General features: G+C 35.3%; 7 protein-coding genes and 1 pseudogene across 11 annotated transcripts; 4 read left to right on the plus strand and 4 right to left on the minus strand.

Moving 5' to 3' along the window:
• Positions 1-5,267: 5,267 nt before the first annotated feature.
• LOC18102709 (tropinone reductase homolog At5g06060-like) lies at positions 5,268-8,857 on the minus strand (annotated as a pseudogene).
• Positions 8,858-11,437: 2,580 nt separating this feature from the next.
• Positions 11,438-12,738, minus strand: LOC7458126 (zinc finger protein 10). The gene has a single exon (XM_002316233.3). It carries the CDS (start codon positions 12,512-12,514, stop codon positions 11,642-11,644), a length of 873 nt encoding a protein of 290 aa, XP_002316269.1. The 5' UTR covers positions 12,515-12,738; the 3' UTR covers positions 11,438-11,641.
• Positions 12,739-19,520: 6,782 nt separating this feature from the next.
• On the plus strand, positions 19,521-24,249 carry LOC7458127 (uncharacterized). Of its 4 annotated transcripts, none has more exons than XM_052456467.1 (4): positions 19,521-21,172; positions 22,451-22,597; positions 23,367-23,912; positions 24,016-24,249. In XM_052456467.1, exons 1-4 carry the CDS (start codon positions 20,345-20,347, stop codon positions 24,130-24,132), a joined length of 1,638 nt encoding a protein of 545 aa, XP_052312427.1. In that variant the 5' UTR covers positions 19,521-20,344; the 3' UTR covers positions 24,133-24,249. The 4 variants fall into 4 exon arrangements, with proteins under 4 accessions (XP_052312427.1, XP_052312426.1, XP_002315207.1 ...); XM_052456466.1 differs by having other exon boundaries at positions 19,530-21,172; positions 24,004-24,249; XM_002315171.4 differs by lacking the exon at positions 22,451-22,597 and having other exon boundaries at positions 19,530-21,172.
• Positions 24,250-25,639: 1,390 nt separating this feature from the next.
• Positions 25,640-28,435, minus strand: LOC7490377 (thylakoid lumenal 15 kDa protein 1, chloroplastic). Of its 2 annotated transcripts, none has more exons than XM_002316234.4 (8): positions 28,168-28,432; positions 27,976-28,080; positions 27,718-27,813; positions 27,530-27,602; positions 26,738-26,799; positions 26,333-26,414; positions 25,991-26,051; positions 25,640-25,907 (listed from the first exon to the last, which is right to left on the minus strand). In XM_002316234.4, exons 1-8 carry the CDS (start codon positions 28,294-28,296, stop codon positions 25,856-25,858), a joined length of 660 nt encoding a protein of 219 aa, XP_002316270.2. In that variant the 5' UTR covers positions 28,297-28,432; the 3' UTR covers positions 25,640-25,855. The 2 variants fall into 2 exon arrangements, 1 of the variants encoding a protein (XP_002316270.2); XR_002984400.2 differs by lacking the exon at positions 25,640-25,907 and adding an exon at positions 26,532-26,617 and having other exon boundaries at positions 28,168-28,435.
• A 4,751-nt stretch (positions 28,436-33,186) lies between these two features.
• On the plus strand, positions 33,187-35,521 carry LOC7458128 (AT-hook motif nuclear-localized protein 15). Its single transcript, XM_002315172.4, has 2 exons — positions 33,187-33,549; positions 33,632-35,521. The coding sequence occupies exon 2, from the start codon at positions 34,189-34,191 to the stop codon at positions 35,197-35,199; it is 1,011 nt and encodes a 336-aa protein (XP_002315208.4). The 5' UTR covers positions 33,187-33,549; positions 33,632-34,188; the 3' UTR covers positions 35,200-35,521.
• A 6,366-nt stretch (positions 35,522-41,887) lies between these two features.
• LOC7490378 (probable phosphoribosylformylglycinamidine synthase, chloroplastic/mitochondrial) lies at positions 41,888-47,023 on the plus strand. The gene is made up of 4 exons (XM_002315173.4): positions 41,888-42,025; positions 42,155-42,214; positions 42,411-46,612; positions 46,688-47,023. The coding sequence occupies exons 2-3, from the start codon at positions 42,170-42,172 to the stop codon at positions 46,605-46,607; spliced, it is 4,242 nt and encodes a 1,413-aa protein (XP_002315209.4). The 5' UTR covers positions 41,888-42,025; positions 42,155-42,169; the 3' UTR covers positions 46,608-46,612; positions 46,688-47,023.
• A 2,561-nt stretch (positions 47,024-49,584) lies between these two features.
• Positions 49,585-51,218, minus strand: LOC7490379 (LOB domain-containing protein 29). Its single transcript, XM_002316235.3, has 2 exons — positions 50,239-51,218; positions 49,585-50,128 (listed from the first exon to the last, which is right to left on the minus strand). Exons 1-2 carry the CDS (start codon positions 50,629-50,631, stop codon positions 49,751-49,753), a joined length of 771 nt encoding a protein of 256 aa, XP_002316271.2. The 5' UTR covers positions 50,632-51,218; the 3' UTR covers positions 49,585-49,750.
• A 3,786-nt stretch (positions 51,219-55,004) lies between these two features.
• On the plus strand, positions 55,005-57,777 carry LOC7458129 (ribulose bisphosphate carboxylase/oxygenase activase, chloroplastic). Its single transcript, XM_002315174.4, has 7 exons — positions 55,005-55,173; positions 55,571-55,890; positions 56,031-56,136; positions 56,255-56,340; positions 56,467-56,942; positions 57,094-57,375; positions 57,497-57,777. The coding sequence occupies exons 1-7, from the start codon at positions 55,129-55,131 to the stop codon at positions 57,610-57,612; spliced, it is 1,431 nt and encodes a 476-aa protein (XP_002315210.2). The 5' UTR covers positions 55,005-55,128; the 3' UTR covers positions 57,613-57,777.
• The last annotated feature ends 3,682 nt before the right edge of the window (positions 57,778-61,459 follow it).

Consider the following 61,459-nt stretch of genomic DNA (forward strand, 5'->3'; position numbering starts at 1 on the left):
CAAAACCAGTTCAGCCACCGAGTCCCGAATCGACCCGCCAGACTGGTCCGGGTTTAATAACTATAGTCTATATATGATGTTAAAAAAAATCAATTTAATTTTTAATATCATTGTCAGTTCTTTATTTAATTATAACTTTGTTTGATTTTAAAATAAATTACAATACAACATTGTTAATTTTTCTTTAGAAAAATCGTTTTACTTAACTTACGACCTCTGCCCATCACAAAAGTAACCATGCTCTAATTTTTTAAGGCAGGTTTTTAAATAATTGTTATATAATCTATCAAAATAATTTTTACAATCAAGGTGAAGTTTCAAAAATAAAACTCTTATGAAGAAAATAAAAAACAATAACATCGGTTATCTTTGTGATCCTGATTGTAAGATCAAGATATCTTCATAAAAAATAAATCAAAATATATTATGAAACTTAATTCTCAATCATTCATGATAAAATTAAAAAAAATCAATTAAAAAACCTTTGAGTCAACTCAACTTAGCTCGTTAAACATTATTTGTAGGTCACAAGACCAAAATAACTTAATAAAAAGCAAATAAACAAATCATAAAGTTTAATTTCTAACTAACTCAATATTAAAGAATAAAACTATGACAAAAGGTTAAACAAGAAAAAAAAAACATAACCAACCAAATTAATCCTTAAAACCTGCAACATGTGTCAAGTGAGTGAGATAACCTAGTAAAAATTAAAATTAATATTAAGTAATAAAATTAAAAAATATTGATTGAAAATAAATTAAAGAATAAAAAAGACAAATGTTTTTTTGAGGGTCACACCAAAACATGCAAGGAAAATATTGTTAGTTGCTATAATACTTTCCCTGTATATTTTAATATATTGCTAGTAATTAAAAATCAACTAATAAAAAATAAATAAAACAAATAATTTTTTAATCAAATATTATCCAAGAAGCAAAACTTTAATAAATTCCTTTGCCTTTGCCGGCATGTTTTAAATAAATTTTGATCGAAAATATAAATTTTTATTTTGAAAACAAAATCACCCGTGAATATTTGTCGAATGCAGTAAAAAAATATTAATTTTATCTTACATTTCATGTTTCAAGTTCGTCACGTATCAATCTCAATAAAAAAATAACATTTTATAATTCATGAATAAAATGTTGAGTTTTGTTTTTGAACAACAGAGTGCCTGATACTGAAGAATAACAACTCATTATCTAAATATATAAATATAACTTTAATATATTAACTAGTAATAAGAAGATTTATTTTATCTCATGACCTTTTGGATCTAAACATTAGGATTGTCATAATTTTTTTATTAGATTTATATAAATGCATTAAGTTAGACATGGACGATGTACTCTTAAATTAAAAAAATAAAAATTGACTGAGAGATAAGTTGGTTTAAACGCACTCTTAATGATAAATAAATAATAAACAATTACGAGTACCATTTTACTTTTCCGTGGAACATATAATAATCACTGCTACCCTTGTCAGAATACAGAACAGGGAAAAACAGTGCGGTAGGTGAGAGGCTACGATAGGGTAGAGTGTATGTGAAGTATGATTATTTTTTAAAATGATTTTTATTTAAAAATATATTAAAATAATATATATTTTTATATTTTAAAAATTATTTTTAAGATTATTGCATCAAAATAATTTAAAAATACTAAAAAAATATTATTTTAAAAAAAAATTAAAAGTTTTTTTAGTAAAAATACTTTTAAAACACAAAAACAAATAGAATCTCTACATGATTCAGCGTAGCGTTGTGCCTAAGGTTTTTTTTGTAATTTAAAAATGATTTAAAATAATATATTATTTATTTATTTTTAATATAAGTATATTTAAATAATTTAAAATTATAAAAAAATAGTTAATTTAAATCTAATAAAAAATATAATATAATATAATATTTTAAAAATACAAAAACCAAATTACTCTTGCTTAAAGGAGCGTGACAAAACGCGCGACATGATGCATTGAGCAGTGATCAAATTTGTTTTACTTTTTATATTGTTATGAAATATTAATATAAAAAATAAAAAAATATTATTTTAATATATTTTAAAAGAACAATTTAAAAATTAAGAGAAATTCTGAAAGGTATGTAAACTCATGTCAACATCAAATGACGGTACATTCTGCAGAATATCTTATGTTTGGTAACTGTATGAGCAGACACGTGTCTATTAATGACGTGGAGCGGAAGGTGCAAAACCCTCTCGTTTCCTCGAGCTTAGACACGTGTCGAGCACTAACTCCTGCCCATTTTGCCGCCGTCTGCCCCGATTTTGGATAGGTATCCTCCCTCCAAGTTTTGTTCATTTTGCAATTGATGTTGACCCCAATTTATTAGTTTCGAAGGGGGGCATTGTGTCCCTTATTTCTGTTTAATCAATACCTTTTTTTTTAATCGAAGTGTTTTCGTCTTGGAGTTCAGATCAGAACACCTCATGTTGTGAAAGTAATTCATTAGCATTGACTGATGGGATACCCTCCGTCATGCTCCCCACGTGCCCAGTCTTGCTTTTAAAATTCTTGGGTTTTTTTTTTATATATATTTGTTATATTAATGACAAAAATAAATTTTAAAAAATATTATTTTAATATATTTTAAAAAATAATTGAGACTATCAAATACAAGATAAGGACTCGAGGCGATCGATGTAGACACTATTGATTATTCATGAAAATTAGTTAAAACATGAAATCCTGGTAAATTAAAGAAGGAGCCTTAGATGATAAAGATAGAAGATTTTTACTAGAAATCTCAAATTAAAAACCTTGGAGGAATTGAGTGAGATTTAGAAATGAAAGACAGTTATTATATAACTCAAGATAGTGATAAAAATAAAACAAAAATTTTATGTTCTTGTTAAATGATAAAAACACATATATAATAAGGAATTTTATGTGCGACGTGAGATGCAAGAATAAATTTTATTTTTAGTAAGGTGCATCCTGTAATTTACAGGGAGGAATGCATGGACCGGCAGCCGAGTATAACACATCAAATCATAACACCAAACGCAGTACAAGTTCATTCACGCGAGGAGATGGAATATGAGCCACGTGCATGTCGAATTCAAAATGCTGCAAGTATTTGTTACTTTTTACAGGTCTCAACAAAACCGTTGCGTTTTATTCATGAATTAATAATTTCTACCTGTTTCATACTAGGTTGAACAATTGTTACATGATGGTTGCTGGGACTGATCTTTGTGATCTCGGTAGTCATCACAATTGCTAGGTTGATCTTTGTGATCTTCATACAATGGTGGATTTGTTAATATTAAAACATCACACTTTTTAATTATAAATTTAGTGTTTGACAATTTAAATTTTGAGATGGACAGCTCAACACAATTGCTATTGTCATTAGCAATTGTACAGGCTACTGTCACTGGCGGTTTATGAATATAACTGCTAATGATAATAACGATTATTTATAAACGCTATTTTTATTAGTAGTTATTAAATAAAACCGCGTTATATAACGGTAGTTGAGTTAAAATCTGTTATTTCTCAATTATTTTTGTCTCCTGTGATTTATCTCAAAATATTTTATCTAAATGTGCTAGTTTGATATTAGACGCTGTTATTAAAGAACTAAAACTAAATAGACTAGTTAAATTAAGTTTATTAGCCGAACTTAGTACACGGACGGCAAACAATTACTTAATTAAACCTGTCCTGCAAACTGTTTTGATTTTAAGTCTCAGTCTGGTAGCTGATTGATGGAGACCTCCATGGAGATGGAAAGTGGGGTCCGGGGCCGTACAATCACCCACCATAAAAAATATGCCACGCGCAACATAAAAGCTGGCAAGCATAATGCTCATTTCTCACCTCCCTGTGAGGGGTGACGTAACACGAACCAGTTAACACGTGACTAAGAACTTGTTTGGCAGTGTAATTGCAGGTGATTTTTAAATATGTTAAAATACATGTCAATGATTTTTTTCATTTTTTAAAAATTATTTTTAAAATCAGCACATCAAAACGATCCAAAACATACAAACCATATCAAATTTTAGCAAAAAAAAAAAATTCAAATTTTTTGAGAACACGAGTTGAACCACATTCCCAAACGTTCCCTAATAAAGCTTGCATACAAACTGTTTAACTTGTGAGATTTTAGTTTTGCTTATTATAAATTACCAGTTCAAGTCTTATATATTTTAGAATCACTAGAGATTTATATAATTATTAATTTTAAAATTTCTAAAATTTATTAAAATATACCTAAGTTAATCCGAAAATTTATATTAATAATAATAATAAAAAAAATAAAAAAGAACTTGCATGCAAGCCTGTCAGTCGCTGACCTAACCTAAACTTTTTTTTCCTTCGCTTTATTACATTTATGAACCAGAAGCGGAGAAACAGAAACTGCCAAACTGGCATGCTCCTCTTTCTTGCTTGTGCCTTGTCTTTATCTCTTTCTTTCTCCTAGTAACATTAACGTAAGAAAGTACTCCATGCCCTAAAGCCTAAGAATGCTAAAAACAAAAGAACTGTGGTGTTTCATGACACGTATGTATAATGCGTGCTTGAATACTATATGGTATTTCAAACTTTAGGTCATGTGGTGACATTAATCAATTATTTATGGCTAGAGAATTTTTAAAGCTGGTTATGAAGAGACCGGGGATTATCCAATGTATCTGACTCATATGATGTAAGCCATAAAGGTTTCTGTGTCCGTTTTGCTATATATATATATTATTAGGTTCGGAAAATAGCAGAATCCATTTTTAATTGTAAAAATGCATGGATGAGTCGTTGGTTTTTGTTTTCTTTATTTTCACTAGTTTCTATGTTCTTTGCATCTCTGGGGCATGTGGGGAATTAAGTTCGTATAAAAAAAGAAGGGTCGAAATCATTGTCCCTGGATAAAGCCCGAGCCCGTTTGCTAACAATGGGCAGTGATGGAGAGTGGAGGTGGGTCATCGCATGAAAGCATGCCTACAGAAAGAGACTTGACGAGGGCAACAACGGTCCAAGAATATAAAAAAAAAGGACAGATACTTGATTGGCTGATTATTATATTTGCCGATGTAATTGGACGATAGGACGTCCAAATCATGATCCGAGAAGTTCAAGTTGAAAATCTTTGCTTATTCATGTTGATTTCAAACGGCAGCAAAGAACACCGAAAGTCTCCCAAGAGTAATAACAAAAGCTTAGAGGTTTTGGATTCAAATCCCAGAAAGGATAGAAGAACAGGTTACTCTGACTGTTAAGGGGAAAGAAAGAACGAGAAAAAACTTGAAACACCATATATCTTTAATAGCTAATGCTAAAAAATATAGAGATAAAAATTTGGAGCAAAATTAATCACAACCACTTACTAGAGAAGGCTGAGTGCTGCCAATATAACAGCGCTCCAAGCAGAAGGCCTTGGTTGATTAAACAGAAACGCTGGGAAATTACAAATGTGCAGAGCAATATAATGTTACGCCTGCAATCATTTCCGAGGAAAATAGTCGATTATCTCTCAATCTGGTCTCATATGGGGTTAAATCCATTCACAGTAAATCCTCCATCAGTGGAAATATCTTGTCCGGTTATGTAAGCAGCAGCAGCAGGTAGACAAAGAAATCCCACCAGGGACGAGACTTCCTTTGGATCTCCATCGCGCTGGAGAGGGGTTTGAGAGACAACTTTGTCCAAAGACACCTTGTCATCGAGCAACTGGAAAGAGTAGACCATATGACGGTTAGAAAAGTTGCTGTGGAATCAATTATTGGAATCTTATATGCAAATTCTTCTTAAAGCTAATATGTCATGCAACATCCGACACACTCCAATGATTCACCATGTTTCATGATATGTATATCACACACGCACTCCCATCTCAAGACTATATGCCAAATTAAGATTATGGCTTGTTTAGTAGACATGCCGTCACAAAAAGAATGTCGAGTGGGTAATGAAGCTAGAAAAACTGAATTGTTGTCAAAAGACCACAAAATTCAGTTTGATTACTGCTTGGTAAGTGTTGTCAGACTGATGAACTGTAGCTAACTAAGATGCTCTACCATAAAAGATCTGAACCGACCAAGACATGAATCTTGTGACTTGCATCTGCTGGAAATAAAATACACAAGTATTCGGATGAACCTCTCAAGCTTTATCGATTAATTTACACGCTCTTTAACAAACTTATAAATTCTGAATACATCGTCCCTTCTATTTATATGGAGATTAATCCTCTAACTATCATAATCTAAAGAATTCTAACTAACTAATTCAACAAGGATTCTAATAAACTAATCCAACACAAATCCTTTTTGACAAAGGAATCCTACATACACTAGGATTTTTATCCAACAACATCATATATTATATACATTTATTTAGCGATTGAGATATATGGGCTCTTTAGATAACTAACTGATCCTTGATAAAGATTAAGAGGTCTATAAGCAAGAGTTAATGCGAGGAAATTCAGTTTAGGAGGCATCTTCCTGACTTGACGAACCTCTATGTAGACCCTTGGGGTTCTTAAGAGCAATGACTGGTTTCTTGCAATAATGTGTTTCCATAGAATTTCACCAAAACGATAAAAGAGATTTGTCAAGCTTCCTAAAGCAAGAACCCATTTTAATGTTCCAAGGTTAATGGGTTAGGTTTAAAATCCTGATGGATACAAATGCTAGATATCAATTGCAACTTAACTTAGCTGGCAAAAACCATAAGTTTGACTAAACGTGAACAAAAGCATCCCTAAAATGGAATCAGATACCTGCCTGCCGCTTACCATTCTCCATGTTATTAATGGCTTTAACTTTTAAACCAATCCATGACCAGATTAAATAATTAATTCAAGATGATCTGGTGGCTTTCACTACTTAATACTTATAGCAGAAAACAATGCCAGTGGTCTAGATGAGAATTTTGACATCAATGATGACGTGGTAATACTTCAAAAGGATGCTAAAATACCATAAAGGAAAGACTGGGAGCATTGTTTCAAATGATTCATCTATATGCAAAAAAGAGTTTCCCAGAGTTTCTCAAAAGACAGATAAATAAATCATACTGTAAGAAGGTTAGAAAATCATACGTGTTCCACAAGCGAGGTTCTGATATACCAGGGTGCAACACAGTTCGTCCTGATGTTGTCTTTTGTCCACTCACAAGCCAAAGTTCTTGCAAGTTGATTCATTGCCCTGTGAATAGAAAACTGGAAGAAAGCCCTTTTGACTTTTTCACAACCACCAAGTTCTCACTCATACTTATTTGAAAAGGATACTAGATTTCAACAGCTACTCACCTTTACTTGCTCCATAAATCAATCCAATACCTAAATGCACAAGATCCGCAACAGAGGAAATGAATACAATGCTTCCTGCTCCAGATGCTTTTAGAAGAGGATGTACAATTTGAGACAAATGGTATGCGGATTCGAAATTAGTCGCCATGACTTTTGAAAATTCTTCAGCAGAATAAACAGTGGTAGGCTTCCTGATAATTTTGCCAACATTGTTTACCTAAATAACATATCATCCACATTAAATCTCGGGAAAGTGTAGAAAACAATAACTCTCTTTCCACGGATTCTTGCAAATGGGAGGGATAGGAGTGGATAATTATCTCTGGCGGCTGATATAAATGGGGTTCATAGGCACCCGAAAGCGCACAAAGAAGAATGAAAAAGATACTTGGTAGGAACGATGCAACATCACGGACAGAAATAAGAATTAGATCATCATTACAATATCATGGGTCATCTAAGCAGCATTTGTTTATCAAAAGTACAAGAACCATTTGGAACAGAACTTATCCAGTTGAACAGTCAAGCCTTTCTCCTTCAAGCACAAACCATAAAATTCCCAATTGAACTAACACGTCGTAATAGCATAAGAACTGAGCAGACATATGACACAAAATCAACCCTACGTCATCAAACCAAAGAAATTTATTCATAAAAATTAAAGATGCAAAGTCATGGCTTCCAATTAACTAGCCACCTTAAAGTCAACAAGGGTGAAATGTAAAGATCGCTTTTGTGGCAAAGAGCCGATGAATGCCTAAAAGAGATGAATCAATGGAACTGAATCAAAGCGCCACTTTTAGCAACCCCTTCAAACAAAATTGCTAATGCATACACAAGCTGTAAACCATACGCCTAAATGATGAGTAAAACAAATCACGAAAAAATCCAATTTCGGCAGAAACTGCAAGATGTTTCAAAGACCAAGTTTTTACAGGGTTACTTACAATAATGTTGAGTTAGCCATTAAAAACACAACCCACTTCCTCTATAAGCTTCTCCCTCTGGACACGACAAGATGCATCACAAACTGACCCAGTGACCACAAAACCTTTAGCCTCCTATTCTTTCAAGCACTTATTAAGCTCTTCTTCATTTCTAGAGCATGTATGCACTCTCGCTCCTAGCCCAGCAAGTTCCTCCACTGTTGCATTCCTAATAAAAAGCACAGATAACACGCTCAAGGATTAAAAAAGAAGTGATCCCAGATAATGGGTCATCTTTGAATTATAAAGAAATGTGCTTCTTAGAAGACTTCAAAATCCATGAAGAGAAAAAGAAAAGAGAGAGTTTTAAACTTTGGTATTAGAGACAGATGGATAGAGAACCCGATTCCACGAGTACCACCAGTGACAAGAGCAGTCATTCCATGAAGAGACCATCTGGAGTCTTTGAAACTGCTGCTCTCTGCCATTGCCAGCCATTGATTTTCTCTCTGATTTGACAGAGTATTGGTGTGTGTCTTTAGGAAACCTACGCTCGTCCAACGTAAATCAAATGAAGATGATTTTTGTAGCTTTGGACGACAAATGAAAAGGTGAACCACGGATTGTGTCGTTTCTCTCTTTCCTTTTTTTTTTTTTCTTTATATATATATTTTTCTTTTAAAAATCTTGTCAAGCTGATATTTCTACTCAACTACTAATATATTAAATAAGACTGGGCCAGCTGATGTCCAATCAAACCCAATTTGATGCATGTGTAAGCTTATCACATCGTCTAATGGGCCATGGAGTCATTGACAGAATGACAGCCCATTTCACTGACAACTATCTGTAGCCATAGTTCCCTATCTGTTCGTACAAAGAGATTATTAATTATTATTCACAATGGAATACTCCGTATATATACAAAAGTATAAAGCACTATTTTGTTTTCATATCAATTCATCATTTTAATATGAAAAACAAAACGCCAATTAACTGGAATGGAATTTACATATTTTCTCAAACATCTTGGGATGGAAATGTACAAGATATACACGAGACATGCAGCGAGACATTTCACGCATGCTAGTCTTTAGCATGGAACAAACAGATATTTTTTTCTTGATCTTGTTAAGGGACTAGTTTGTCTCAGAAACCGCTCCTGCCATTTCCGAACGCTCACCAGCCAACTCCATTGGCCTAAAATACAGCTCAAGTTCTAGGCCTCTTGGGAGGTTTGGTGTAGTGATGGACTTAAATAATTGAACAATTAATGTTTAATTTGCTTCTTGGGAGGCTGCATCACAATGTTACCGGAGATGCAGCATGTAGAATCCGAGGGAGACCGGAAAAGAGTCCTTCTCAGAACCGATTACTCTCAGGTCTCACTCTGCAGGCCAGCAGACTAGAAACTGCTATCCAATAGCGAATGCTGTCGTGGGACATAAAAGTACACTATGGCCAAAGGAGCAAGCCATGTATACTATTTTCGAGCACTCTACAATTTTACAAAGCATCCTCAATACAGTAAGTCCCTACCCACCCCACGCACAAATAAGCTAGAGAGGGAGAGAGAGAGAGAGATCAGCTTCTTCTCCACATTCCCATAGTAAAATCTATGAAAGCAACAGAGAAACAGACATATCATATTGTCCATGTGCACGTCTCTGAAGCCTAATCTGTCACTACAGCTGTATTTGATTCAGATTCATAAATATGCAGCTCCTTAACCTATACACAAGACAAAACTCGCAACCAATTCTCTTTAATCTCTCTCTTACACAAACCATAGAAACCCAAGTAACCAACCTCACTTTCCCTTTATGTTTGTCTTTGTATCTATCAAAGTCAAAACTCACGGGAAAAACCCACCTCAAGATTAACAACACAACAATCTTCAATAGTCTAGGATTTAAATATATCTAGAACAATACATCCTATATATATATATATATATATATATATATATATATATGATTTCTTTACTGGACACGTTAAATTCCCTGCATGTGCAGCAACGTGTCTCAATTTCTCTTCGTCTCGCACCATTTGTTTTTGCCGTGAAAAAACTTTTGAAATTTTTATATTTTTAAATTGTTTTAATACTACATGTAAAAAATAAAATTTAAAAAATCAAAAAAATATTATTTCTATGTATTTAATTATCTAGCTCCAAGTCAAATTAAAGCGCTGTTTCATCAATTTCCCTTGTTAAGAAACGCTGAAAAAACAAAAATGTACAATACTTAACTGGGCGTTTATTAAGGAAGAACAGTCTATATCAAAATGTGGCTAAATGGCAACTATTATTGTACTAGCATTACTTTACTGAATTCCTGTCCAATAACCACACAGGTCTAGCTGAGGGTCTCAAAAAATGTTAATTTCTTAGACATTTTTAGGCTTCTATAGGGTTTGGTCGTTGATAGTGAATAGATACAACAGTAACATGTACATACAAAAGAGCGCGTAAATAGTGTCGATGATGTGATCTAGACATGTAGCAGTAACTGTGCAAATATCTATATTTTACTCAATTTGATTCTAAAGAGCTGGTGCATGTTTGTGGACGATATGGAGATTTTAGAGAGGAAGGAATAAGAAAACAGGATGTGTGTGGATTTATTCTGGGTTGGATTCAAAGGAAAAGGTGCTGGTACTGTAATAGCTGGTTTTTTGGTGAAAGGTGATAATAAGAAGGTGAAAAGAGAAATGATGTTCCCTAATGTTAATCCACAAGCATGTAGCTGAAGTGACTCACTGTCAGTTCTTTCACCCCTTTTAAAACCCCACTCTCTCTATCTCTCTTCTGAAATTGCCTAGCTGACGTCTAATGGTGTTTAGTGTGCAAAGGAAGATTTACCCTGTTTCCCGTACAGTCTTGGCTAAACTTTTTCCGCCTGAACCACGCTGAGGGATTTGAATCCTAATGGCTATCCATCTTCACTAATTAACTATACAGGTATACCTCCGTTCTGAAAAGTAGGTTTCATAATGCAGAAACCTAGCTAATACATTTTTTTTTATGAATTAAGTACCCTAATACAATTAACGTCCCTCTACATGACATTCAAAACCTCCGATCATTTTCCATGAATTATAGAATAGATCGAAGTGCCAAAGTAAGAGAGGCTGTGTGATTCTATCGTTTTTCATAGGCAAAACTCCTTGCCATTAACTGGAACTGATAAACAACGAAGTGTAAACAGTATATATCAGAAATGAGATGTAGAGGAAAAGCTTTTTATTCTTTTAGTTTTGATATTAGTACAAGAGTTCTCTGCCTATCATCCATTAGATCATGAAATCTAGAGAAAGGGGAAAAAAGAGTAAGTGCCAAATCAAGAAAGACCATTTCCTTTCTTATCGTGCTAATTAAAACATGTGCTTCAACCCCATACAATTGCACTCTAAAGCTGCCGCTGCTACCACTTCACTTTTTTGGTGTCTCACCAAGCCTGAGTTCAAGATCTATGCCCTCCTTGGAGCTAGAAGTAGGTCCGGTTGCCTCTGATTGAAGAATGTATCTATCATTTGGACGTGGCTTAACCAACAGTGAGAGAACTGAAACATTGGTTCTAGGCCTTTTGCAACTGATTGCCTCATCACCACAAGAACCAGGTGATAATAAACCGTGGCTATTAATAACAGAACCCAGGTCCATAAATAAGTCAGTCGCAACAAACTTATCATGGTTCAAGCATGTAACCTTCACTTCACCTTGATTCCTTTCTGCTTCAGGTTTTGAATGAAGTCTAGCTGACAAAGAATGATCTGAGCCTGATAAATTATCATGGAGATAAGGATACCCTTTATGCTGTTCTTGAACGAAGGAAGAAGAAGGGGGAGAAACAAAGGCATGTTCACTTAAATTTTCTTGATTGGACAGAGTTGATGCAATATTAGTGGCTCTAGAGACAGAAAGTTTGGGGTCAAGATCATAATTATCTAAGGTACAAACCTGATCAGATGGGAAATGAGACCCTAATGGTTTAAGTGAACTTTGGATATGATTTTGATGTTGAAAAACATAATTATGAGGACTAAGAGATTGCTTAAGCCTAGCCCTATCCCTCCTATGAACATTCATGTGACCACCTAGGGCTTGAGCTGACCTGAATTCTCTGCTACAAAAACTGCAAGAATAAGATCTTGGCGGCCAGATGCATCCACCAAGATGCCCAGATGAATCTTCTGCAAAAGCTTTCTCTTCCCACGAACCACTGATGGATTTCATTGATGCTGGCAGCTGTGACTTCAAGAGTTGTTTCCTCTTCATCCACAGCCAGTATTGAGCTTGTTCCATGGTGATATATAACACAAGAAATGTTGAATTAATGGAGACTGGAAGGAAACTCAGAGGTAGGTTCTGAATGGAAGCTTTAATGCAAGGCAAGAGGTTAATATAGAAAAGGTACAACTAGAAGTGCAGTTCTGTATTCACTCACTATTGAATACGTGAAAGCTACTTGAGAATCTAGAAAAAGCTCAGCTGAAAAAGTCTTCGTTTCTAGTTTTATGATAGCGGGTTTAGTCTTCTTATTTGGCTCTTCCATTGAAGCTATGCAGTTGGTTTTTGGCTTGTTCGATACAGTCGCTGTTAGAGGGTATTATTTTGGCAATTTTTTGAAATGTGACATTTAAGTGTATATCTTCCGATCCACATGCGTGGAATTACTACCAGTCATTAATAATAGACATTGAGACATTGGATTATATAATACCACCCTTGTATACTATACTGCCTACCTAAGTAGCTATCTATTTATTTTCTAGTAACTGCTGGGACTTTTTTTTATTTTTTTTTATATATATATATATATACACGTACCTACTCAAGAATCTAAAAAAAAATATACGTTGAAGATGAAAATTACAGTAATGAGTGATTTTTAAAATATGTATTTTTAAAAAATATATTAAAATAATATTTTTTTTAACATTAACACATCAAAATGTTATGAAAATATAAAAAATAATTTAAATCAAATTATAATAAATAATTTAAAAAAAAACGGAAAAAAAACAGTACGAACCACAGAATCCAGACAATTAGATCAATTGAACGAGGGTTCACACGAGAAGAAAAGGGAGCGAATACTTTTGATGAAATAGTTAATATAATCATTGTATTGCTGTACTTCCTCGCGTGCTTTCTCAACTATACGTTCAATAATGAAAACCCATTCATGAAGTTGCCTGCTAGCTTCACTTAATTAACTTTGCGAGCGATTGTTTTAGATTGTCGTTAACAGGCAGATGTTGGAGTGTAGCGTAACGATGTATTTGTTTTTCCAAGGTTTATTTCTTATTTTGTTGTTGGGAATGATATTAGAAAAAATTATTAGTATTTTTTGGATCGATGGTTAGGTTTTTTTTGTACTATTTAAGATTTATTATATAAAAAATACCATGTAGCTCTATTTTTATATAGTAAACGTTAAATCTTATGTTTTTCTAATTTATCTTCTATTTTAATATTTATTGATAATTGCTCCGTGTTCCTGACAACAGAGAGATTGTGCAATTGCCTTGAAACGTAGTGATGTTCTACAATATTCGCATTTGCAACCAGTACTCTCCGATCCTCATTCGGCATCACAAGGGTACTGGCTTCTTGAGCGCTAGCTTTGTGTTGAGAAGTAACTGCGATGCTTTGCTAAAGATAGTGTTGAACCGAATATTCAAACATCCAGTCATGTTTCTCAAATCGAACATGTCTCGAAAAACTAATCATCATTCGTACCGGGTTTCTATTCGTATGTTTAAGATTTCGATCAGATCATTTCAACAATATTTTTGTTATTCCATTCCAAGTGACATACAAAATATCTCGAGAGAAGTGGTGTGCTCGGATTTCTTCAAAGACACCGGCGAAGTTTATTTACAAGATCATTTCGTTCTAATACTCTACTCGTCACTAGATATGACGGATGAAAGAATTAGAACCTATCCATGAAGGCTCGAGCAGACAAGGACAGGCACTTGTGAAAGATTGGTTATTAAATAATCACGCAGAGATCATTATAATATCACGATCATTATTTGATTTAATGACCAACTTTCCTCTGTAAACAAATTAATTAAACAAGCTTGATTGTGAAGCTCTCGATCTTTGATTTAACGACCAGCTCTCCTCTTGTACCTCTAGTGAATGTAATTAGAATCCTTCTGTTTTTTTCTTCAACGTCTCGTCTGGTTAACAAGTCAAAGAAAGCTCTCTCTCCATTAATTAGGACTAAATGGCATTGATCAGAGATCATATTTCTCAAATGAAAAATTGGGTTTAAATGGGACATTTGAGAGCTGACAAGCCACAGCATCAACGTATTAGGTGGAGTGTGTTTACTAATAGCCATAGGAGTCGATTACAAAAATACCAAGTGGATTGTTTTTTGGCATGGTTTAAATTATCCCAGGTAAATTAATTGAGTAGCCTTAATCGAATAGAAGGTTTATTACTATGACAAACTGTACTGTTCGAGGCAAATAAGGATGTTATTAGTTCATCAAGAAACGCAGATTTCTTAAAATTTGACTTGAGACAATTAGTAGCAACTTTTTACTCGACTTTTCGATCAGTTTGGAGCATTCTCAAAAGAAATGGGAATCCATTCTTTAATCTTCTTTGACTTCTCCATTCGAACTTGATGCGATTGGATTATGCATGTTTCTCCAATCTGTTCACGGATTGGCATAAATTCTTGTTGCTCTAGCTAGCTAGCTATTTATAGAGGTGACTTGACACATTGAGTACCATATATAGGAATACAATAAAATATAAATTAAGAGCTCTTAAATTTTTAATTTTCTTATTCATAAATTGATGCCGAGGAATCCTGGCTACTAAATTTTTTAATTGTTGATATGTTTCTTTCAGTCTCCTGAAACATTGCCTCGAGACAACTTGCATGAAAGAGGATTCCTTGTTATCGATATATAGCCATAACCCATAATTTCAAACATTTTTCTTTCTTTGTTTTTCGTCCAAGTCAAGACTGCAGAATTCAAATAGCTTAATCAGTGGGAGAATGAACACGCGTTAATGTATAATACTTTAATGATTGCGCAATCATTGACTACGAAAGACTATTTCTTCGATAAAAATACAAGATTGTCTTCACATGTAGCAGACAAGTGCTACCTAAACTGTCTGGTCTTGATTCTCAACTTGTGGAAAAATTAATTGTAATGAATTGAGCATGATTTGTCTAAAAAAAAAACACGACTTGATTGCAAAACAACAAACAAAGATGGCTTAAAATAGACTTTTTCGAGATAACTATAACTATAAAAAGGTGATGAAGCTTAAACCATTAGAATATATAATTTCTTGCCGTAATAATAATTAATTAGTTCAGTGGGTTTTACTTTGGGAATAAATCTCAAATCAAAGAATTCATTTCGGCCGAGATATGCAACGTAATCGACAAAAGTAAAGAAATACTTCCAAATACACCTTAATTTCAAAACCTATATCTTGAGTTTTGTATTGATAATGGTACTACTGATGGAAGAAGGACAAAGAAATCAAGGATTGTGTTTAGTATTAGTCTGAAAATGTTCTCCGTGGCCATCTCCTAAGCATAACTTTGTCAATTCAATAATCTAGCTGATCTCCTTTTTTTTAACTGCAGCCTTAAATATTGCCTTGTGTTAGGAGCCGAGGACTCATCAAGCACTGGCTGATGAGTTTTAAAGTCCTTTCTTGTGATGGGCTAGTCATTAATGAACACAACAAATATAGAGGACAGCTTGCTACTGCCGCTGATTTCTTAGCAAATCAAGGGATAGCCTTGTGATGCTAGGAACCTCATCAGCCATTACCTTTGCACCAGGCTATCCTCATTCTTGTGTAAGTTTTTAGGTCTTGCTTGTTTTGCCCTCGCTCTATGCCCGTAAGCTGAAAGTTTTTGTCTTGAAGTTTGGGAGGCCGAGCTTAATTTTGCACTGCAATTTTGCCATAGTTCCAGTTAAAATTAGCCCATGGGTCTCATGGCTAATTGGATTTCCTCGGGCCAGGATACATAGATCGTTGATAAGCATCTCCAGTTGCAAACAGTGTAGATAAATCCATGGTCATTCATTTTCCATGGCCCAACAAGGCATGCATCTGTCCCTGCCTGCAGCAATCTAATTTGTTTTCGAATGGTAGATTATTCAATCTATCGTTTTCAATGATCTATCCTCGTGGATGAATAATTATCGATGATATCACGTGAGTGTATTTTGGAGTGATCTGATTTTCATCAGCAAATGATGGTGAAGATGAACTGCCATGCCAATGGCTCCAGAGATGTTAAGCTGAGAATATTGCTGGACGATGACATGAATGGCGTTACGATGACAAATGCTGGTGTAAGAGAGAGAGCTGCCAAGGAAAATGATGCCGAGGAGCTCAGGCAACCACATACAGACTATTCTTTTTTTACTTTTCTACTACTACGATGTGAATGGAAAATTTCATTATTTGATTTTTTGAATAATACCAAATCCATCGTTGTATTTTCAAGTCATAGTCTTGGTGACTGATCTGTTATAAATTGATTGATGTCGTCAACCCAAGTCATTGTTTTTTTTCTGAATACCCGTATATTCTTTATGGGTTGGTTGCTAGCGGACTGAAGGCCTTTTTATGTGGGCCATGTTGGGCTTCTTTGTCTTGTACTGGCAGAAACGAAAGGACATGGTTCGGTGCCCTATACTCCTTTTTTCACGGAAGTTTAGGTGCCCTAATCCTATTTGACCGTTTACTGATTTCTTAGAGTGTGTTTGGTATTGCGGTAGTTGTTGTGGTTGTGGTTTAAAAAAAGTTGTTTTATAAAAAGTACTTTTAGTTGTGGTTGGTTTGAAAAAATAGGTGTTTGGTTAAAACTGTAGTTGAAATTGAGGTTGAAGAAAAAGTAGTTTAATGTGTTTGGTTAAAAATGTTTTTGAAATTGAGGTTATAAAATAATTTTAAAAAAAATAAATTAATATTGATGGTTTTTAATTTAAATATTGTGGATTTAACTATTGCGGTAACATTATGAAATAAATCATACTTTATCTAAATTAGTTTTTTTTTTAAAAATTAACAAAAAAAAAAATTAAAAATAAAAATCAATCCACGCAGTGCAAGTGAACAGTACAAGAAAAGTGCACTGTTCACTATTTTTAACATGAACAGTGCGCTTTTCGTGCACTGTTCATGTTAATTGCACTGTTCATTGAACAGTGAAATTACGTGAACAGTGCAAAAAAAGCATGTAATTCTTGCTTTGCAAATACTGCGTTTCCAATGCAGAAAACAGGTGGGACCCAGTGAACAGTAAACTGTTTGTTTTTGTAACCAAATGGCTACAACTGTGTTTTAAAAAAAATGCAACCGCAGCCGCAGAGCCAAACGGGCTCTTAGTTACTCCAAGGAGACCACTGTCTGATTTCTTAGTTCCCTTGCGCTGACTTTTCAACTACTGTTAGAGTTGTTAGTGGTTATGCGCTCTCGTTGCTCGAAGAGCGACCCCCAGCAAGGCGGGGCTTTTTCTGTCTAAGACAGTAATTTGTGATAATAATAATGGTTTGAATTTTTTTTTATTTAGAAATATATTAAATTAAATGTTTTTTTTATTTTTTTAATATTAACATATTAAAACATCATCTGAAAACATAAAATAAAATTTTTATTATAAATAAATTAAATTTTTTTAAGAACACAGTGTTTCCAAACACTGCCTTATTAACCACGTTCTCACAGCTGCTTGAATGAGAAGAAATATAATATCTAAATTCTTGAAAAACATTTTTGGCCGTTGGCATGAAACTCAGCAGAACTATTCAAAAACCCTTGAATGGATACATACAAAGAAAAAAATCAATCAATATTTAAAAAATTAAATCAATTAATACTAAAAAAATAAATTAAATAAAAACTCATATTATAATTTGAAATTAAAAAAATAAAGATAAAAGAGGGCAAAAAAACTTTTGTTATATAATTAAAAATACAAAAATTAATTCATCATCAACTCAATAATAAATAGTAAAACTAAATAAAATTATATATTAAAAGATAAAATTAAAAAAACATACTAAAAAACCCAAATAAAATAAAAAAAAATTGTATTAAACTATGAAATTAAAAAAATAAAATAAAAGAAATGAGGCAAAAAAATAAAAAAAAAAGCCACGTGGATATTGAAAAAAACCCAGGGGCGAGTGGGCTTGCATGCTTACTCCCTCTATTTTTTTCACATGTAGATTAAAATAGTTTATTTGCTTCTACGATTTCAAAGTCATGCTATACCCCGAGCTACAGCATGAAACTTTTTTTTTAACTAAAATGATTTATTAAACAGATTTATTATTTATAAAAATAGTTAAACTTTATTTTAGTTTTATTGATAATTAAATAATAAATGATTATGAGAGTTGTTTCACGCACGTGTGTATGACTTGTTTTTGTTTTTGAAGGACTTTGGCTCCTTTCTCCAAAAAAAAAAAAAAAAAGGAAAACCAAATCCCGGTTCCAAGATTTTAATGCTCTCACAATTCACAATTCCTGGAAAAGTTTTCCTCCGAGACTGGAAAAGTAGAGTCGTGCGTTCGAATTAGAAAGTCTCTGCGAACTTGAAAGGTTTCAATTTTTCAATTTTACAGTAATTAGTGGAAGATATCTCGAAGTCAAAGTCAGGGAGGTTCTCTAAGTTTTTTCCTTTTTAATGAAAATATCAACTTGAAATATCGAACGAGAGAAAAGGAAAATATTCAATTTAATAATCTTTTTTTGTCGATATTCCCATGAAAAACAAATATTACCATAAACAAAAATAAAAAAACAAATTTATTAAACACTTCAGTTTTTATTTTGAAATATCTAAATAAAAAATATTTAATTTATTAATGCACGTGATAAAAATATAGTATCAAGTGATCATCTGTAGCATGATAAAAGTTATTTTTAAAAATAAATTATTTAAAATATATTAAACTAATTTTAATTTTAATATTTAATATTTATTTTAGATATTAACACATTAAAATTAAGACAATAAATAACAAAAAAAAACATTAAATTTTTATAAAATTTTAAAATTCTTAAATTTAAAACTAGAAAAAAATTATAATTTTTTTAAAATAACATGTCACAAACAAACCTTACTATTTATAAAATTTAAATTTTGAAAATGAAACTGCTAACGTTACCCTTAACTTGAGAGTCGAGACCACACAGTATATCACAAGATAACTCTAAAAATCTTTACCGTTATATTTCCCTAGCTGAAAAAACAAATCAGATGTCAAAACACAAGAAGAAGAACTAAGAAGAAGAGGGCCCTTGGTTCCTCTGACAATCATGAAACCTAACCAAAGTATTTGCCACGTTCAAAATTGAACGTCCTATGACCCTAACGAACACCCACCGGAAGAAGAAGACCCTTGGTTCCTCTGGCAATCATGACACCCAAGAAAAGAAACCATTTCACCCTCCCTATAAATAAAATCCACAGCCCATCCTTGATTGGTCGTTGACACTTATAAAAACACCCCGTTTTCTTTACCACAACACACGCGCGCGCAAGCACGCACAGTCTCTTTCCCTATCTTTAACTGTTGCTTCGTTATAGGGTGGACCATCCTCTTTCCCTTGTTTCATCCCATTCTAGAGAAGAAAAACCGAAAACAAACACATGGTTAAAACACCACTACACACAACAAGTGAGAAACCAGAAAAGAAATACCAGAAGAAGATTAAAAACTATATATATGTGTGTGTGTGTGTGTTGCTATAGCAGCCACAGAGGAATTCCTTATTGTGTCTCGAGTAGGCTTTGTTTTATCAATTCAAATTCTTCTGGGTTTTCTCCTGTTTTATGTGTTGATCAACAGAAGATGTCTTGGTTCTCTGAGTTTGGGCGCAGATGAATAGATTTACAGGGGTCATGGGTAGTCTCAGAAATTAGAATTTCTCAAAGGTTTCTCCTTTCCTTTCCATCCCTTTTCTTTTTTGTATCATCAACACCAGCAGAGAAGTCTGAGCTCCACTTTTTTTCTGGACATTAGTGCATGCTTGTCCTAATTCCAAAAACTAGAATTTCTCTTCCAGCAACTTCTGGTAGTCTCTGATCAACTAGTATTTTCCTCGAGCTCCTACGAAATGAGTCAGACTCATTTACGACCTCGTCATGACCCGGTCAGAAAATTTAGACTGGTTTCTCTTCCAGATAAAACCTGCAAGATTTTCTCATATCTCACGAGAATATGTCTCCTCCTTTGTCTCATTTTCTCAATATCTCTCGTCCTCTACACCACTTTTTCCCCCAACCAAAACCAATTCTGGAATCGTTTACCCCACCCCACCCGAACCGGAACCAAACTCGCACCCGGCCCGCCCACTAACATCTCCCACGTCCTTTTTTGCATCGGTGGATCAACCGCCACATGGCGCGATCGTAGCCTGTACAGCTCCATCTGGTGGGTACCGAACGTTACGCGAGGGTTTGTTTGGCTTGAGAAAAAGATCATTAGCCACCAGACCAATAAAAACGTCCCAGCTGTCAAGGTGTCATCTCCAGAGTGGACCCGGTTTAAATATTCTAGCTCAAGATCAGCGGTCAGGATTGCAAGGATCATAAGTGATAGCGTTAAATTAAGGTTGCCTGATGTGAGGTGGTTTGTCATGGGAGATGATGATACCGTGTATTACACTGACAACTTAGTTTCGGTGTTATCGAGGTATGATCATAATCAAATGTGGTACATTGGAGGGAATTCCGAGAGTGTGGAACAAGATGTGATTCATTCTTATGACATGGCTTTCGGTGGGGGTGGATTTGCTCTTAGTTATCCATTGGCTGAGAGATTGGTCAGTATATTGGACGGTTGTCTTGATAGGTACTATTATTTCTACGGTTCTGATCAGAGGATTTGGGCTTGTATCAGTGAGATCGGCGTCCCGCTCTCTAGAGAACGTGGGTTCCACCAGGTACGTGTTTGCTTTTAAATTGATTTTTAGGCCATTTTGTTATCTTAACGGCAGAGATGATACTGTGTGCGTGAGGGATGGGGCATAGATCAACGGTCGCCAGTCCCAAGTTTTGTCTGGCAGTCGTTGAATCATTACACTGAAGGGGTTTATATGGAACAAAATCGTCTTTGTAATTTACTCGTACAGTAGTTTTAATTTATTAATATTTGACATACAGGGCTTATTCAAAAAAAGGTTTTAAAAATTTTGAAAATTTTTAAATTTTTTTAAATTAATATTTTTTAATGTTTTTAGATTATTTTAGTAAGATGTTAAAAATAATTTTTTTAAAAAAAATTATTTTAATATATTTTCGAGTAAAAAATACTTTAAAAAATAACTAAAAATCACATTTTCAAACACGCTCTAAAGCTGTTAGGGTCATACACAAAGGAATGTAGTTTGAGAATTATTTTTTATATTAACATAATAAAGTGATAAAAAAATCTAAAATTTATAAAAAGAGAGTTTAACTTCTTATATTATTCATGTTTTTTTTTATTTTAATATAGGTGCCCGTCTTTTAAATAATTTAAAAAAAACAAATTTAAAATCTCTTCAATTAATTATATTTTTAGAAGTTATGCGTTTATGTACTTTATATTAAATGGGTGTTGCATCAAATACCTTACAAATAATGCGAAAGTGACAGAGACTTCTGCCCATTAACTGTTGCGTGGAGTCTCCCTCCACGTGTCCCCAATACCTGGACTAAAGATCCTCTCTGTGCATATACAGTAGTTATTAAAGGTAGCAGCATACTTTTCTGCAACAAAAGAAAATCGTAATATGAGGTCTTTACAGAGCCTAGCTGATAGTTGAATTCATGTTTTTTTCCCTTAAAATAATTGCTATGGGAATAATAGAAATCAATTAGCGGTGATTATATATCGTGTCACACACAGAGAGACATGGTGGTCCATATAAAATGAAACCACCTGCAACTGTACGGTGTCGTCCCTGTAAGAACAGGGCTAGCGGGAATTACTAGGGACGTGGCAACAAGGAATTGAATCGTAATGATCATTGATGATGATTAAATATCAGTTTGTTCTGCCACCACTTGTCACTGTCTTAATTAGCGAGGTTTCTCGAAATCATGTGGAAAAGGATCACGAAAGATCAGGAAAAAAGCCTTGGCCTTCTTGACTTGAAATAATATGTGATGAAAGGCGCCAGTGTGCTTCCATGGATATTATTTACTCATGATACTGTGTGTTGTCCTTAGTATCACAGGGAAATACTAGGTGGCGCCTCCGAGAGGGGTCGGTTGTTAAAGTCTGCTCTGTCCTTTTGTGCTCAGTTGCCCACACACTTTCAACAAAAGAGGTGACCTTTGTTGGTCTCAGTAAAAAGACAAGTATTTTGTTCAAGAAGAAAACAGTAAGGTTTCTTTGGGTGCTTAACCTAGCCATGATCTGCTATCTCTAATTGCCACGTCCACTTGCCTTTTGATTTAGAATATCAAACCCAGTGATAAAGAATTGAAAGGTGGTCATTAGAGCATCGCCAAAACACTTTCTTTCAAAGTTTCCGTCACATGGAAGGGTCATGGTTTGGCCACTTAGCCATTGAATTATTCACACATTTAGATTCGTTTTACCAGGTCTAATTCTTTTCAGTTAAGATTTGGACACTCCTACCTTCAAAGGGAATGCGTGGTAGATGATTGTCTGGCAGCTTGCTCAGTTAAATATGGAAGTAATTATGATGCAAGAATGGTGAATATTTAGTGCAGTAGCTTTATTTTCCTTTCTTGATAGTTTGGAAAGGTGATTCAAATTTGTTGCTATTTCTTTGGACACGAGACTGCTTAACTGCTGATGAAGCTGTGTCTCCTCTGTTTAAATTGAATTATTACCGTTAATGTGAGTGATCACTAGTTACTATGTTCATTTTTGGTGCGCACTAATTAGTGATTTTGAAATTGAATTTTGCCTCGAACGAGTGGGATTTCAGAAAAAGATTATCCCCTGCGAAGTAGTTTGAGATATGATAGAACTTTCAATTAATTTTTAAAAAAAATTGTGGGAATTTCTAATGATAGAATTTCATTTGCTTTGGAGTTATATTTGCTGAAATTCTTCGAAACAAGCTATTCCTGACACTGATTATTAATATTTTTTTCGGTGGCGTGTTTTGATTTCTACAGTTTGATATTAGGGGAAGCGCATATGGTCTCCTAGCAGCACATCCTCTAGCCCCTCTCGTATCACTCCACCACCTTGACAATCTGGAGCCGCTGTTTCCAAATCACAACCGAATAGACTCGCTTAAATCCATAAATCAGGCATACCAGGTTGACCCGCCCCGGATTTTTCAACAAACATTTTGCCATGACTCCAAGCGGAAATGGTCCATATCCATAGCATGGGGCTACACAGTTCAGCTGTACCCATTATTGTTGCCAGCCAACGGCTTGCAAACACCAGAGCAGACATTCAAGACATGGCGGAGTTGGAGTGATGGGCCATTCACATTCAATACCCGACCCACGGAGCCTGACCCTTGTAAACAACCGGTTGTTTTTATGCTTGAGCAGGCCAAGGAAGGGGGCGTTAATGGGTCCTTGTCTAGTTACAAGAGGATTGTGCATGAACCAGGGAAGACTTGTAAGACAACACAGTATGCCCAAGCAATGTCAGTGCAGAGAATTCTTGTATCCTCCTTGAAAATGGAGCCAGATTATTGGAAAAAGGTTGGTCTTTACATGCCTAATCATCCGCATATTCATGTTGATGGTGTTTATATCTATTAGTGTATGTGCGTGGCTAATAATTTTATTGCAGTCCCGTGAGCAGGCACCAAGAAGATATTGCTGTGAGTTAATGAATAAAGGGAGCATAAAGAACAGCAGTATGCAGCTTAGGATTAGAAGATGCAGAAATTGGGAAAGTATTACTTCTAGGTTAGACTAGCTCCTTAACATTTCAGCCATGTAAACATTCCACTCTACAAAACTTGCCATACTGAATATACAGGAAAAGAGATTGAGGTGCCGTTTGGAAGTCCATTCCAAACAGTGTTTCTCTAAATCTTGTTTTTTTTTTTTTTACTTAAATTAATTTTTATATATTTTTAAGTCGTTTTAATATATTAATATTAAAAATTATTTTAATTTATTTTAGATGCTGACATTTTCTTACATACGAAACCAGCCGTTCTTTTCTTATCTTTTTGCTATGATGAGAGAGAAAAGCTATCACTTCCACTGCTACAGTCCATTCCAACACTTGCGACAAAATGGAATGCTCAGAGGTGAAAAGGAGTGGGGGAGAAAAGGCCCCGTAAAAGCGAAAGCATCAAGACTGCTGAAAGTGTATGGTGGTATAGCACCATCCAGGAAATAAGTGCAAGATTTCCTCTCAACCTAGGGATAAAATGTAAGAATTTCCACAGCAACCGCTCTTAGAAGTCACGGCATGATGAATTGAAAATTTTTTCTGGGGTAGAAAGATACAAAATGCTTCATGTGAGTGGATCCTCCACTCTACATGAGGCGGAAAAGGGCCAATCGGAGTTCTTTTGAATTGCCACTGAATATACCACGAACCACCAAAGGTACACAAGTGAAGTATGGCACTGTTGATTAAAAAAGGGGAGATAAAAGGTGAAAGGAAAGCATCAAGCTGCTTTTGAATGATATAAAGTCTAATGCCAATGCCACTCGGCTTTTAATGCAATTATTGGATTGGACCGTGACTCGAGATTGTGTGACCTCCGATACTGCACTGGTTTTCAAACTTGGCAGCGCCCTTTACACCTTCAGTCTATCATTTGGAACGCTATGAGCCTTGAATCCAGCGTGATTACAGAATCCTGGTCTTGGCATAAATAATGCCAACCACGATGGTGGAATCATTACATTTGACAACTGTTTGATTAGGGCAACCTGATTCTCATCTATACAGATAGTTTTACCCACGGATCCCCATCATATCTTTGCTAATAGAGATTAGCACAGCAAATGAAGACCTCTTCAGACTACGAACAAGCAAATAGCATGTGAGTTTCGGGGTAATTACAGAGAGCAAAGAAAACTAGTTGAAATTGGTGAATCCATAGACAAAGGCGAGGACGATGCTCCACAAAATATAATCACTGAAAAGGGTATAGGAAGAATAACAATGGGAGACTGTCAATACCAACTGAAGCGTGGAAATCTTAGTTTCTTTCATTAACATTGTAGTATTATGTGGAGGGGGAAACAAATTTGACAAAACTAAATTGATAGAAAATTCCTTTTGCTCCATGGGTATCCTGGGACGGTGCAGTGGACCAAAGCGATGAGAAACAAAAGGAGATTTCATCGCGAACATTTGTTAAGTAGGTGGTTCCTTTTAACAATTTCATGGAAAACGGTAAATGATTACACAAGCATACTTGATTTATGGTATCCTCAATCTGGCAAAGACTCCAAAGAGGTGACAAAAGAATCCAGTTTATGATAGATGTTTGATTCATTATACAGTTGCATGTATACTTCTTATATAGATGAGAATAAAAGCAACACTATTGATTTGATATTTTACATTACTTACAACAAGTTGATTGCAAACCTGAGCTAAAATGAAAATTGCAGCTGTTACAGATGCACTGGTGCGGCTTCCCTGTTTTTCATCACTTCAATGTGAAAATAAACTAGTTGCAAAGCAATGTATCGCGTGTTGCATTTCCAGTAGTTGGATTCACCCTGATGAGAAATGGCTCGATTTAATGTGGATCTATTCAAAATAGACAGACAGTTGCATTTTACAAGCAATACTTAGGTCTTACCCATCGGCAACTTTGCACAAGTACTCACGTTGGTCCTCTCTCAAAGGCACATCTGTGAAATCTGATCACACAAGAAGTCAATCAAACAACAGAAACATACCAGTTATCACACTCAAACACTCTCCTCTATGGCACATCCAATCTCTAAAACACATCTCAGGATGGTACCAGAAAAACAAATTTTACAACTAGCTGTTATCACTCAAGTGTTTGGCTCCTAGAGTGATGACACAAGGCACAAATAGAATTAGCTCGGTTGCTAATGAGAAGAGTCTAATTTTTATATCATGACCTCTTCAACAGATAGATGTTCTTGACAGTAAAACCAGTGATGCAACATACCAGCTCCTGTTATATTTGATCCTCTAAAAGATGTGTTGCCAGTAGCAAGCGCGCCTTCCAAGTTAGCATTGCTCAAATTTACCTGCAGAAAGTGGTGAAGTCAGAAGTAAGACATCACCAAAAGTATTTCGTGAAGTAATAGAATTAAGATAAATTCTTTAAGGTTCAACAAATTATACTGGAGTGTATCAACTACTACCATGTCTGCAGGCAGGCTGGTGCTGCTAGTAAATTGAATGTGCATCTGAAAACACATTTACATAGGAAGGTACCCCAAGGAAGTTGCTGGAAAGGTAATTATATTACTAAGACAACATGGAAAAATGACTGCATTGTTGAAGTACTTCTAGTCGCGTTACTAGGCATCTAAGATAATAGCTTTCAAAAGCTGTAAAGAATAACCACCTTTGCCACATTCGCCAAAGAGAGATCCGCACTTCTAAGGTCAGCATCTGAAAGATCAGCCCCTATATCACATGCCAAAATAGAAAAAAAGAAACAAGAAACCATTATCCAGGAAGCATAAGAAGAGAACCATATTTTCTAAAACAGCTGCAATATGCATAGCTAAATTTGACAAGTTCTGAACCATAGTAACGACATCGTGTTTAACATATACCTTAAAGCCAGAGCTATCTATGTGCACGTTTAAGAAAAAAATTATTCTTCCACCTAAAATAGTATACACACAGAATACACATACATTTCAAACTGTTAGCACTTGGCGATCATCCATTTACGTCAAAAATTCTCAGAAGGCATATAGATCCGGAACTTCCTTCCAGCCTGTATGTATTAGAGGTTGTAAGTACCCAACAGTTTGAGTCCCATGCTAGCATCTCTCCCTAATCTACCTCACATTGTCAATTTTATGCTACCTTCTAAGCTAGAAAAAACAGAAACTTCAATTCTAACCCCTTTGAAATGAATAAAAACACATCAACCCGTGTCAATTAAGAAGCATCTTGCTTGCATTTCAAACACACAAACATTAAGGATATAAAGGATACATTTCAAACACACCATCCTAGTTCAAAGAACTCTGCCTACATGCACACGCCCATACCAAAACTTCCAGTTTCATAAAGTTGAAAATTCTAAATTTCCAATTAATTAATTTACGAAATCTGTGTCGATGACTTTTCAATCCCAGATCACAGAATCGTAAAATAGAAACAGAATACAAGGTTAGAGAACCTGTTAAATCAGCATCGAAAAAGCTAGCTCCCAACAACTTTGCACCTTTGAAATTGGCTTGTCTTAGTATGGACTGAAACACACAACAGTTACAAAGAAATTAACCAGCGACAAACTCACTCAAACTTTGAAAATACATATATAAAATAAAGAAAGAAAGAAAGAAGAAATAGAACTAAAGTATATACTGTCTTAAAATCTTGCTTGATCAAAGTTCTGCCACTGAAATCCTTGCCAGTAAGATCCTGGCCCCTCGTAACTTCAGAACCATACGGTCCTCCTCCCTTTACACAATCCACATTGCCAGATAAATCAATAAATGAAGCAATCAGTTTTATTTTTTTTCTGGTCACATTTAATTAAAAAAACAATATCAACACATAAGTTAAAACACAGCAAACAGAATTAGACAAATAAAGAAACAACGAGTTTCTCAGCTTTTTAACCTTGAATGCAAGAGCAGGATCAGTAAAAAAGAGAGAGACAGAGAGAAGAGCAAGCAAGCCTGTCTTTGCAAAATCTTCTAGCAGTTGCTTGTTTAGTATCAATGCCTGTTGTTGAATAAACAACGAGAAAGTGAACTTCGCTAAAACCGAAGAAGAAGAAGAAGAAGAAGAGTGAGATGTGGTGTAACGTACCTGTGGGTTGGGACAGCGAGAGTGGGAGAGGGAAAGGAAGCGTGGGATTGAGAGGGAAGGTTTGGTTAGTGAGAGAGGGGGTTTTGGTGGGATTTTGGTGCACAAAGAAACGTTAAGAAGATGAGCCATTTTCGTTTTTGATTCCTAAGGCAGTAAGTCAATGCTCTGTTCTGACTTCTGATTGATATGGATAACGAGAATAATGGGATTGGATGCGAGGATTGTCTTCTGGTGTGGCAACTTCCAGAAAATCGTTGTATCCTTCAGCACGACAAGTTGAACGAGCGTTTAGGTTTAACTATTGAAACAATCCTGGGCTGGCCCAAACACATCATCGACATGCCAATCCCTTGAGAATCCGGCCCATTTAGTTTCTATCATAGGTGAGGCCTTTTGGGCTTAGTTTGGTCATAATTGTTGAAGGTATGGACTTGTGCTCACGGGCCATGCACAGAGGACTTGTGCTCACGGGCTCACGGTCCGAGATCTGGTAAAATTTATTTCAAAAAATCGGTTTGGATCCCGGTTCATGGACGTCTTGAATTCATAGCAGTGATTTTTTTAATTGTTGGTTAGAACAAGCATGCACAGAGGACAGAGTCGTGTGTTAGTAAAAACGAGAAAGGAACACAATTAGCATAAGAAATTCTGAAAAAATTCTAATTACACCCTGGGTGAGTTGGACGGGCAATTGCGAACCAGGGAAACGGCTCTGACGATTGTAAAGGTGGTCGCAGGCGGATTTATTGAAATGGGCCAAAACTGAGCATCAAGCTGCGGCCTTTACTTACCACTTTGGGAACACAAAACCGAAGGAAGAAGGAAAGCTTCAAAAAGGCAACAAACACTGCTAGGACACGGGCACCGAAAAATGGATTAAATTTTACAGAGACAAGATAAGAGCAGATAGATCGATATAATTATGGGTAGCTGTGAGAAATGTATTAGACCTCTTCACCAGCGGCCAGCAGGTTGGGTCGCAGATTGCAGTAGAGACGGCAGGGGCCTTGTATTTTATTTGAGTCATGTTCCAGACCTTGGCATTCGATACCTTGTCGGGACTTGCAGACAATGACGTGTTCCCACTCGCCACCCAACTAGTTTCTTGCACTCTGTCCCACGCACCCCCACCACAGAAAATCCATTAAAATACTAGCTTGAGCTCTCCTACCCTTCCTCGCTATAAACCAACACGGAATACAGTTCTTATTTTATTTTATTTTACAGTAATTGAGGGTGCTATAGCGATATTGTAGTTTCTTATTTTTTTTAATTTTTTTTATTGATATAAATATCTAACTCAACTTACATGTATCAGCTTAAACGTATTTCGACTGGTGATAAATTTAAAAAATATTCATGTTCATGTCTTTCAACATTGTTATCAGTAGTAGTGTAAGAATATGGAATATATATAATTTGATTGATTTTTAAAATAATATATAATCATATATAATTTCTGTAAGACTACAAGAAAAATGCGACCATGAAAGTTGATTCTATTCATATGAAAAAAACATTTAACAAGTATAACAATAACCATTTTTCTTCTAAATGACATCTTGTCTCGTCTATTTCACACGCATTTAAATAAATTATTTTAATGCCTACTTTACATCTTTATACGGGTCATATTTGAACAATAAATAAATAAATAAACAACAAAACAATATATATCAAATTCATTCAAATTTAAAAAATATATAATATAAAACTAGCAAGTCTTTAGAAAAAAGAAAAGGAAAAATAGATTTTGAATACATTCAATTTCACTCACTTTCATTGTAATTAAACATTTATCTACCTTTATTTTGGTAAATTATAAAAATCAATCATTTTTTAAAAATAACAATTTCAAGCACAAATCCACGACAATGATCATCAGAAAAATCCATTATTATTCATTATTTGTTTTTTAATTTTTAATTTTTATCCCATGGGATGTCAAGTGATATAAACATCAACCACAAACCAATGAATTAAAAAAAAACATGATTGGTAAATTATTTAAAGTTAAGATGTTTAAATTAAATAATTTAAAATACAAACACCGGAAAAAAAAAACACACTAGATTAGAAACAAGCTAGAAAATCTCTACTCACCTTATAGATATGTAATTGTGACGCATATCAATTCAACAACGATTATTTTAAAATAAAACATCTGAAAAAATAAAACTTGATTGACTTGGATAACATAAAATGAAAAAATCATGAATTGAAAATGTAATCAACTATTTTTAAACAAGCCTGTTTTAATTTTTGAAATTACTCACACGCAAAAAAAAGGTAACAATTCATCCAAAATCATTTATTAATTCTTTGTCAAAAACATATAAAACAATAAACCATATAGTGACACTAAATAACACCTTAATTTTTATTTATTTGTTTTGAAGGTTATTTTTATCATCCAAAACAAACTTAAATAAACATGAAACTTTGTATATTTTCACATGCATGAGTATTGGATAATCTTTATCATTTTAAATTAAATTAAAAAAAAATTAGTATCCTTCTTGTTGTTATTGTTGTTCCAATAAATCCAAATAGTTTAGAGTAAGGTTTATATCTTGAATAATCGGTTAATCTTTTGGTTTTGACATTTTAATCAATTTTCCTTGATCAATGTGGCCGATGCCTGCCTAAAACTTGCAAAATGTTCCATTTAAGAAATTCGGAGACTTTATGATGCTTAAGCATGTATTTTCTTGAGAAAAAACTATTATATTCTAGAGAAAAACTTTGAAAAATAAATATATCACTGGAAATAGAGATTCATAACCTGACTTTGAGAGATATCATCGTCATTTTTATACTCCATGAGGCTTCTCTATTTTTTTAAGATAAGGGTTTATAGTGTCAACTAAATGTCTCTAATTCGTCGAGATAAAATATCAATGACTCGTCACCGAGTAAAGTATATCATCACAAGATAAAATATACTTGACTCGTCACATAGTAAAAATATATTTGTGTTTGGTTGAGCCTAGAGATACTAAGTTATTACCCCATCTTGGGTTATTCTTTTTTTAAAAAAAAGTATAGGTAAAAACAAAAAATATCGATACATCACTTGTAAATTAACAAACAACTAAAACAAAAGGATGATTCACTGTAGCCCCTCTCATATTTTACTGTTAATCATTACAGTGTAATAACTATTTTGTCATTCCCATAAAAAAATACATGCCTTTAAAACTAGGGTTATTTTGGTATTTTCATGAGGTGCGTTAGTCACCACTGATCTAATTTGGGGTATTTGTGTATATTCAATGTTTTATGAATAGTAAAAGAACCAAAATACCCCTAAAAGTATATAAAAAAAATGGTCTCGAGTAGGGGTATTTAGGTATTTTCTTATTTATTTTTTATACATACTAGAATTACGCATGTACCATTGGATGCAAGACATTTAGTTCATTGTAGTTATGGGTATCTGGGTTTTTTAGCCAATTTTTATAGTTGATTGTAAGTTTAATTGAGAGTAGTAATGTAATTTTTTAAAAAAATAATGATTTTTTAATTGAAAAGTTACTAGCGCATTGAAATCATTGCACATTTTACACGCGCGTGGGCGATGGTTATCAATGATAATAATGATTTCAATTTGGTATTTTTTTTATTGTTTTTCTTGATCCTTTTGTCCAAGTTTATATAGTTTTGAAATGAAAATAATAATGCTATAAATGATAACAACAACAAAAACAATAATTAAATTAGCAATGATAACAATAACGATGGTGATGATAATAATTTTATTAATGATAGCAGTGATAATAATAATAATAGAATGATGACAACACCAACAATAAAATTAATGGTGATAATAATAGTAGTAAATCTTGTGGTGGTAACAATATTGTTGCTTCCGCTACTATAAACAACAACAATAACAATAAAGAGAAGAAGAAGAATAATAATAATGACGACAATAAAAATATTAATAATAGTTGTTGTGATGATAATAATAATGACAATAACAATAGCAACAATAATAATAACAGTGATGATGATTGTGGTGATTGTTATTAAAATAATAATAATAATAATGGCAATGCTGATATTGTTACTAAGAATGACAATGTTAGCAATAACTGTGGTGAAAGTGGTGATAATAATAATAATAATAGTGATGGTATTACTTATTAATAATAGTTGTGATAGTGATTTTGATTCTCATTTTTTGAATTGTTATTTTTTAAAATTCTCTTGCATGATTGAAATATTTTTTTTTTCATGTTCATCATTTAATATTTAATTTATTGGAAATTGAACTTCATGGTTTTTCTAGATTTGATACTTTAAGTTTAATGACACGGGTCACGAGTTTAAAAAAGTTAACATATTTTTTTTAAAAGGCTTTACAATTCTTTTTACTTTTAATTGAATTATTTCAGTCATATAATCTAGACCACGAGTTCGACAAGATATCCCATGTTGACTTAACCTTAATTAACATTTTTATATATTTGTCATGAACAATTATTTTATAATTTTTTTTTACTAATTTTCAGTAACTAAATATTATTTTTTTAAAAAAAAAGTGTCCAGGAGGTCAGTATATTCTATATGTTTAAAGGTCAAATTAAGTTGCTCTGCATGCCATGAATATTCATGCGTTATGAATGCATTTTTCAAAAAAATTCATAAATCTACTTTCTATTAACATATTAACATCCACCTTTTTTTGTTTTTACTGGAGAACATGATATCAAAATTGCCCTTAATATATAGGCTGGTTCAAGTGATTTTTTTAGAAATATATTAAAATAAAATTTATTTTAAAAATAAAATAATTTTTGATATTAGTATATAAAAAAATATGAAAATATAAAAAAATTAATTTTAAATAAAAAAAATTAATTTGTTTTTAAAATAATTTTGATCGAGTTTCCAGAAGGGAAGGATTCACATAATGGTACATTGGTAATTTACCAGGAAAATCCGTAATTATTGACTAGCGTCATGCTAGGTCATTGGTCCAGCTTTTATGGCAAGTAGTGGGTGGGTGTATAGCATAAAAAGCTATTGAGTGAGAAGCTTGAAACTTGCAGTTCACAAAACCAAAAAAAGAAAAAATAACAGGGAGACAAGAAAAAACCAGGCTCTGCAAACCGCTATAGGATGTAGTGATACGCACTACACGAAACCTTATCGTACGCCTATGTGCTTTTTATCGTACGCCCACATCACAGAGCTGGTAAAGCAGCAGGCAACTTCAACTACTAAAATTTGGAGGACCCCCTGTAACAGAAGCTCTCTTGGCTCGCCCTACTAAGCTGACTCCCGTGTACTTTCAGCGTTGTAAAGTTGTTCTTTCCTTGACCAAACAACTTTGCACCTATATAGGAGCACTCACGTATTCATGTAAGAGGCTAGGTGAGTTTCTTTTATATTGGTGTTTCCTCTTCAAGGTCTTTTTAATGGGAAAGGTGAGAATTTTTTGCATGTTTGGCTTCAGATCTTAACGAGTTGCCGGGTTTAGAGAAGTGGGTTTTTGTTATCTATGTTGGTGGATCTGGTTTTTTATCAATCTGGAGGCTAATAATCTTTAGGGTTTTTGATTCTCGCATGCAAAACGAAGGAAACCCTTATGTCTAATGGCGGATTCATGCAGCATGGGTAGACAGACAGTAGTATATACTGGCCGGGCTAGTGAGTTTGGGCTGGGTTTGATTCTTTCTTTTGTTGAGAAGGTATAAAGGACAAGGTCTTGGACTTTATCTGTTTGGATTTGGGATTGTACATTTAGAGATTTCTCCCAATCTGCGTCTAGCTACCTGCAAGCAAGCACAGTACAAAGAGGGTATTAATAAGGCCAAGATACTCTCCCATCTTTCATTGCTGTGGTGTTGTTGTCAGTTACTGTTTCAACAAGATACTGAATAGCGCGAGACAAGAACACACGCAAAAAAAAAAAAAAGTTGCAGCACAAATAAGCTATCTTTAGCTTATTGTCTCTTGGATTTCTTTTTTGTTCAAAAGTTTAGGCTTTTTTGGTTCTATCAAGAATCAAACATGGCAAATCGCTGGTGGGCTGGAAATGTTGCCATGAGAGGTGTAGATCCAGTATCTTCATCTCCATCTCTTCACTTGGGAAATCTTGAAGAAGACAGCACTCCTCCCGGTTTGAACCGGTTGGGTCCAAGAAGAGAACAGGATTTCACTGATACCAACACCAGTAGCCCTAAAACAACCACCACCGCCACACCTCCCAGTACTCAAAACCAGGAGGAACATGAAGATAGCAGAGACAACACCAACAACCAAGAATCTGGCGACCACACTGCTCTCGAAACCATTGAACCAGGCAGTGGTAGCACATCTCGCAGGCCTAGAGGCCGACCTGCTGGTTCAAAGAACAAACCAAAACCTCCCATTGTCATCACCAAAGAAAGCCCTAATTCTCTCCACAGCCATGTCTTGGAAATCAGCTCCGGCAGTGACATCGTGGAGAGCATTGCCACTTTCTCTCATCGCCGCCATCGAGGTGTTTCTATCCTTAGCGGAAGTGGTATTGTGAACAATGTTACTCTCAGGCAGCCTGCAGCTCCTGGTGGGGTTATCACTCTTCATGGAAGATTCGAGATTTTGTCACTGTCGGGTTCGTTTCTCCCTGCCCCATCGCCTCCAGGAGCAACGGGGCTGACTGTTTATTTGGCAGGTGGACAAGGACAGGTGGTGGGAGGTACTGTGATGGGGGAGCTGATAGCAGCAGGGCCGGTGATGGTGATTGCAGCAACGTTCAGTAATGCGACTTATGAAAGGTTGCCACTCGAGGAGCAAGAGCAAGAAGGGATGCAATTGCAACAGCAAGTGAATTCACCAGGGACTAATAATGGCAATGCTGCTGCAGGTGGTGGTGCCAGTAGCGGTGGCGGTAATAATTCAGTGACTCAATCTTCTCAGGGTTTAGGTGAGCATGTTTCAATCCCTGGGTACAATTTGCCTCCTAATTTGTTACCTAATGGACAAGTGCCACATGATATGTTTTGGTGTCCCCCTCCCCGCCCTCCCCCCTCTTACTAAGAATGTGCTTGAGAGAAAGAGAAGAGTTGTTAGTTTGGATTAGCTGACTCATGTGCAAAAATACTTTAGACAGTTTCATGCAAGCACAGCGAAGAAGGTAGGACATTTTGGATTAGTTTTTGTGTAAACTAGCTGGCTCTAATCGTCAGGTTTTGCGATGTTGTTGAAACGCGTTAATGTAATGATCTGTTTGCTTTTCTCTAATCATCCTTTTGTGGAAGAATATTGTATTTTTTGATGATGTAGGAAGAGAAGAAATATACCAGTCAGGAACTGGGATTGGTGCTAATTAATGGAAATTTGTGGATGAGATCTTGGAACCTTTTTTGTTTTCTTAGGTAAGCATGCCAAGCATATTCTGGTATGTTATCTTATGCCTCGTTTGGTTTTATTCTCATCGGAATGATTATAATTTTGTGAAACATTGTTTGAGAAATGTGAGATTTGGGAAAACTTTGGAAGTAGTCAGCTTCCATCAATGTGATGGTTGATTTTTTTTCCTTTGACTATGAAATGTGGGGTTTGATTCATCTGCACCTGCATTAGAATCGGTCGTTTCATATTCCAAGTTGGTCGAACTTTTGAAAGGCGTGGAATTTTACATCATTAGTGCACGTTGGGACAGTACTTCCCAAGTTGAGCTGATCATTTGAATGACTCTATTTGACACGAGGGGGCATTCCTGGCCAAATGTGGCAAATGGTTTCCAATCTCATCTAGCATGTAGCAACTTCCAGTAAACTATTACTGGTAAGTAAATGTCTAGGTTTCAATAACCACATGTACCCAATTATGTGTGTGTATATATGGTACTGTCGAAGTTCAGATAGTCCAGATATGTAGTACTAGTTTGTAACTCTTATGCATGCATGGTGAAACATGTTTTTGCCAATCAACAAGAAACTTGGGTAAGTTTGCGACTAGCTTACCATTGTCTGGGTATTTTCGATCTATAGCAATCTTTGCTTCATTGCTTGGCAGTTTAGTAAGTTCTAATTAGAAAAAGAAGTTCAGTGAGGATTGCCATAGAGCGAATCTATTTCATAATGTCTCTTCTTTTGTTTTAGAACTTGATTCAGTTTGAGTTCTTTCTCGTCTTTTCTTGTCTTGTACAATCATGCAATCAATTTATACAATGCCCTCAAGTTGTGGATGAGCTTTACAACTAGAAAAATAATTAAATGCACGAGCTTTCTAACATATATTATTGTAAGTTGAAGATTGAAGAAGCCAATTGCATTCCGATGATTATAGCTAGCGATAACTAGAGCTCTGTGTGATCTTGTGGGCATGATTTTCTTTTAAATTTGTTAATTCTGTTAATTATTGAGCACCAAAATAATAATTTGTTTGCAATGAAATATTAGAACCGAGACCGCGCGTGTCGTGATCTTACTTGTGTATGATAAGATGTTGGTTATTGCTGGTTGGGTAAGCTGCCGTGAGGATTGTGAAAGATTTTTGTCCATTTTACACCATTTTAGTCAAAGGTGGTTGATGTAATCCTGAGGACAAGTTTTCAATGTGGTTAGATAGACGTTGAAGAATTATGAACAGGTATGGGCTAGCTATTTGTGTGCATGTGACATTAACGCAAGTAGGGAAGACCTTAACTTTCTTTGGATGGGGGTGAAAGCATGGTCGACTATGCAGGTGGCTCATACTTCAAGGGAAGAATGCCATCTTTCCAAGAATTTCAATCGTAGAATACCAGAAAGAAAGATTGCTTTTCTGATTCAATTAAATTGCGGATCTCGGTGACCAACTGTGAAGGTTTCTTGTATTTGACAATTCCAGCGGGCAGATGTAGATTTATTGCAAGTGCAAGTGGCTGGTGTCAAAGAAGAATACTATGTAACTGCACGACGACTGGTGATTGATTTTGTTTGGAGAAAACGAGCCATTTGCCATGACCACTTAATTTGCCCAAGTCAATTGTTAACAGCTGGATTAAGTGATGTGATTGAGTGCTAATCCAGGAAAAATTGAAATGCCTCATGAATTTTCTTTATCTCATTGTGCAGCTGCTGTTTGATTTGTGTGCGGGTGGGGGTGTGTTTTGCAATATCTTGGTCTCATATGAACTACAGTTTAATTTCTTGAATCTGTCTCTGTTGGCTTCGCTACTGATCCAGAAAAAAACCAGAACGTTGTGCCATTTATAACGCTTAAGAATGTTTTAGACTCCAATTCTCATTCCCGAAACTCGTTTGATTTGAACTCGAACTCGAACATGGGTTTCTTCCATCATTTCAAGTGCACATAATTTTGAATGCACACACATGTAGGCTCAAATCTTCATGTGTTTCAAATTGAGCTAGGATATTATTACAAGTTACAGACTGTTTGTCATGTCGGTTTGTTTGCCCTCGATGTGTCATTGACTTCTTCGTATGTTCGGGCACCATGCTGTATAGGTGAACCATAATAAGCATTAATTGAATGTTGATGTCTGGAACTGGAGACTCTGCACAATACTTTGGACGTTAGTGCTAGCTTGCATTCAAGTGGTGTGGTGTCTTGGCCAAAACCTGCCGCCTTGACATTTCACTAATGCTATGGTTCCCGTTCGTCAACTTTTGATGGCCTCGTTGAATGTTTCATGGCATGTTTGAAATCACTGGAATTAAATTTAATTTCAAGTGATAAATTAATTCATGTGTTTTTAAATTTAATTTAAGGTATTAAATCATTGTATGTGTTTAGAATTCTTTTTAAAAGTATTGATTTAAATTCCAGATCATGAAAAATAGACTAGCAAATCAGAGGATAGTAATTTCAAATCAAAAAGTTTTTTTAAAAGTACCCTCTTTATTTTTTCTTACAAAAACCCTTATCTTTAATGCCTCGTTTTCTTCCTCAGCAAGAGCATTGGATAAAGAAACGAACATTGATGAATTTTTTATTCAGGCAGATAATCTTTGAATAGATATGCTTGGGGTCTTGTCTGCAGGGATTTTCTATATTATTGGCAATGGTTTTAAGAGCTCTTGGACCCAACAATGGATCTCCAGATATGACATTGACGATGAACTTACCCTTCGGCCAGACCTCCACTGATCATCAATCCCCATTTACAAGCACCTCTGTACGTTGATGGTGAACCACGATTTTCAACAAAGAATGATGCGTGGGGTGTAAGGATTCATTTTCAATTAACTATAGCTTTATTATACATCTGCACTCACAATTTTACTGATCGCTTGTGATGTAGCAGGCTTATTACACATTTTTCACTTCAGTTCTCATCCTTCTCAGATCAACAAGTGAAGAAAAAACCACCATATTTGCAGACCATATTGCAATATGCAATTTGATACGAAGAGGCACAAGGGCAGGGGTCATTATTATGACAAATATTTTGGCCTGATGAAAGAGCTTGGGATCAAGAGGGAATTGAGAGAAGCTGCAGTCATTTCTATTTGTGTGCTCTAAACAAGCAAGCGTGGAGACAGACACTTCAGGACTGCAGCAATCAATATGAGCACTTGGTTGCACCAAAAAACAAAATTAATTTCGGCATCCAAACAAATTCAATTCCAATAGGAAGGAAATCCAACTCAAAATAGATGAAATTGTATCTCAATCCAACTCGTAAATGCATCATGATTCATCGTAAAATAATTATGGATTTTATTTTCACATTAACAAAGAAAATATTTTATGATCCAGGATAGAATAGTTGAGATTACTGATCAAATTTAATTATATGACTTGATATTTTATTCCAAGCATAAAAATTATAATATGTTATTAATTAAATTCAAATCTTATGTGTAATTAAATTAAGTGAAATTGAGTTTAAACAGATCATTAGCAACTCCGATTGCAAGATATGTTGCAGTAAAATCAATTATCGTGTTCAATTGTGAACCAGAATCCATTCTGTTTGAGGTCCAAGCTAGAAAAATTTCTCTAGAAAATGTAGATTTTATAATTTCGTACTATTTGATTAACCTTAACCTGGACCTGTGAAGTTTTCTGCTTTCTGATTAAGGAGTGTTTGGTTTAGATGTGTGGTTGACTTGTTTTGATGAGATTTACAAAAAAAAAAAAACATGTATTTTTTGTTTTTATAAATTGTGATTTGTGCTTTAAAAAGATTATATCTTTGAAAAAAAATTATTATATCTCTAAGCCAAACACATATTTAATGGTCAAAGAAATGGCCAGGAATGAAGTCCGATCCCTTTACTTTTAACATTTTTCAAGCTGAAGTTTTTGCTTTGAAAAATATTAAAATAATATTTTTTTTTAAAAAAATATTTTTAATATATATACATCAAAACTATATAAAAACACAACAAAAATCAAATAAAAAATTAAATTTTTTAAATTCTTTTAAAACATAAAAATAAACCAGTTCTTAATCATATCATAGCCGTTCGGAGTGTTACAAATTGCAAAGCTTCTGGTCAAGGTCATGTTAACATTGATTAGTGTTTTTTGGTCGACAGAGATTGTGATGCGGCCGATTGGGATGAGTTTTCTATATATTCATATCTAACCTGGTACGTCTACAATATCATTCGGCAAGACTTGACTTGGCCCTTTTTTTTATATTAAAAAACAATTCTCTCCTGTTTTTTTTTTATTATTAAAAAAATTGTAGCACCTCACAAGATTCCATCCTAAAAAAGCATGGAAATAATCTCATTCTCAATAATATTATTTTTATAGTTTATATTGAAAATAAATGTGATTTAAAAATATAAAATTATCTCATTGAACATTATCAATAACATGTATTAATCAATAAACTGCAGTGATTAGTACAATTATACGTATAAAACATTCAAGATCTATTTTATGTTTATAAATCATACATACAGTGTTAAATTACGTGCTTATTACTTAATTATTAAGTTTATTTATACTACGCACCTAAAAGGAATACAATATCAACTACATAACTTATATCATTTAATTACTACTATAGTAATTATTTATTAGCACAATAAAAATAAAAATAGTTAAAATACTTGGTCAAAAAAATCTTTCACTCGCCTCCACGTCGATCTAATTGAAAAGAGTTTGAGTAAAAACCTGATGTTGGATATGGTGACATTATCATTCCTAATGGTTGGTAACCAATACCTTTTCTAAGCAAATTTATTTGCACCAAACCATATATACTTAAGTGCGAAGCTAAAATTCATAGTTTATGGAAGTGGAAATAACAATAATATTTTATTAATTTTTTTTATAAATATCATTGCACCAAATAATATTATTCTGAAAAATAAAATTCACCATTTCAACACACAAATAACACACATATAGTCGTTGTGTTAACATGGAAATTAAAGGAAAAATGTGTTTGGTACAATACCAGCATTTATGATTTGAGGTTATTGATTGATTGATCAAGAATATGTTTGTTTTTATGGTAATTAAATATTTTTATAAATATCATTGCATCGAATAATATTACTCTAAGAAATAAAATTCACTTTTCAACACAAATAACCCACACATATTCGATGTGTTGACATGGAAATTAAAGGAAAAATAATATGTTTAGTACAATAGTGCATATGATTTGAGGTTAAAGGGTTGATTGATTAAGAGTATTTTTGTTTTTGTGGTAATTAAATATTTTTATAAATATCATTGCACCGAATAATATTACTCTAAGAAATAAAATTTATCATTTCAACACAAATAACCCACACAGAGTAGTTGTGTTAACATGGAAATTGAAGGAAAAATAATGTGTTTGATACAATAGCTATATGATTTGAGGTTAAAGATTGATGGATTAAAAATCTGTTTGTTTTTGTGGTAATTAAATATTTTTTTATTTTAATATTTTTGGATTGTTTTAATGTTAAAAATAAATTTATAAAATAAAAAATTATTATTTGAATATATTTAAAATATTACCCCAGTTAAAAAGTGAACTCTTTTCTTCTAGCTCTCATAAAAATTGGATTCTCTAGTTTTGAGTTTTAACAAAAATCGGATTTGTGCATGAGAAAATAGGCTCTCCACATCCTCGCGAACGATGCTTGCCGTTGAAAAAAGAAGTGACACGTGGAGTAAAAGGAGCGCGCCATTCACCGGACAAAAGGAAACCCCCTGTTGTCCGACTTTGCAGGATTTGTCTCTCCACCATGATGTACGTGGAATCCTAAACTCTACCAAGTATCTTATGTTATTTAGGCCGTAATTAAATCTTTCAAAGTTTTCGGATCATATTATAAAAATATATGGGATTTACAACAGCATTTAATAAAAACTTACAATTAATCGAATCAATTATAAATCAGGGTTTAATTGAATCAAATAAGTTTTTATATAAAAAAGAACGAATAATCGAAACAATTATTAGGATTTCAAATCAAATTAAGAAAATGGCTCCCCATATTCTTCTTTTTTTTTATAAATATTTCCAAATAAATACATCTAATTTATTTTAAAAATATTTCCAAATAAATACACAACTACGTGCCTCTAAACAAATAATTCTTTTTTACAGCGATAGTTAAAAAAAAATAAAATTTAAAGGTTGAAAGGAAAAGGAATTTCCATGGCAAGAAAGCCCGACGACATTAAAAAAAAAAAAAAAAAACTGACTCAGGTGAGTTAGATTAACAAGGGGGAGGGTAAAATTGTAATTAGAGCGAAAATTAATAGACCACGGACTCTTATGCATATCAATATCCATTATTATGCAAGAGGCGGAACGGTGAACGAATATTAATAGCACCAATTTCGTCAAAGAAAAATAGACACTCTCTCGTTCAGCTCTCTTACTTTACTCTAAGCGTAGGGTTTTACGCGCACACAAAACCCTAACCACACCAGCATATCGTAGCTCCAGGTAAACCTTTTTTTTTTTCATGCTATGTTGTCTCTCATGTTTTGACAATCATTTATTTCATAAATTGCCTCTATTTTTTTATGTAGTTATTTTTTTTTGTTTTTGTTTCTGTTATGATTATTGAATTAGTATAAGTGCAATAGAATGGCGGGTGCTCGAGAAATTACAGCAGCAACAGAATTCTTGCGTGTAAGTTCTTTTTTTATATGATCACTTATTATTTTTTTTTTTTGTTATGAAGAATAAATTTTCAGTTTTATCCTTCTCATTCCTGTTCTTATAGGATTCAGTTTCTTGTTAATTCTGCTAGAAACCCTCTTCTTCTTCTTTCTTGTGCTATGTGATTGGTTTTGTGATTCGTGCTCTTTCTGCAATTCTATTACAGGGCACTCATAGGCAGTCTCTGTTTGTACACGGAGACTTGCCTATTAATCGACGAAACCAGTTGCTGTGGGGGACGCTTCGTAATCATAAGATTGCATTTGGTGTATCTAATAAAAGGGGTGTTTCGTTGAGATGTCGTGCTCAATCAAAGCCTAGAGCTTTCGTTTCCGGGGCTGGGACGAGTTCTGTTGATGAGCAATCAAGTTTTATTGAAAAGCCTGTGCAAGAACTAATTCATTTCTATCGCATTCCATTGATTCAAGAGAGTGCAACTCTTGAAATACTTAAGTCTGCTCAAACGAAAGTTTCAAACAAGATTGTTGGTTTACAAACTGAGCAGTGTTTTAATATCGGTATTCAGTCTGGGGTCTCAAGCCAGAAGCTGGGGTGTCTTAGGTGGCTTCTCCAAGAAACTTATGAGCCAGAGAATTTGGGGACTGAAAGCTTTCTCGAGAAGAAGACGAAGGAAGGAGTGAATGCTGTGATAGTTGAGGTTGGGCCTAGATTGTCTTTTACCACAGCTTGGTCTGCTAATGCTGTATCAATTTGCCGTGCTTGTGGGTTGACGGAGGTGACTAGACTGGAACGGTCAAGAAGGTACTTGTTGTACAGTAAAGGCGTGTTGCCAGATTATCAAATCAATGAGTTTGCTGCAATGGTTCATGATCGGATGACTGAGTGTGTTTATACGCAGAAGCTAATGTCTTTTGATGCCAGTGTAGTTCCAGAGGAAGTTCGACATGTTCCTGTTATGGAGAGGGGGAGAAAAGCGTTGGAGGAGATCAATCAGGAGATGGGGCTTGCTTTTGATGAGCAAGATTTACAGTATTATACTAGGTTGTTCAGGGAGGACATCAAGCGGAATCCGACAACTGTGGAATTGTTTGACATTGCACAGTCTAATAGCGAGCACAGCAGGCACTGGTTTTTCACTGGGAAGATTGTTATAGATGGACAGCCCATGGATAGAACTCTTATGCAGATCGTAAAGAGCACTTTGCAGGTGAATCCAAATAATTCTGTCATTGGTTTCAAGGACAACTCGAGTGCAATCAAAGGCTTCCCTGTAAAGCAATTGCGGCCAGTTCAGCCTGGCTTGACATGCCCCTTAAATGTAATTGACCGTGACCTTGATATTTTATTTACAGCTGAAACTCATAATTTCCCATGTGCAGTGGCACCTTACCCCGGGGCAGAGACCGGTGCAGGGGGTCGAATCAGGGATACACATGCAACAGGTAGGGGGTCATTTGTTGTTGCATCTACAGCTGGTTACTGTGTTGGGAATCTGAACATTGAGGGGTCTTATGCCCCATGGGAAGATAATTCTTTCGCATACCCATCAAACTTGGCATCACCTTTGCAGATTCTTATTGATGCTAGCAATGGCGCATCAGATTATGGAAACAAATTTGGGGAGCCCTTGATTCAGGGCTACACTAGAACTTTCGGGATGCGACTTCCTAGTGGGGAGAGGCGGGAATGGTTGAAGCCAATTATGTTCAGTGGAGGCATTGGGCAAATTGATCACACCCACATAACGAAAGGGGAACCTGATATTGGCATGCTGGTTGTAAAGATTGGAGGTCCTGCTTATCGAATTGGAATGGGAGGTGGGGCTGCATCAAGCATGGTGAGTGGCCAGAATGATGCAGATCTTGACTTTAATGCTGTACAGCGTGGAGATGCTGAGATGGCACAGAAACTGTATCGTGTTGTTCGTTCCTGCATCGAGATGGGTGAGGGCAATCCAATCATCAGTATCCATGATCAGGGAGCTGGTGGTAACTGTAATGTTGTTAAGGAAATTATATATCCAAAGGGTGCTCAAATTGACATCAGGGCAATTGTTATTGGTGATCACACAATGTCTGTTTTGGAGATTTGGGGCGCAGAGTATCAGGAGCAAGATGCAATTTTGGTGAAGGCTGAAAGCCGTGACCTCTTACAATCAATCTGCAAAAGGGAAAGGGTGTCGATGGCTGTTATTGGAACAATTAGTGGTGAGGGACGTGTTGTTTTGGTTGATAGTTCAGCTATTGAGAAATGTCGTGCAAATGGACTCCCTCCTCCTCCTCCTGCTGTGGATCTTGAGCTTGAGAAAGTTCTTGGGGACATGCCTCAGAAAAGTTTTGAGTTTCATCGGGTGGTTCCAGCACGAGAGCCACTTGATATTGCTCCAGGGATCACTGTGATGGATGCTTTAAAGAGAGTATTAAGACTTCCATCTGTATGTTCGAAACGTTTCCTGACAACAAAAGTGGATAGGTGTGTCACAGGTCTTGTAGCACAACAGCAAACTGTTGGTCCTTTGCAGATTACACTTGCTGATGTTGCTGTCATTGCTCAGACTTACACTGACTTGACTGGAGGTGCCTGTGCCATCGGGGAACAACCTATCAAAGGTCTGGTTAATCCGAAGGCAATGGCCAGACTGGCTGTTGGAGAAGCTCTCACTAATCTGGTTTGGGCAAAGGTTACTTCTCTTTCTGATGTCAAGGCAAGTGGGAATTGGATGTACGCTGCCAAGCTGGATGGGGAAGGAGCTGACATGTATGATGCTGCCACAGCTCTTTCAGAAGCTATGATTGAACTTGGCATTGCTATTGATGGGGGCAAGGACAGTCTTTCCATGGCAGCCCATGCAGGTGGTGAGGTTGTTAAGGCCCCGGGAAATCTTGTCATCAGTGCATATGTCACTTGCCCTGACATAACAAAAACAGTAACCCCTGATCTGAAGCTAGGAGATGAGGGTGTACTGCTTCACATTGATTTGGCCAAGGGAAAGAGACGGCTGGGTGGATCTGCTCTTGCTCAGGCTTTTGGCCAAGTTGGTGATGACTGCCCAGACCTTGACGATGTTTCTTACCTGAAAAAAACTTTTGAGAGTGTCCAGGATCTTATTTCAGACGAAATAATCTCTTCTGGCCATGATATTAGTGATGGTGGGCTACTTGTCTGTGCCCTGGAGATGGCATTTGCTGGGAATTGTGGTATTCTTTTGGACTTGACTTCGAAAAGGGAGAGCCACTTTGAAACATTCTTTGCAGAAGAGCTTGGTCTTGTTCTTGAAGTTAGCAGAAAGAACTTGGATATTGTAATGCAAAAGCTCTACAGTGCTGGGGTTTCTGGCGAGATCATTGGACAAGTGACTGCCTCACCCTTGATAGAATTGAAAGTTGATGGGGTCACTTGTTTGAAGGAGGAAACCTCTTTCCTTAGAGACACTTGGGAGGAAACCAGTTTCCATCTGGAGAAGTTTCAAAGATTAGCTTCTTGTGTGGACTTAGAGAAGGAAGGTTTGAAGTCTAGGCATGAACCTACCTGGAGAATGTCCTTCACTCCTTCCTTTACAGATGAGAAATATATGATTGCAACTTCGAAACCAAAAGTAGCTGTCATTCGAGAGGAAGGTAGCAATGGAGATAGAGAGATGTCTGCAGCTTTTTATGCTGCTGGTTTTGAACCCTGGGATATTACAATGTCAGACCTTCTGAATGGAGTTATCTCTCTATGTGATTTCCGCGGTATTGTGTTTGTGGGTGGCTTTAGCTATGCCGACGTGCTTGATTCTGCAAAAGGCTGGTCTGCTTCCATACGATTTAACCAGCCTCTTTTGAATCAATTTCAAGAGTTTTATAGGCGGCCAGATACTTTTAGTCTTGGTGTTTGCAATGGGTGTCAGCTCATGGCTCTATTGGGGTGGGTCCCAGGCCCCCAAGTTGGGGGTGTGTTTGGTGCTGGAGGGGACCCAGCACAACCAAGGTTTGTTCACAATGAATCTGGTCGGTTTGAATGCCGCTTTACAAGTGTGACAATAGAGGACTCGCCTGCTATCATGTTCAAAGGAATGGAGGGCAGCACATTGGGTGTATGGGCTGCTCATGGTGAGGGAAGAGCATATTTTCCTGATGATGGCGTTCTTGATGGAGTGATTCATTCAAACTTGGCCCCAGTAAGATATTGTGATGATGATGGGAATCCAACAGAAGTTTACCCTTTCAATGTCAATGGCTCTCCTTTAGGAGTCGCAGCAATTTGTTCTCCTGATGGGAGGCATCTTGCAATGATGCCTCATCCTGAGCGTTGCTTCTTGATGTGGCAATTCCCTTGGTACCCCACACAGTGGAATGTGGACAAGAAAGGCCCTAGCCCATGGTTAAAGATGTTCCAGAATGCCAGAGAATGGTGCTCTTGAGACAGGTTATTGTCTTTCACAAACGTTCTTGTCATGGTTTTGCTTTAATTGCATACTGATACTCTATTTTTCTGTTTCAGACCTCTAGTGAGGATGGGTTCATGGCTAATTAAGGCTCATAGAACATTTTGAAGTCAGGTGTTGGATTTGCTTCTCTGATCAAATCTAAGTATCTCCAAGGTTTCGAACTTTTTCTTCAATTTTATCTGCCAACTTTGTTCAAATCTAAGTATCTCTGAGGTTTCAAACTTTTTCTTCAGTTTTATCTGCCAAAACTACACAGAAGTTTGAGTGGATGTGGGGTTCACAAGTTTTTTGAGTTTCATATTGTTCCCTTAACTATGTTCTGACTTCCATCCCTTTGTATTGTTGTTACAGTACTAAATGAGCAATGCATGAAGAATTTTTACTATTAATGGAAATTTTATTTTTTTTGGCCATCCTTTGTGATGGATGAGTGGCATAAAGAACCGAGGTCATCTCCTTACAATGACCGTTCCATTCTATGCTGATGTCCAGATGAAGAGGTTCCTATTTAGCCAGCATGGAATGAACTATTTCAGTCGTGCAATCCATGAATCATTTTTATTGAAAACCAAGTAGTTAATCTAAGTAACTGTCTTGCAGAGTAGACAGGATAAAGTGGCATGTGAAATTGAATGAATTTTATGTTAAGTGAATCAGTCAATTCAGGATAACCTCCCTAGTTAATTACTGTCTTGAAGGATTATGTGGTTTTCCATGTCATGGGCAAGCATTATCTCTGTTGCAATGCATTGGCCCTGTGTATTTGTGGTAAATATTTTATGTTATCTTTGCAAATGACATCTATGTTTCAGTAGACAACTGTATAGTAGAACACAGTAACGAGATGGTGGCTATTGTGAGTATTGTCAATCTTTGAACCAGTAAATTTGATGAGCCAACCAAGTTAGGTTTACTTTGTGTATTTGTTTATACTTTGCTGTTTGCTCCACACATTTAACGCCCCCGTTCAGGTTTTGTTTATTCACCCACATGCATAACCAAAAAAATAAGTTCAGGTTTTGTTTATTCACCCACATGCATAACCCAAAAAATAAATAAAGCTTTACCGAGTTATTAGCTGAAACCTAAAGGTCATTTAAAATTTTAGGCCACAGTTTCCCCAGAAAGAAGATATATATTTAGAGCTGAATGCCTTATCTTCATTTTTAAATTGGCTGTATTTTTGTCAAAACAGGAGTGCTTCCTGTAACTGCACATAGTGTTGTTAAATAACTTGCTGTTGTTGTATCCAGTATCACTTTTTGGAGGCTTAGTTGTTGTTGAATCACAGCATCACTTTTGCATGTCGTTGCTGTGAAGATTTATATCCAGATGACCTTGTGCCAAAACATTTTACTCAAGCTGTCTTAAACTATGTAGCTCTGCATCTGCCTGCCTGTCTATCTGTATGTTGTCTTTCTGTCTGTCGGTGCTATCGCATGCATATTATATGCTTAGGTGCTTTATCTGGTTCTGCACTAGTTTCATCATCCAACTTTTTACAGATGTAATTAATCTGATAGTAAAGGGTGCCGATGTGTGGGAACTCGATTTGGATTACAAAGATGCGCTGCTGAATGATGAAAGTAGAATACACCTATGCTTTTATCTTTCAAATCACAATTGTGATAAAATTACAAAATGGGAGTCGAAAATTTGTTCCCAGATGCAGCCAGAAAAGTTCTTTATGTTATTCAAGCTCACATTTGTTAAGGAAGCCTTATTCAATTCTAGCTTGGACCTCTTGTGGTGTTGCTGTCATTGACAAATCACGGGCAATGTGCAGAGGCCCCTCCATTTGTTCCTTCCACAACTCTCTAGAATAATTTGGGTTCAGACCTGCTAAATAGTGGACTTACGAAATCTCTCACTGTAAAATGCACTGTTTTCTTTTCGGCTGTATATTGGAGTGGAAGATTCTGCCAAACTTGAGCGTTCTAGAAAATCAAAATTTGCAGTTTATGCTGTGGGACGATGCTTGAGGCTCAATGCCTCTCTGTGCAAGGAGTTCCAGCCACTTCTAGGTTTGAAAATGAAGGCAGTCATCCTTGCAGAAAGTGGATTGAGAAGTATTCATCTTAAAGTTATGTTGTCATTCTAGCATGGGCGTTTCCGCTGTTAATTTTAACAATGAAGTTATAATACTCTTGGAATTCGATCATCTATATGTACACATAAATAACTTATAAATTGTTATGATCTTTTTTATATGCAGTTATTAATCTTGCAATTTGTTAATGAGATAGTGAGGTGATGTTTAACGGTGTCAGAGCTTGATCTGCATTTGTACAATTGCATATGAGAAGGAGCTCAATAATTCTGTGCAACGGAATGCGTGGAGCAAAAGCGGTATTCCCAACATATGATAGATAAACCGGTCCTAAACAGCAAACTGTGGTTGTTGCTATGAGTAGGAAACTATTTGTAGTTGCATCAGTTCAATCTTATGCTTGGAAAGGCACTGCATATGTGAAGCCTACTTCTCTAGATGGTACTTCAGTGTGTGTTCAATGTGGATGCATTTTCATTGGATTGAGCACACCGTGTTATATTCCTAGCATGATCGTGTTTAGTACATTTCAAAAGGCACATGCTTTTCTTGGCTGCTTACTGAATGATCTATTTTGACACGCAGAATGTAAATAATTTTCCAGATAGATTGGGTTTTCTTTTAGTCTGAAATATATTTTCATGACCATGAGACCTGATTGCAAACTGCCTAATCAGTCTGGTTTGGGTTCTGAGGAATTCATTTGAAGTTCCTCGCATTTGTGGCGTTGAAAAAAGTTATCTATTGAATACTTTGAATCACGTAATATTTCTATGATTCATGACTGGTGGTGTTGCCAACTGCTAGGGATATTGTCATTGCTACTGTTGAGAGAATTTTCTGGATGTGTCTTACCTATATGATTGCTTGCGGGAGTGAGGTTAGATATTTTGAGATGACTGGAAATGCTTATTTGGAAGCTCATACCTTGACCTTGAAATCGTTGTAATCTACACAACTGAAAATACAAAGATGCGAACACAAAATTTTCCTTATTGATCCATGAAACATCTGTTGCACAATCCCTGACTTGCCATTAACATTTTCGCCAAGAGTTTGGATCTTCTCATATGATGATGTTTCCGCTGTCCGGCCATGAACAATATGTGAAGATCTCTTTGTCAACTTCCTCGAGGAGTCTCTCTAAAGGACGTGGGTGAGAGTTGCAAAAAATGTCTTGGTCTTCCCATCCATATAAAGGAGTAAGTGGCACGTTCATCTGGCCATCAAAAGTTTGGTTCCCAGTTGTATATCCTGAATGGTTTAGCTGTGCAGATTGTGGATTCTGGTAATATTGTGTGTTCATGGCATCTTGTTGGAAGGAAAACAGCATCTCACAGTTCGGGTTTGAGATTGTTGGCGAACTTCCAAAACCGGCGACACCAACTGTGAGACTAGCCATCTGGTTCTCAAGGATTTCTATCTCCTCTTGTAAGCTGGCAACCTGCAAGACAAGGTAAACAATGTAAGAGACTCGTGTTTTCAGCTAGAACTCGTTTATATTCTAGATGATTTGTAAAAGTGCTCGGGCACTTCGAGAAACAATTTAGACACCTGTTGTTGCAGTGCGAAGATATGAGCAACGCAGCCATATATAGGATCTCGCATCCTAGCCAGTGCTTCATAAGATATGGTGATAGCAGCATCGCCTCGATTGTGTACTGGTAGGTGCAATAATAGCTTTGAAACATTGCTTGCACCAAACACTTTGTGCACTGCGGCAAAGTGGGCTGCAGCCTGGTCATAACAGAAATACGGTGCAAACACACATTCGCTTGTGCACTTTCTTCGCAGGAATTTGCATGCTCCGCACGAAGAGCCCAGCCCTGTCATTGTCCTATGCCTTTTACTTATCTGTGTTGAGGTGATTATACTTGTACGAAAGCTGGTTTGTTTGGGAACTAGAGTTGAGATTTGCTCTTTATAATCATCACTTGGAAGTGTCATAAACGCTTTTTGTTGTGGCAAGAGACATTCTCACTTTTCCTAAAAGTGGGTTTCTTTTGGGTCTCCCTTGTGGGCTACAATTTCATTCTCAAATTGGGTAAGGTTTTCCTAATTCGTGCCTTAAAAGGACTTTATTCGTTAATAATCTCCACATATAAACTGATGGAAAATCCAATCATCATTATCATTAGTTGGGCTAAAATAAAAGAGAGATATAATTGCTTTAAATAGTAATTTATCCTAAAATAATGTCATCAGCCAGGCAAGTACAATAGCCATTTCTCCTTTTAATTGGCATCATGAAAAGTTCTTTGCTAAAGAGAATGATTTTAAGAAAATACGGAACAAGGGTCCTTGAACTTTTGAAACTTGGAATATATATGGGAATTTCCATAAATCTTAATAAACTGTGTATCCACAAAGCTTACTGCCCTTTTGTACAACTTTGCCGCTCCTTTTGCAGCCGGCTACTGGATTCTAGGTTCCATGGCATTCTCTATTTGTGAAAATGCAGTCTCAACAAAGCAGTTGAATCAAAATATGCAGTCTGTCAATGGTGACCTTATTTTTGCTGTGATGCCATCTCACTAATTGGGTTTGGTTATATTTATGTCTCTGTCCTCGAGAGTTCATTTCATGAGAAAGAAAAGAGGGAGAGAGAGAGAGACTTGAGTGTATGTTTGTCAGCAACTTATTGTAACTTTCTTAATTATTTTCCCCTGGATTCAGATCCAACCATGTAGAATTGGCACAATGTCAAATCCAACATGGTCGGTGTCGTAGAAATAATGTTACATTGTTAGCCAATATTTTATTCCTTCAATCAAAATCAAGCTGTGTGCATTACGGCTTTAAATATGCTCTTTAAGTTGAAGAGAACAAATTTATATTGTTTTATATGCAGAATTCATAGCTTTAGGCATTGGAAATAGAGTGCATGATTCATGACAGCTTTTTGTCTGGTTTGCAGTAATTCCCCTTATCATGCAGTTTTTAATCTACTTAATGCGGTAATTATCCATAACTAAGCATATTTTAATGTTACACTAAATCAGGTTGGGCTGTTGGCCACTTTACAATAAGTAGGCAGTTGAAGACTTCAAACAGCATCCATCCACCTCTGTCAAAGCCAAGAGAGTAACTCAGATGCCTATCAGCAACAGTTGCAACTAGTAAGTGCTTACTTTTCTTATCTGTTCTTATGCTTCAATGCTCTAGAAATAAAGCACACATGGGCAAATGATAGAGAGAGAAACAGGGAGACAAAATGCTGTTTTCAGTGACATTAATTCCTACTTTCTGTCTTTTCAAAACTGTTTAAGTTTTTGTTTGGAATGAAATTATGACAAGCAGGTGTTTATGGGATGGTGGAGGGGGGAGCTTTTCGGCTTTCGAGTTTAACGATGAAAGTGTCTTTCTCTATCATGGAATAATGATCATTTTATCCATCTGCAAGTGCTAAAGCTTTGCTTGCTAGCTCTTATCCTCGAACCTATATTTGCATGTTCATGAACCTATTGCAGAAGTTCAAAACACTTTGCAAGGTTTATAGGTTCTAGGTGACGTTGCGTTTCCTTTCCAGGTATTTCCTAGGCAATTTGAGCTGTCATCAACTCTACCCATTGCAGTTTTTTGAAAATCATGCTAGAACATCAACATCTTACTAATGTTTTTTACTCGGCAGTCACATTCTGAGCCTAATGAATTTACAATTCGATATAATTGCTTGGCCTGGATTTCAAGTCAGAATTTGCTCAAGTTTTCCCAAGGTGTGGTTGGTTGATGTATCATGAATTTAATTATTATTTCCATTCTATTAAAAAAACTAAAAATTAAAGATCCTTGTGCCCAACTGTTTTGGCAATCCACCAGCTTAATCTGAGGGCAAAAGCAGTTTGTGTGTAAGAAAATTGAGATATAGAGTCAAGTCTCTTTGATGGATTCAAACCATAGAAGTATTCCTTCCTCAAAATGTGTTTTCTCGTGCCCTAGGCCATTAAGCTTGTTTGTTTGTTCGAAATAATTTTATTTTTTTTTACAAAGTTTTCTTGCCTACTGGAGGAGCGGCCTTCTTTTTTTCGAATGCCATGTTAGTGTCGGTGGTTTACATTTCTGTCTCGAGTCCCGGATAAAATCTAGGCTTAGTCTGCACTAGGTTCAGCGTTCTGGAGGACAAAACAAAGAGGGTAAAACTTGCATGAGCTTGGCTCGCCATTATTTCAAGACAAACATATGAGTTTCACAACCGTGACGTAGATAGGTCACTAAAAATCATTGTCTCGTGTCATGTTATCACTCAAATTAATTTTTTTAACATAAAAAAATATATATTCAAGCATTACTAGCTTGTTTTATAATAATAAAAAATAATTATGAATTCAAAATATAATACATATTAGATATTTTATTAAAAATATTGATATAGTAATATATTAGATGATATTTATTTTTAAATATTAAAACGGTAACATGAGATTATGATAACCCCACACAAAACAAATAAAGAAAACTTATGAAGCTCAGTTAAAAAATATTAAATTAAAAAAAAGCTCAAAAAAATAAACAGAATGAACTCGGGTCAACTTGCCAAACTCATAACCTGGGTCATGAGATCGCGATAACCCTATAGAAATAAAAAAAATTACAAAGTTTAATTCTCAACTAATCCAATATCGATGGATAAAATAAAAAAAATCAACTTGAAAAAACAAGCAAAAAAACTGACCCGAGCTAACCCGAGTTAATTTGTTAAATCAATAACTTGGATCAAGAGATAAGAATAAATTCATAGAATGCAATCAATTTTTTTTTGAAACCCCACTTCTAATAGATCTAATATTGAAGGTTGAAATCGGAAAAAAAAAAACTAAATTTATGATACTAGTATATAACCTAAAAAAATAAAATTATGAAGCATAATTTCCAAAACAATATAATATTAAATTATAAAATAAAAAAATAAAAAAAATGGATTGATGAAGAGTAAAATTAAAAAAAAACTAAACAAAAAAAGAAAAAATTAAAACATCACAAAATATAAAAAATTATTTCAAGTAAAAATGTTTTATGAATGTAGCTATAGTGGTTTAATAATATCTTTTAGTTTTTTTAAAAAAAATATTCAAAGGTATTTTTAGACCAATTAATCAATCAATTGAGACAAATCTTCTCCTCGAGGGATTTTTTTTTCTATTAATTTAATGCATTCATATAATTAAATATCTTTTATCATAGATTCAAATTTAAAAAGTAAAAAAAAAAACATATATTTTTTTTTTATCACTATACAAATCTTAAAATTCCAACTTGGAAAGGAAACATAATTTGTTTTTTGTTTTTTTTTTATCACATGACAGCTTTTGAAGTTATAAATGAATCGTACATTTTGTTAAGGAAATTTATTGTCGATATATTATTTTTACTTTTGGAGAATAATTCTTTCTTGCTTAATTGGATTTGCACACAGGTCTTCCAAATTTAAAGTTGTCCATCTGTTTGTTTTCTTGCATCTTTCTCTCGAATTCGAACCCACCTACGATTTGAGCCGACAACCTACAGTTTGCGTCTCGAAGTAATCGAGGACTCGAGGTGTGAGGACAGAGGACTTAGGAGAGCATTCCAAGCACAGACGGCCCTCTTCCAGGCTATTAGCGGCCACGGGCCGAATTCGAGGCCTCCATCTTTTCATTTAGTTCCCGAATGTTGAGAGTCCGTAAAGCTAAATGCTAGTGAATCTGGACTTAACAAGAAAGGCCTCAATGCCAAGAGTTTGGGTTCAGACTACAAAGGTAATTTTCTAGCTGGATCGTCTGTAGTCCTTGTGGCCTGTGGCTGTGTTTTAATGCCGTTTCGCCGTGAATGGACAACACTCTTGAACAGTCGCATGGACAAAACCATCGTCCTTTCTTGCATGACATTTTAACCTTGCTGGTGAGATCATGAGAACCAGAAAAAATTGCAGAAATATCTTCTCATCCAACAAGAAAATTGTAGGAAAACAAGCGAGAGGGACCCCTAAATAGGTGGAATATTCGCAATGAAGCCCATCTCTAATAATGATAAAAAAAAAGACAAAAAGAAAAGAACCATCTGGAAATCACAGACGCTTTGCTCACCACGAAATAACAGAAAAAGGAGAGAAAATTCTGGAGACACAAAAAAAAAAGGGTCTTTCTAGCTTCCAAGTTTCTGTGGTAACAATACAATTGCCAAGAATTTGAGTGGCAAATATAGCACATCAAAATCCTAATCTCAAAGACTCAATGAGGAACTCAAGCTAGAAACTGTTTTCCTAATGCCACGTGGCAGCAATCCAATCTTGAGTATGTGGCCGTTAGGAATTTGAAAACCAATCCTCAGAGACACCAGTTTTCTTTTGCTATAAGACCCTCACTTGAGTCCTCGCTTCGCACCTCAAAGGCCAAAACTCTGCATTTGCTAGCTAGAAGTCACTCTACCCTTCGCATTACTTCCTCAATCAACCACTGCTGTTTGATCATGGCAGCAACCATCTCAACCGTTGGAGCTGTCAACACAGCACCGGTACTCTAATCTTAATTTCCCGCCATTTCATGCTATAAGTACTGAATGCCTGCATCATGTGCTTTAAATTGGATATCTTCGCCTATACATTGCTTGTTTTCTTACTCGGTTCTAAGATCATGGGTTCTTAAACCATCCAACACAGTAACTATTTTGCTGGTCTTCGTATTGCTGTTTGTTTCTTTTCACTTCTGGGCCTTTCATAATTAACTTAGTCTTGGATTGCTATATGAACTAGGATTAGAGGCTTTAAGTTGAACTAACTAATTAATGGGTTCAATTATTCATAGAAGAAATGACGATGGGCTTAGTTTTGGTTGTGCTATATTGAATGTTAAGAACTTGGAATTCCTGATGAATTAGTTTGATCTATACATGTGGTCATAACTTGATGCAGCTGGCTTTGAATGGCTCTGGCGCTGGATCCACAGTCCCAAATTCAGCTTTCTTTGGCAACAGCTTGAAGAAAGTGAGCTCATCAAGGTTCACAAACTCCAAAATTTCACCAGGGAGCTTCAAGGTTGTTGCAGAGTACGATGAGAAGAAGCAGACCGACAAGGACAGATGGGGAGGCCTTGTTACAGACATGTCTGATGACCAACAAGATATCAGCAGAGGAAAGGGTATGGTGGACTCTCTTTTCCAAGCCCCCCAGGGAACTGGAACTCACAACCCCGTTTTGAATTCTTATGAGTATCTCAGTCAAGGTCTTCGTACGTAAGTACCATACTTTTATATATGGGAATTATTGTAGATTATTCTCGCTGTTTAGCTAATACTTATGAATTATGATTTCCATTTCGTCTGAAGTTGTGGACAAGTTTGATTATGAACATGACTTGGTGACTGTGCTTTAGGTACAACTTGGACAACAACATGGATGGTTTCTACATTGCTCCTGCTTTCATGGACAAGCTTGTTGTTCACATCTCCAAGAACTTCATGAGCCTGCCTAATATCAAGGTATATATAACAGCTGACTTCTTTTTTATAGTCAATTGAGTATATTATTGAATAATCTCTTCTATTGGTATTTTTTGAAAAAAAAAAAAATTGAACAATTTCCGTGACTTTGTTGCAGGTTCCTCTCATCTTGGGTGTTTGGGGAGGCAAAGGCCAAGGAAAATCCTTCCAGTGTGAACTTGTCTTTGCCAAGATGGGAATTAAGTGAGTTTCTGTTTCCATCAACTTAATTTATTTCTGCCTGACAGCTTGTACATGTTGAATATGTTACCATATAGATCTTTCTGTTATGCTCGTTACCGTTTCGTCTGATGATAATCCATGTTTCAGCCCAATCATGATGAGTGCTGGAGAATTGGAAAGTGGGAACGCTGGTGAACCCGCAAAGCTTATCAGGCAAAGGTACCGTGAGGCGGCTGATATAATCAAGAAGAAGGGAAAGATGTGCTGCCTCTTCATCAACGATCTTGATGCCGGAGCTGGTAGACTTGGTGGAACTACCCAATACACCGTCAACAACCAGATGGTTAATGCTACCCTCATGAACATTGCTGACAACCCAACAAATGTGCAACTTCCCGGCATGTACAACAAGGAGGAGAATCCACGTGTCCCCATCATCGTCACTGGTAACGATTTTTCAACATTGTATGCTCCTCTTATCCGTGATGGTCGTATGGAGAAATTCTACTGGGCTCCAACCAGAGATGATAGGATTGGTGTCTGCATTGGAATATTCAAGAGTGACAAAATTCCCAAGGAAGATATTGTCAAGCTTGTTGATACCTTCCCTGGTCAATCTATCGGTAAGCTAGCTCCCTTCTAGAGTTTTGAAAGCTTTATTGGTGACAAGCGTTTCTTAAAACCGAGTTTCACAAAGTAGATGTTAGACTCAACATTCAAAAAGGCCCTGGGTGCATTTTTGTTTGGGGTGGCTAATATTTTTTGCTTGTGCAGATTTCTTTGGTGCTCTCAGGGCCCGAGTTTATGACGATGAGGTGAGGAAGTGGGTCTCAGGCGTTGGTGTTGACAGCATTGGAAAGAAACTTGTGAACTCAAGGGAAGGACCCCCAACTTTTGAGCAGCCGAAGATGACAATCGAGAAGCTCCTTGAGTATGGAAACATGCTTGTCCAGGAGCAAGAGAATGTGAAGAGAGTCCAATTGGCTGACAAGTACCTGAGCGAGGCTTCTCTTGGTGAAGCCAATCAAGATTCCATTGATAGAGGAACTTTCTATGGTTAGATCCCTTGATCCTAGAGGCTTGGATGGGAGGTTTGCATCTGGCTTCTGTTATTGTGTATAAAGTTGGAACAGGAGTTTTTCTTAAGTTGGTTTTCTTTCGTTGTTGTTTGTTGCAGGCCAAGCGGCACAGCAAGTAAAGGTGCCTGTCGCTGAAGGCTGTACTGATCCAAATGCAGCAAACTTTGATCCAACTGCAAGGAGTGATGATGGAAGCTGCACTTACAAATTCTAATTCCTTTTCTAGGCTTGTGGGTGTGTAAGGAGAAGCACTTTCTAAGGATAATCAAATTATATTGTTGCATAGTCTTGAATGGATATTGTTATCCTCTGATTTTGTGCCATGGACCCGTAATGTGCACCATTCAATCTTAAAGGGTGCTTTATTTTCTTGCTGCCATATCCATATATTTTTGCTGGTCGCAGATATATTCTCCTTGCACTACTCCATAGATTTACAAACAATCTTATCCACAAAATATAGCTTGCATCTACTTTACATGCTCTTATTATGCGTTAAATGCATAGTAAAAGATGGGTGCGAAAGTGGATCTGGGACGGGTATCATCTTCGAAAGCTTACCTCTTACAAATCACACAAAGAAATAGTTTGAATGAGATCCTAAAAGGCCCAATAGATGGGTTATTCTGGCAACCACAGCCCATTCATCTTTAGCTCCTGCGTGATAGCCCATTGAGACAATTTTGGGGCAGATAACCCCAACCACAATTTTCACCGATCCAAAAATATAAAAAATATTTAAAATTTTTAAGAAATGACGTTTCCAAACACTACCTTACCATCTTGCAAGAAGATTGCTGCACTCGTGAACTCTATCATCTCCACATCATTTTCCCCCAGCTACAAAATGATGGAAGGAGAGATTATGTTATCATCACTTGGATTAATTTCTAATTGGAATTTCTTGACGAGCTTCGAAATTTATCATGAAAAAAAGAAGAAAACCACTTGATATCCTTGCTGACATGGCTCCACTGATCAGTTCCCACTTTGCAATCAGTGTTAAATTTGAATTTCTTCATTTAAAGTCCAGGATTTGGAGAGTAGAGGGGAGAAAACAAGTACAAAATTCAAAGAGGTGTTCACGGGAATTTCAAAAGGTCTTCTTTTTACATGAAGAAAAAGGGGGAAGATTCCCATTGTGGACCCCATTTTGCATGTTTTATACGGTCGGTATCCATTAATTAAACTTCGTCACCAAAAGTTGGTTTGAGTACTGCAAGTAATTGGATTCGTAATTTATTTGGTCTTTTATTTTAATTTTTCATGGAATGATAATTTTAATAGTTAATTCAAGTTGAATTAGGTTTTTTTTCTATTGATTTAGGTTTTAAATTAATTTTATTTTTTTTAATTTTATCCTTCAACATTTAATTGATTGAGAATTAAATTTCATAATTTATTTTAGAATTATAACGATTTTATAATTAAATAATATATTTAGTATGATAATTTAGATTGATTTAATATGTTGTCGATTATCTATTTTTTTTAAAAAATATTTTTTTAATTAAATTATAATTTTATTGGTTGCCTAAATATTATTCTTAGACTCGCTAAATCTACCGAGATGCATAAAATCAATCACATGATTTAATTTATTTATTTTTGTTAAAACACCTGGATATATTTTTTATATCTAAAAACATTTGATATCACCATAGTGTGTAGCACATATCAACGATGTAGATTTACTCCTCATGCTTGGGAATGAGAAATAGATAGTCTGCCACATGGCACACGGGTTGACTTTGTCTCGTGTTAAATAAGGGAAATTAGTGATCACCGGCTATTTAACTCGTGTTGTGATCGCGAGTTATAATTTTTTTTTTTAAAAAAACATTAGTTATGTAGATTATTTTAATATATTTTTTAAATATAAAATAATTCAAAATATAAATTGAAAACCTATACAAACAAAAAAAAATTAATAAAATTAAGAGATGAATATAAATCAAGATATTTAATAATGGCATTTACCTGATTATGTTTACTAAACTTATTTATTAAAATCAACAAAAAATAAATTCACAACCTAAAAAATTTAGAATTTAAAAGATAAATACAAATAAAACTGACTAAATAAACTTATACCCTAAAAAAATATCAATACATAAGTAATATTATTTAAAAATAAATATTTTTTATTTTAAAAAATAAATTTTATTTGTATAAAACCCTAAAAAAATATAAATAAATTAACATAACGTCTTGAAAAATCAAACACAAATAAAATTACTCTAAAAAAAAATTTATATTAAAAAAATGACGTGCTAGGGTCATTCTATATTTTTATCCAATTTGATTATAATGTCTTGAAGTAACTATACAAATTCTCGATTCCAAGTTCTACCTGTCATGTGATAAATGATGTTCTTGCTATAGTCATTCTACATTTTTATTCAGTTGACATTTGACATGGTTTACACCTTTTGTTTTCTTCTTCTTCTTTTCAAATAAATCAAAAAACTTAGTTGTTCTTGTTTCTCAAACAAATGAAACACTAGTCAAACGTTATGGCAGTCATTACCCTTTTTTTTATTTTACATTTTTTAAAACATATCATCTATTTTTTAAAAAAATAAAAAAATAAAAAACAGAAACCTTGAATACTTGTTTACTAAAAAACAGGTCATATCCCAGATCAAGATACTGCTGCCTCGACGGCATTAGCCATGAACTGCTGCTGTTTCTGAGAAATCTTGGCACAAAACCACAGCCCAGCCATCGAAGTCTACAATCTTCCATTGCAAAAGATGCTAACACTAACTATGTAATAATTGAACTGAACTTCAGTTCCAGGGATCGACACAGGACAAGTGGCTGCCAATGGAACCCGTGGGCTGCGGAGACTGTTTGTTAGTGTAAATTCGTCAAACCATAACAAAAGGAAAACCAGTATGTTTCATGGTCAACCTGAGGTAGGTTTTTTTGTTTTTTTTCCCCATTTTTCCATGTATCTCATCACTTGGGTTCCCTCATTGCTTACGTGGATACCATTGCTTATATTGTCTAGTGAAAAGCCACCAACAATTTCTCCACAACCAGATGGTCCATACCATTGAATTGATCACTATCCAGATAGGATTGGCAAGCATCTACTTTTGAATTAAGATTTAACTTGATATTTGTTAAAATTTAAAAAAATTTATTTTAAAATTTATTTTTAATGTTTTTAAATCGTTTTGATTTGATAATGTCAAAAATAAATCTTAAAATATAAAAAATATTATTAATGTATTTTCAAGTAATTTTCTTTTAAAAAATTATTATTATTATGTACGTTCAAAAATACCGTCTAAGTTTGTATGATGCGGAGTAAAGCTAGATAAATAAAATTTGATAAAATATCCGACACCCTACAAAGTTAATACCTAGAAAACTGTAGGGATTCGAAGCCTGATTTTATCAAAGTTGAAGTGAATTGTCTTAGACCCTACAATCCCGAGTACAAAACTTTGATCTAATCTGGCTTATGGCCTAAACACAAATTAGAATAAAATAAAATAAAATAACATTAAATCCTTCATAATTCGGAAAAAAGTATCGAAAATAGAGAAAACACACTGTTTCTAGACAATTTTTGTGGCCTAAGTGAAAACAAGGCTTGGCTGCATGTCGAGAAAGAGGATGTTGTTGGAAATTCGATGTCATAGAGAACCCATTAACATATTACGAGTGTCAAAACACTTCACAAATCAAACGTTAAATCCATTTAAAATCAGGATGTCCATTCAACTTTGAAGGTCAATTCATGAGACTTTTATTTTCTTTATATTTTCGGTATGTAAAATATTCACGTGATTGAACATCTTCAGTTTGTGGACAGATCATGAGATTGCCCATTCCAAAGTCCATGCACAATCCATACCTCGAACTCATGAAATGAAAAACTGTACCCTTCAAATTTAGAAATATGGAATTCGATTGGTGCACCGACCGTAATATAGAGGAAACATACCTTCGTTCCATAATAGGTTTTGATTTCCCACACCAAAACGAGGATGTTTTCCGATGAAAAGGAAGGGCGTCGCATGTTGTGGTCTTTTGGACACCGACAA

This window comes from Populus trichocarpa, chromosome 10 (assembly GCF_000002775.5).
Source record: "Populus trichocarpa isolate Nisqually-1 chromosome 10, P.trichocarpa_v4.1, whole genome shotgun sequence".
NCBI lineage: Eukaryota > Viridiplantae > Streptophyta > Magnoliopsida > Malpighiales > Salicaceae > Populus > Populus trichocarpa.

Excerpts from the sequence above, each read along its gene's own strand:
- LOC7490377 (XM_002316234.4), bottom strand. The coding sequence starts at position 28,296 with ATGGCTCATCTTCTTAACGTTTCTTTGTGCACCAAAATCCCACCAAAA. Across the intron at positions 27,603-27,717 it reads TCAAGCAAGATTTTAAGACA|TCCATACTAAGACAAGCCAA; the intron begins GTATATACTTTA and ends TGTGTGTTTCAG. Across the intron at positions 26,052-26,332 it reads ATCAAATATAACAGGAGCTG|ATTTCACAGATGTGCCTTTG; the intron begins GTATGTTGCATC and ends TTGTGTGATCAG.
- LOC7490379 (XM_002316235.3), bottom strand. The coding sequence starts at position 50,631 with ATGACACTTCCAAGTGATGATTATAAAGAGCAAATCTCAACTCTAGTT. Across the intron at positions 50,129-50,238 it reads TCTTCGCACTGCAACAACAG|GTTGCCAGCTTACAAGAGGA; the intron begins GTGTCTAAATTG and ends CTTGTCTTGCAG.
- LOC7458128 (XM_002315172.4), top strand. The coding sequence starts at position 34,189 with ATGGCAAATCGCTGGTGGGCTGGAAATGTTGCCATGAGAGGTGTAGAT.
- LOC7490378 (XM_002315173.4), top strand. The coding sequence starts at position 42,170 with ATGGCGGGTGCTCGAGAAATTACAGCAGCAACAGAATTCTTGCGT. Across the intron at positions 42,215-42,410 it reads CAGCAACAGAATTCTTGCGT|GGCACTCATAGGCAGTCTCT; the intron begins GTAAGTTCTTTT and ends ATTCTATTACAG.
- LOC7458126 (XM_002316233.3), bottom strand. The coding sequence starts at position 12,514 with ATGGAACAAGCTCAATACTGGCTGTGGATGAAGAGGAAACAACTCTTG.
- LOC7458129 (XM_002315174.4), top strand. The coding sequence starts at position 55,129 with ATGGCAGCAACCATCTCAACCGTTGGAGCTGTCAACACAGCACCG. Across the intron at positions 55,174-55,570 it reads GAGCTGTCAACACAGCACCG|CTGGCTTTGAATGGCTCTGG; the intron begins GTACTCTAATCT and ends AACTTGATGCAG. Across the intron at positions 56,943-57,093 it reads CTTCCCTGGTCAATCTATCG|ATTTCTTTGGTGCTCTCAGG; the intron begins GTAAGCTAGCTC and ends TTGCTTGTGCAG.
- LOC7458127 (XM_052456466.1), top strand. The coding sequence starts at position 20,345 with ATGAGTCAGACTCATTTACGACCTCGTCATGACCCGGTCAGAAAATTT. Across the intron at positions 22,598-23,366 it reads TTTTGTTCAAGAAGAAAACA|TTTGATATTAGGGGAAGCGC; the intron begins GTAAGGTTTCTT and ends TGATTTCTACAG. Across the intron at positions 23,913-24,003 it reads AGCCAGATTATTGGAAAAAG|TCCCGTGAGCAGGCACCAAG; the intron begins GTTGGTCTTTAC and ends ATTTTATTGCAG.